This window comes from Hyperoodon ampullatus (assembly GCF_949752795.1).
Source record: "Hyperoodon ampullatus genome assembly, chromosome: 6".
Classification (NCBI taxonomy): Eukaryota; Metazoa; Chordata; class Mammalia; order Artiodactyla; family Ziphiidae; genus Hyperoodon; species Hyperoodon ampullatus.
Genome location: NC_136919.1, coordinates 68,714,020 through 68,786,108, shown reverse-complemented (window position 1 = coordinate 68,786,108; position 72,089 = coordinate 68,714,020). Strand labels below are relative to the sequence as shown.

General features: G+C 38.9%; 1 protein-coding gene across 1 annotated transcript; it reads right to left on the bottom strand.

The window, feature by feature from the left end:
• Positions 1-39,270: 39,270 nt before the first annotated feature.
• Positions 39,271-40,633, bottom strand: DMAC1 (distal membrane arm assembly component 1; the record flags this gene model as incomplete). Its single annotated transcript, XM_079706038.1, has 2 exons — positions 39,271-39,503; positions 40,360-40,633. 2 exons carry the CDS (start codon positions 40,631-40,633, stop codon positions 39,439-39,441), a joined length of 339 nt encoding a protein of 112 aa, XP_079562164.1. The 3' UTR covers positions 39,271-39,438.
• Positions 40,634-72,089: the final 31,456 nt, after the last annotated feature.

Below are 72,089 nucleotides of genomic sequence, written 5' to 3'. Positions count from 1 at the left end.
CTAGAGGGGTGGGATAGGGAGGGTGGGAGGGAGACGCCAGAGGGAGGGGATATGGGCATATATGTATACGTATAGCTGATTCACTTTGTTATACAGCAGAAACAAACACACCTTTGTAAAGCAATTATACTCCAATAAAGATGTTAAAAAAAACAAAAATAAAATATAAATAGTATTTTGTTTGTTTGTTTGTTTGTTTGCGGTACGCGGGCCTCACACTGCTGTGGTCTCTCCCATTGCAGAGCACAGGCTCCAGACGCGCAGGCTCAGCGGCCATGGCTCACGGGCCCAGCCGCTCCGCGGCATGTGGGATCTTCCCAGACCGGGGCACGAACCCGCGTCCCCTGCATCGGCAGGTGGACTCTCAACCACTGCGCCACCAGGGAAGCCCTATAAATAGTATTTTTATACAGAATGGGGACTACAAGACTAGATGCTTAAAACACAAACATCACATGTGCAAACCTCATCAACATCTGTGGTCCCACTTTTTGTTCTTTTGCCCTCACAAGGGAGGCAGAGTGTAGTGGAAAAGGCACACATCTCGATATGAAGGTGATATATATTCAAATCCAGGTTTTTGAATCATGTGACTTCGGCCAGGTGGCTGAATTTCTCTCCATTTTGATTTCCTGTCTATAAAATGGCAATGAGAATGTCTACCTCATCGTAGCACTAACTGTGAATCCTGATATAACATCCCTGCTTCAGGAATGGCATACTGTAAGTGCTCAGTGAAAATTATTTTGCTCTTTTGTTTGACTTGTAAACCTTCAGCTTCCTCTAATGCACCAATTGTGGGAAACTGCCAAATCGCTGTCTCACGTGCATGTCAGACTCAGTAGATCCCCAAGTGAGGTCATTTCCTTTACTTCTAAACTGGCACTCCCTTTCAACATCCCTCTGTAAATAGTACCACCATTTTCTCAATTAATTAGAATCACTTTTACTCTGTTTCTTCAATCACCAAGATCTATTGGGTTTTCCTCTCTGGGGTCTGCAACAGCCTCATTACACCTTGTAAATACATACTTTTAAAGTTATGGAAACAAATGTCATAGGAACCACTGAAGTGTTTAGAATAGAATCCTGACCTGGTGAAGTCAGTATTTAAAGATTCTTTTTTCAGTGCACTGCCTTTAGAAGTATGACTTTGAACTGCTAAAGAGATGAGAATCAGATTTGGAAGAGAGAATCAAACAGAAACAAAGCCAGGTAAATGGGGGCATAGACAATAAGGAGATTTCCTGTTTTAGTGGAAGTTGAGGGTTTTGATGGGCTTCAGATCAATCTAATGGCTCTGAGATATATTTCAGTAAAGTTGCACCCCACCCTTTGCTCTGAGCCTTTTGCCTGCTGAGTTAAGGATCATTAATTTATTTTCATCTTCCACCCCATTTAATATTTAAGAATGCTGAAGCCCAAAGAAGTAACATGACTTGTCCAAAGTTATCTAGCAGGTCAGTCAATGATGCTTTCTTTAGTGGTCCTGTATCTCCTCTCCTCAGAACTTTGTTCTCTGTAAGCCAATCAAAAATGAATTGAATGTCTCAGATATTAGTACTTTCTGAGTACAGATGCTTACATACCAACATTAGTGCCCAAATTTACATTACTTATATCCCCACTTGAATAATTGCAGGACCTTAGCTGACATCCCCCAGAAGACTCTACTGGTTATTTCTAAGACAACAAAGGAAAGAGTCAGCTTACAAACATGCAGGGGCAATTCCACTCACGCCTGTGCTAGATTTTGTCAAACTGCCTGCCAGGTATTTCAGGGAATCATGGCCCTTCTGCCACTGCTGGGAGCTGCCTTCCCTCCTGCTTGTTCCCTGGGCTCAGAACTTCTCTGCTGACCTTCCTGAGCCTTGAGGGTGCTATGGCTGCCCTGAAACCTACAGTGGACTCTGGATGGTGGGGAGAGATTCCAATTTCACACTAGCTTACCTAGGCCCTGAAGCAGTGCTGCTTGTGCGTAAGGTCTTACACATTTTCCAAGAACTTTCAGTTTCTGGCCCTAGTCCCTCCTCCCTGTTTCCCAGTTGAAATAAACAAGCAATCTATCTAATAAGCAAATGCCAGTTCCCCAGGAAGGACAGAGACCATATGTCCCTTCCATTGGCACCACTTCCCCTCCATGCTCTTCAAAACAATCAAACAAATCATTTCCCCTTTTTACCAAATACATACTTAGGCAGAGGAGTGCTCCCAACTCACCCTTGGTACATGTTTATGATGCTTAGCTCCAACTCAGACAGAATTCCTTATCGTTTGGCAAAACTTCTGTGTAAAAGCAAAGATGTATATTTGTGGGCTAGTGTTTGTCATTCTTTCTCAATGCGGAGCCCAGTTCCTGCCCTACACATAGTAGAGGCTCAGTGAAGACTTACCTTTTAGCAGAGGTCTCCTGGTGGTGACAGGACTTGCAAAGACATATCATTAGCTTTGGTATTTTGATTCCATAGAGACCAATCATGTATACAGTAGCAAAATCATGAGCCTACACTTTGACTAAGAAATCTGTATTTGAGAAGGCCTGTTGGGATGAGCAATCATGTATAGGGGATGTTGTGTGATTTATAAGAAGACGTATATATTTGGTCATTGTCTTGTCCCCACTTCTGGCACAGAGCTCCTAAAATCCTTGGAATTTCCAAAGTGTTGAGAGTGATAAATGTTCCTTTCATTATGTGGATGAGGTGACTTTTAGAAAACACCTAAGCATGAGAGCTGGTTGCCCCTGGAGTCAACCATGTGATTAGACAGTTGGAACTTTCACTTCCCACCCCCTGACCTCTAGGAAGGGGAGAGGGGCTACAGATGGAGTTCAGTCATCAATGACCTATGATTTAATCAACCATTCTTACGGTTGCAATTGGACTTGGAATTGGCATTCTGAATTGGAGAGGGTCATTGGAACCTCTAATTTATAGCTGGTCAGAGGCACAGGTAACAACCTGGGTTTGGGACTGACATCTGAAGTGTATGTGTTTTGGGGAGGGACAGTCTTGTGGGACTGAGCCCTTAACCTGTGGGATCTGATACTATCTCTGGGTAGATAGAATTAGAACTGAGTTGAATTATAGGACACCCAGCTTGTGCCAAGAATTGCTTGTTGGTGTGGGGAACCCCCTCCCCCACGTGGATTGGAATTGAGATCTGAACAATTTTAGATGTGTATCCTTGATACTCAGCTCAGGCAGTACTTCCTCCAGGAAGTCTGCCCTGATCTCCCAGGATGAATTATGTGGTCTCCACAGCATTCCCACTGTTATCTTTGAAATTCAAAAGCTCTCCCTCTGCTTCAAGGATCTTTGCCTTTGTTCTTTCCCTGGCCCTGTGCATGGCTGGTTCCTTCTCATCTTTCAGATTTCAAATCATATATTCTTTGCAAGGAGAGGCTGGTTTTGGCCATGGTCCTTGGGCAGCAGGTTCTGACATGCAGGTGTGTATCCCGAAATCGATTGGGAACACTCCTGGGATAATACCTGTGAAGGGGGTGAAGGAAGCCTGATTGGACAGAGGGAGAAGCTGAGCTGTGATGCAGTCACAACAGAAGCCTCAGCCAATCCCACTGGGAGTTCTAGAGCTGGGATGGCCCTTCAGAATTGTACTATATTGAGACAAAGAGGATGGGTCCCTGCACTGCATCAATCAGGCATTGGATGCAGGCTGCTTCTGGGAAGGGGTAGTAATGTGAGTTGGGCAGCTCCCTTCAGCTGAGGACAGTTCCTAGAGGTGCTCAGCTGTGAGAGCATGGTGGCCAAAATCCCTGAAGCTGGGGGGATGAGAGCTCAGGTCCAGAAGGGGGATCAGAGCATTCACTAGAGAGGCCTTGCCTAACCATGCTGTATCAATTAGCATACCACCCTTGCACACCACACTGTATTCTATCAACCACCCTGTTCATTTCTATTCTATCATATCACACATTAAAATTAATTTGTCCTTTTGTACATTACCTGCCTTCTCCACTTGGGTAAAGGCACCTCTTGAAGGTAAAGACATTATTTGTCATAGAACAATGTGTAGTTGATACTCAGTAAATATTGGCAGAAAAAAATGAATGTGTGAACAAATGATGCAGGTTGATAACATAAACTCCATATCACTTGCTGCAGCAATTAGGATGTCCAAAGTTACTCCACAGAGTGAGGAGTCCTTTTATAAAGGAGATAAGTCTGCAGTATTTGGAAGGAATAAAAGAACATTAAAATCCCATCCTCATTCTGAAAGTAGAAACAGAATATGATCTCAAATTGTAATATCAGATGCATTGTAATTTTCAACGAAGCTTTTCAAAAAAAAAGTTAAGTGTTTTGTTCTAATTAGTAAAGAAGTGCATGTTTATTGTGGAAAATGTGTAGGGTGAAAACTATAAATAAGAAAATAAAATTCATCTATAGTGAAAACATAGAGAATGATGACTACTATTAGCATATTCTATGTTCCTTCTCGGTTTTTCTCTATTTGTATTTTCTATATAACTGAGATCATACTGCTGCTACAATTTCATATCTTGCAATTTTTTCCCTCAACATCATATAGAGTTTTTGAGGTCACTGAAATCCTTTAGGCACCTTATTTTTAAAGGTCTATTCTTCTAGTTGCAACATTATTATTTAACCATATCACCATGATTGGATAATTAGATTGTTTCCAATTTTTGTGTGATTATAAACAATTCCAAGTAAACCTTTTAATAACATGATTTATTAAAGATTATTCTTTTACATGCCCAGATGATCCAATTTGCTAACCATATGCCTCATTTGTCAGATCAAATCACTCCTTTTCATTAAGGTCTTTTATCAGAAATAATAGAGTGGAACCAATCACTAAGCTAAAAGTAAGAAATCCTGGGCTTCCCTGGTGGCACAGTGGTTCAGAGTCCGCCTGCCGATGCAGGGGACACGGGTTCGTGCCCCGGTCTGGGAAGATCCCACATGCCGCGGAGCGGCTGGGCTCGTGAGCCATGGCTGCTGAGCCCGCGCGTCGAGCCTGTGCTCCGCAACGGGAGAGGCCACAAGAGTGAGAGGCCCGCGTACTGAAAAAAAAAAAGAAAAAGAAAAAGAAATCCTGGGTTCTATCCCAGGTTGGAAGCTTACTAATGATGCAGCTTTGGGAAAGCAATGTGCTTTCAACCCTGAGCCTCAGTTTCTTTGTTTGCAAAATGGAATGATTGGGCTGGATCATCTTTAAAAATCTCTTGCAGCTCTAGTATCCTATACTTTTATGACTGCTTCTTATTTCTCTTCAAGAAACAGCTTCATGGGCTCAATTTCAGGCCTCTTTAACATTTTGAGTTACCTACAAATCTCTGATTTCCTGTATTTCTGATTTAGCTTCCTTCCTTTTATCCAATTTTGGCTATTCCTTAGTCTTCTTATCGAAGTCTTACTTTTGTTCCTTCTTTCACTGCCATCCATTAAGCTGAGATGAACCCTCTCTTCTTGATCTTCTACCCACTCAGTACCTGATTTTTCTTTAAATCCTTTCTCAACACTTAATTTTTTTTCTGGCTAATCCTTTTGATGTTCAGTACTCACAAAGATTGCTCAGCCCTCTACTTTCTCTTTTTCTGCAAAAATAAATGCAAATCAAAAGTTGGGTAAAAGAATGTAAGAAAGTGAAGTTAAACCTAGTAACATGATATAGCACACATCTGGTGTTTTAGTATATTGTCTGTAACAATCTATATGTGGTATGAGGTTTAGTGGGGAGGGTGAGGGAAGGGGTCAGTGCTGAAGACTGGCTGAAAGGCCAAAGGATATTTCAGTCAACAAGGTTAATAGAAGTCCATATGCCACATTACTCTTAATCTCATAATAAAAATGATGATAGTAATCAGTAATTGGTAACACTTTAAATTGCTTTTTTATGTTGCAGACATTATACTAAGCATATTGATGTGCCATGTCTCCTTACATCTTCAGAAACCCCTGTGAGGTAGGAATTATTATTACTCCTGATTTGTTGATAGGGAAACAGATGTATTGAAATCATTTTTCCATATTATAACAAACAAATATACAAGAATTATATCAAATCCCTAGAAGGTGTTCAGTGTAATGGCAGGCGTGGATTATATCATGTGTCAGTTAGAATGTGGCAAATACTCTTCATTTGGGTTTGCCCAAATTCAGAACCTGAGACAAGGACTTCAGGTGATTCCAGAAATCGGGAGAGAGGGTGTGAGGAAAATGAGAGGGGGAAGGAGGGGTCGTTGCAATAAGGGCATGTCATGGAGACCACTACTGCAGGCTCCTGGGGAGTGGAATCTGCCTCAGTGTCTCAAGATCAACCCCTAGAATTGTGAAGACTGATATTCTCTCTTTTGTTATACTACCCTTTCTGCAAGTGGGTGTTCAGAAAAATTCTTTTTGGAGTTGTTGATAGGCAAGGTATAACAAACAAAAGGAATGACTCAATCAAATAAGTTTGAGAAACACCACAAGGAAAATAGGAAAGGAAAGGAGAGTGACTCACTTTTCCCTCACCCTGCTTTTGCTTCACTATCCCATGTGATCTTCCCCACAAGGATAGGAAATGCCCAGCATTTCTATTTTATAGGTGAGGAAATTGGGGCTCAGAGAAATTATGTAAACAGGGTAGGATCCCCATGCAGGGAAAGAGTAGGTATTGGAACCTAACCCTGCCTGACTTGAGCATCCATCCTCTCTTCTGAATACCCATTGTCTACAGGAGTTAAGGACCAATGTCATTTTCTTGTGGGGAAAGGTCATTCCCCCTGTCTCTTACATGCTGTCAAACACCTGTCTGCTCAGCCATAGGAATCATGCAGTTTGTTGAAGGTCTGCCCTGCTGGGCAGTTGTCTAGGTCTCATTGGAGCTGAGATGTGTTTGTAGTAAACAGTAAGCCCATAGGCCAGTTTTCTTTTTTTCAAGATAAGCATTTTATTTTATTTTATTTTATTTTTTTTGGCCACACCACATGGCATGTGGGATCTTAGTTCCCCAACCAGGGATCGAACCTGTGCCTCCTGCATTGGAAGCATGGAGTCTTAACCACTGGACTGCCAGGGAAGTCCCCATAGGCCAGTTTTTTAAAACAGTTTGTGGAACTTGTCCCAGATGTGGACACTGCATACCAACCCTCTGCACTCCTGCTCTGTGCTGCTTGTCCCCGTCTGTTGCTCTCTTCTTTCTGGGGGTAGTCATCTGTCAAATACTGCTCTCTATCAAATCACTGCTTTCCAAAAACCCAAAGGGAAAGGAAGTTCTGAGTAAATAAGGGCAAAATATGTCATATTTCTTTCAAACTTGCTTCCATGTTAAAATTTACCTGATTTATTTTCATTCCCAGATGTAGAGAGGCATGGATGTTTCACAGCTGCTACTCAGATGGCCCAGAAATACTATTTGGGGCCATAATTTCAATTTCTCCTTGACCAAAACTTGAACCGTGTTTCTGGCTGACCAGAAAACCCCAAATAAACTTGAATTTCAGTCTCTTCTGAGAGCATAGGCTTTGGAGAAAGATAGACATGACTTCAAATCCTGGCTCTGCCTTTGTGCAGCTGTGTAACTTTGGGCAAGTTAATTAAGCTCTCTGCTCTGTCAACATAAAGTGGGGATACAATAGTAATGGTCATATTTACTTGACAGGGTTTCTTTCTGAAGATGAAAGAAGCAATGCATAAAGTATTTAGCTAATTTCCTGTCACCAGTGGATACTCAACAAGTGTTAGCTTCCATTCTGTTCTCTCCAACCCCTGTCCTCTTATCCTGATAAAATAGGTAACAGACTAAAAAAGGTGTGTGTGTTTGTAGACAATAACAATCAACAGCTCTAGATTTTTACTGTGCTGGAGTTGTGGCAGTGCAGTTAGCATGTAACTCCCAGATTAGGAATAAATGACAGTGAAGTAAAAATCCAACTCAGATACTCAGCTCCTGTCTGTTTCTGGGATAGAACTGTGTGTCTTATTAAATACCAGCTACTGTGCTATTCTCTCTCCAGAAAATGATTGGTTGAACTAGGTAGCCAGGGAGTTAGAATTGAATAGAGCCAGGAAAACAGCAGTGTCTAGGTGGAGGCAGCAAGTTTCTAGCTCTTGGTGATTTATTTCTCCGGCAGTTTTTACTTAAGAGAACCATCCATAATGCATGGCTGCAGGACTATATAGAAGGCAAATTGCCCAAACTGTGAGCATTATAAGCATTGAACATTGACTTTTCCAATTCTGGGAACTGCATGATGAGCTACCTATGATTTTTCTAGCATGAGCATGAGAGAAAAAGAAATGTAGTTACTCAAACAAAGAAAGACATGAGAATGACTGATTTGCTTTTTTGGCATGCCTTCACCATCCTTCCAATAAGAGTTAATTATAATTCACGACTCTACAAACACTTGTTAAACATCTACTATGTGCTGGCACATAGTAAGTATAAGTATTGGATATTCAGAGGGGAGCTAGACTACCGTGATCCCTACCCTTCCTGGAGCTTGCAGTCTAGTGGGTCCAGTAAACATGTCACTAAAGAAATAAATACGTATTTTCAATTAGATGAAAATGCTGTGAAGATTGAAAATAGTGGAAACGCGCTTAGAGGTGCCAGCAACCATTTAAGTGGAGCCTACAAGATGAGGAGGAGCCAGCCATGTAGAACACCAAGAGCACGACACCCTGTCAGAAGCATATGCAAAGTCTCTGGGAGGGCAAAAGCTTGGCTTGTTCTGGAAACGAAAAGGAAGCCAGTGTGGCTAAAGCAAAGCTAGCAAGGGATGGTGGCATAAATGGCAAGTTGGAGATGGAAGCAGGGGCTCGTTGGCCATGTACAGAATGAGGCTTTTATTATAAGGTTAATATGAAACCATTTAAAGTTTGGACTCAGAGGAATGGCATAATCAGATTTACAATTTCAAAAGATCACTCTGGTTGCTTGGTGGAAAAAGATTTGTGTAGAGAGGACACAAGAAGATTTGTAGCCAATTAGTAGGCATGTTAACATTCCAGGCATGGAATGATGGTGTTGAGGGGAGGCAGGAAAGTGATGATGGTGCAGGTGGAGAGAAGTAGAAGTAGAACAGGGGATACTCACTGGCAGCAGAATTGATTTGAGTGGTATCAGAGTGACAAAGAGGATAATCAAGGATAACTAAGTTTGGAATGGTTTAATGGAATGGGTGGGTGTTGTTGCCATTTACTGGGTTGGAAAGACTGCGGAAGAAGCAGAAGGACAATCCAAACTTTCTCTGGGCCCCCTGAGAACTTTGTACATATCTTTGTTATGGAGTAAACCATACTATGCTTTGGTTTATTGTCTACCTGACTGCTTTTTCTGCCAGCTTTTTCACCCCATTGGGTAAGAAGCACAAGGTTGATAGCATGGGCTTTTGAGTCAAAGAGAAACAGGAGTCAGATCTGTGCTCTATCACTTACTCACTGTGTGACCTTCAGCAGGTTACTTAATCTCACAGAGCCTAGGTTTCCCGCTTTGTAATTAGGCTCTAATAACACCTATCTCAAGGGTTGATGGATTAAATGAGATAAATTATATAATGTGTCCATTGCTTAGTATGGAATCAATGAATGTTAGCTATTGTTAGCTATCACTGGACTCTTTCATAGTCTTGGTCCATAATAGAAACTAAGTATTTATGGAATAAACAAATGAATGGGCTAGAAGCCATTTAGGTGCTTACTGAAAAAAATAAATAAATTAGATCTGGATTATAATCTTAAATCTATGATTATCCAACTAATTACTGTTGGTTTTAACTTACCTGGGTTAAACCTGAACTCAGTTTCCTCATCTGTAAAATGAAGCAGAGAGGTATGAGGGAAGGGTAGTTGTTTGTTAGACTACACAGTTTCTTAAAAAGCTTCTAAATTTAAACTCCCCATAATATTCTTAGTTCTTTGTTTTACCTATTTTATCAACTATTAAAGGGTGCCTAATAATTCATTACATGCTTATCTGCTTTCTCAGTTGATACAATTTCAACGGTAGTTGATAGGCCAGATGATATGATGCTTGCTTAACAGACGAGAAAGTTGATGTTAAATGACACGTCCATGGTCAGTACTTGAGTTCAGACCTCATGGCACAGACTATAATCAGTTTTTCACTATGGCTTACTGCTTCTCAGACTAGGTAGTAGCCCTCATATGCAAACAGGAAGAATTCATTTCTAAGAGCCATATTATTTTTGAAAACAACAATTTAAAAATGTTGGGTTGGGGTTCCCTGGTGGCACAGTGGTTGAGAGTCTGCCTGCCAATGCAGGGGACACGGGTTCGTGCCCCGGTCCGGGAAGATCCCACATGCCGTGGGGCGGCTGGGCCCATGAGCCATGGCCGCTGAGCCTGCACGTCCGGAGCCTGTGCTCCACAACGGGAGAGGCCACAACAGTGAGAGGCCCGCGTACCGCAAAAAAAACCCCAAAAAACAAAAAAAATGTTGGGTCATCCTAGGCTTAATATTCATTCTAGAAAAAATTCAAATGGAGTTTAAGAACTATGAGAAATCCAATAGACCAGTAAGACTTACAGTATGCACTTGCTTAGATGTTCTTGTCTCTTTTAGGTTGACCAAGGGAAATATAATGTGAGCCCCACATGTAATTTAAAATTTTCTAGTAGCCACACTAAAAAGTTAAAAAGAAATAGATGAAATTAATTTTATTATCATATTTTATTTAATCACATACTTCCAAAATATTATAATTTCAATATGTAACCAATTTAAACATTTTTGAGATATTTTAGTTTTTTTTTTCATTCTGAGTCTTCTAAGTCTAAAAATCCAATGTCTATTTTACACTTATAGCACATTTCAATTCAGCCTGACCACATTTCAAGTACTCAATAGTCACATGTGGCTCTTGGCTACTGTGTTGGACAGCACAGGTAATACAACTAGTACAATTGCCCAATCACCAGTCAAACCTTTAAATCGTTTCATGTCACCCTTACAATAAAAGCCACCTTCTGTACAGGGCCAACCATTCCCTGCTTTTCTCTCCACCTTCCCATTTATGTCACTTTCCCTTGCTCACTTGGTATTTCCTTGAGGACAAATACTCAGATCATAGAATGGTGTCATGGAGAATGGTTGGGCTGTGTGGGACATCAATTAACATGGCTGTATTCTTTAAAAAGACCAGTCCAGCTAGTTAAACTTGGTATTCCACTTGAAATGGATTATACTAACCCATTCTATCTCAAGTTAATTTACCGGAAAAAGATCTTAATTCAGGAAATCTTCAGAACATTAGGACCAGAACACTCTATGTAGTAATTCTCAATATATGTACCTCCCTGCAAAAAGACCCATAAACACACTCATGTATATATGCTTGTATATACATAGAAAACATCTGAAATAATTTTTTAAGAAATTGGTCTCAGTACTGACTTTGGAAAAGAGAAGTGTGGTGGATTGGAAGAAAGAATTATGTTTTTTACATATGTTTTTATAGTGTTTGATTTTTTTACCAGAATTTTCAACAAAAATGATAAAAATTGCTTTTTTAATCAAAATTATTATGATACAATAAAATTATACTTTTAGTAAAAATAACTATCAAACAAAAAGATAACATGCATCAGAGAGGAAGAAAATTCCATTTGTCCTTTGCTTTTTATTTTTCTCAGTAGGGCCCTTTCTTCAGCCAGAAAGTTAGAAATTGCAGTGGCATGTTATCCAAGGTTATAATCAATGTATAAACCCAACAAGAGTTCAACCATATCACTGCAGCATCAGAGGCAGACACAGTCTGTTGAAAAGTTCCTGTGAATTTGATGGGATTTGTAGCCCTACATCACCCATGGGCTCAGGCTGTCAAGCAACCAGAGAAAATCAATAAAGACTCCTTACTTGTGCTCAGAATTGCAGAGCATGTTTGATGTTTTACCAGCCACCTGGCCTAGACCATATTCTGGAAGATTGTGATCATGTCATTGCACTGTTCTAGATCGATCAAATCCTTTCTTTTTGGAGGTGACATAGTTTGTGTAGTATTTATTTCCCAAAGGGAATAATTCACTGAACACTAGTTCCGGGAGTTACTCTTTTTAAAAAATTAGTGAAAGTTTCTGCTTACTATATTACCTTCTTGGAAAATGACAATCAACCTCAACATATTAATGACTCAGAGAAGTCCTGTAATAAAGAAACCTTTTGATGTTGTTTAATTCAGTATTTGCCAAGCTAGTGTGATCAAGCAACTTCTGGTTTCTTTGAGACATGTTTAATTGACACCTGAGCATACTTTGGAAGTCTCTGGTATAGTTAGAAGTGGACCTCACTTATTGTTTATGTGATCTTGGGCAAGTGACTTGATTTTCTTAAGCTTTCTTTATAAAATGGGGATAGTAATATATGAGGACTACTTAATTTAATGAAATAATTTATGAAGGAAGGATCTTCATAATGGCTACACATAAAAGAGGCACTTAGGAGCTCAACCAACATTAATTCTTTTCTGCTCTCCTCCCCTTCCCTGTTCCTCTGTTATTAGGTAAACTCTCATAGAAAGAATATGATCTATAGAAAATAATATTGCTAAAGCATATTAGAAAATAAGAAACTTAGAAACTTATGACACACTTGTCCAATAAGGCTAAAACATGAAGGGGTGCAGATGAAATGGAAAATGAGAGTGGCCTAAAAAACGTGAACCACCCTTGTGTGTGTTACTTTAATCAGGTTTTCAGCACAAAACATATTTCAGTCTGTAGATAGTCTTTAAGTAGGATTTCTCCAGTTTTCTGCTTTTTTTTTTAACTGAAAAGAACCTTACAAATTAGAAATTCCTAAACTAAATATAAGAATATGAACTTTATAGGGTCCTGGATTAAGTTTCACTCACTTGAACTTAAGTATTTTATAGAAGGTCCACTTTTGAGTGTGATGCATAACAGCATAATAGCCTAGATTCCCAACAATGTTTCCAATCTAAATTACCAAACATTGTCCTATTGTTTAATACATATCCCCCTTTTAGAAGTGAAGTAATATATGTATATTTTGGATATTTTGGATTTAAACATAAGTTTAAAAGCCACATGTAGTTTTATTTAAAAAAAACAAATACGTGATATCAGTTGGGGTAACTGCTCCTTGATCTAAATAAGATCAAGTCACGACCCCACTGTGCATCCTATGGAAGATTCAGTGCCATCAGTAAGTGTGTCTGTGAATTCCCAGCAGGCTTTGCATTTCATGGCCACCTGCAGCTCCAAGTCTTGCTTCTGCTGACATAGTTCAGTTACACATTTGCCTGTCATCCCAAATGAGCTGTCCCCCAGACTCACTGTATCAACCCAGATGTAGAACTCAGCCCCTTTACTTGATGTTCAAACACAAACAACAAATAAAAATGCAAAACAAATACACAAAAACCAAAAAAATTCATTATAAGTATTTTATGGGTATAAAAGAATATTTAAGGAAAAGAAGGAGACTTACATTTAAGAATCATAAGCAATATAGAAATTAAATAGTCTGCATTCCTTTCTTAAAGTCTTGTGGCTATTTCTGCAAAATAGGGCTTTGGGGTCCCTCCATATGGCTGAACTCTGATCTCGCACACTTTACTTTCTCATTTTCTCTATTACCTCTCCTGATGAACAAAGGAGAAAAAAAAATCCTTATTCCCCCCCCCAAATAACCCGATATTAGGTGATGTCCTTATTGTTCAGGCAATCAATAAATCTCTATTGCCATTTGCCCTACTTAAAGGAGCCCATGTGAGAAGCAACTCCAATTGGAAACCAACCCCTGTGATTGCAGCATTTGTCCCTTAGATGTTCACTTTCAACTTGGGGTTCATATTCGAACCCATTGTCCGTGACACGTCAACATGGAAGCTCTGTCTGTACCAAGCGGCAGTTCTTAGTTTGGAGGGTAACTATTTATTTATTTAACATGTCCCCCAGGGCTCTTCACATTGAATTTTATAGGAGCTACATAGCTTCTATTTTAGGCTAGACAATCCTAAATTTACTTTTCCAACTTGGTGAAGGTTTATCCAATTATTTTCATAGGATATGGACACCATTGGAAACAATTATATATATACATAAATATATGTATGTGTATATGAATAATCAATAGATGTGATAAATAGTATAATTTAAACCATGGTTATTTAGTTTTGTTGCATCATTTTTGTGTTCATATTTTATTTATACAAACTTATTTTTCTGACATCATAAGGAAATGAGGTATTTATTATTGCCAAATAATTAATGCTCCTCTTTGATAAGAAGTGACAAAATTTTATTAAAACATTCTCAAATTATTTCTAAAGTACATGTGTCTCTCACGGAATACGATGATCATATTGTAGTAAGTTGGGATGAAAACAAGGGGAGATGGGGGAGACATGCCACTGGAGGAATTTTCTAGAGCAGCATTATTCAAAATTGCAGTTGGGGAGTCATTTCGGTGAGTCACTATCAATAGTGAAATAGAATGGAATAGAGTGTAATCAACCAAAAAAAGGAGTATATTACATGTTATATGATTAAGTACTTTCCTGTGAAGTTTTATTTGTTAGGTGTTTGTGTGTGTGTGTGTGTGTGCACGTGCACCCTTGGATACTATGCAAAATGTATTTCTTACTGTGAGTCACAGTCAAAGATGTTTGAAAGTCATTAATATAGAGGCCAAGCCGCACTGGGGCAGCATATGAGTGTGACCACCACAATACAGAGTGTGGTCCTCACTCTTGCAAGTAAGAGATGGAATTTTCTTTGCACAATGATCCTTAACTTAATCCTATTTCCTGAAGAAAAAAAAAAAGTGTAAGATCAGGCTCAAGTTGAGGGTTGTATGAATCAGACCTGGTATCTCTCTGTTGGGCCAGCAACAGTGGGCTTTGAAATTGGACCACTGTGGTTCAAATCCTGGCTCCACCGCTTACTACTAGTAGTGTGACCTTGGGCAAGATGCTTAACCTCTCCAACTCTTGAATTCCTCTCCTGTAAAGTAGAGATAACAGTTTTTCTTATTTCCAAGGGTTACTGTGACGGATATATGAGATCATTTATTAAACTTTTAATATAAAGCCTTCACATAGTAAACTATGTTAACTATTACAATAATTATTCTACTTTCCACAAACAGTTATAATAAATATGAACATTGGTCCTTACTCTGTGTGTGTGTGTAGGATTAAAGGGGTGGTGATCTTACTTATGATAGAAAAAGTCATAAAATTTACCAGCAAACCACTGCCTGTGGCACTTACCATATTTTGCCGTTGTCTTTCCAACATCTGTCTTCTCCCTTCAAGCACTGTGAGCTTTAGTGGGGGAGACAGACAGTAGATGAATATTGGAAAAAAGAAGAAAGCACAGGCTAAAAGTAGGGATTTTAATCTCTTACATTAAATACTCTGTCCATGAAATCAAAGGATCATTGAAAAGCCGCCTACATATTCTTTCTGCTTGGAATAGACCATTTGAAGAAATAAGTACATATGCGTTTTGACAATTGTCTTAAGAGGATAGATACATTCTTTCCCATTGCATATTGCCACTTTGGCATCCAATGCAGTCAGGGAGATCCCTGTTAAAACTAACCTAAGCAAATAAAGTGTACTTCCTCTCATGCTGACTAAAGTTAAGATTAAGTCCAGATAATCTTCATCTTTAAAAAATTCTCTCTATTAAAATAAGGACCATTATATGCTCACTTTAAATCATTTCTCTAATCTTATTATTTTAACTTTCCCCTACTGAGCTAATTTTCAACTCTATTAAATTATGCCTCACTCCTTAATTAATACCAAAAAATGTTAATGCAGAAGTGATTTTAGGAATCTTATAGTCAAACCACCATCTTTAATAGAGAAAAAAATAAGACTCAGAGAAATGAAAAAAAATATTGCCAAGATTATACAGCTAGCCGTCAACAGAGCTTATATCACAATCCATGCTTCTTGAATACTCAATTTGGAGTTATTCCCCCTTCTCTCATCTACTTTCGTTTTAGGACTGTAGTAGTTAGAAGAACTAAGGGAACATTACTTTAAACCACTATTTTCTATGAAATACTTGCTTTCTGAAGACACCATATTGCCTTGCTCTCCGGGCAGAGCTAGGGTGCTTTGAGTCTCCCTGGAGTTTTCCTATATGAACAGTGGTGCTCCAGTGCCTTTTTCAGTTTGTTGTCTGTCCTGCTGATTCATTTTGATTTCAGCTTCATGTTTTGTGTAGCTCGCATGGTTCTGCTCTAGCCAGCAGGGTTCTGCTTTCAACATTCTGGAAATAATAAAAATGCAAGAATAATCTTGAGGGGATTATGCTGGGGGTTAGTAAAGGGAAGGGTGAGCTGTGATGGCAGAATTAAATGCAGATGTTTAAATTACAGCTGGATGGAGAGTGTCATGTCACAGACAGTGCACAATGGCACACACATATATGCATGCACATAGACACCTTCTCGTTGCAGCGCAGGGTAGTGGTTGTCCTGTGGCAGGCATTGTGCACGCAGAGGGCAACTGAGACATGTTTATGTGTGTGGCTGGAGTAGAGTAGCAAAAGGCGGAGACTAAGAGGATGGTAGCTGGGTACACAATTTTTTTTGGTAATACTTGTTAAGGCAAAGGTTTGGGAAGTGCAATGACCCAGAGGGTAGCAGAGGATGGAGAGGAGACAAGGCAGCAGGTATGCTTGAGCATGACTGCCTCGGTTCTAAGTATACATACCTACATACATATTTTTTTCTCTCTCATCTATTTATCATGTCATTTTTCTTCCTATCCTCTTTTTTAAATCCATAATTATTTATAAATTTAATATATGGAATGTTTGTTAATCTAAACCTTATTGAGTATTATTATTATAGGAGACATGTTACCTCTACCTCAGAACATTGTAAAAACTATAAAAGATATCATAGCCTCCCTATGATGTCACAGGAAAAGGAGACATTTACTGAGGGTATATTTTCTGTAAGGTTTTAACATATGAAATTGCCAATATTCAACTTTTTTTGAACTATAATAACGACAGTATCACATTGTCTTCCTTTTACTTGTCCAGGGTTAGTGGGAAAGATATAACACATGAAGTTGCTGTGTGAGGAGCCATCTAAGATTGACTTTTATTGTCTGCCTTCCAGAATATGTGTGCACAGTAGGTAATATAGAGCTTTGGAATCTGACAGGCTTCATTTTCAATCCAGGTGTTTTCACTATTTTCTTTGTGATCTTGATCTCATTTTATAGCTTCTCTAAGCGTTCATTTTTTTTCACTTATAAGATGGGGATTGCAGTAGAACCAACTGTATTTGTTCTCTCTTGATGGATAACAAATTCTCTCAGAACTTAGTGAGTTAAAAAACATGACCATTTATTATCTCACAGTTTCTGTGAATCAGGAATTCTGGAGCTGCATAGCTGGATGGCTCTGGTTCAGGATCTCTCCTTAGGTTGCAGTCAAGATGTTGGCTGCAGCTTCAACCAACTACAGGCTAGACTGGGGCTAGAGGATCTATTCACTTGCGTGATGATGAGTTGGTGTGGCTGTTAGCAGGAGGTCTCAGTTCTCCGCCATGTGGACTCCTCTGTAGGGCTTCTTAAGTGTCCTCACAACATGGCAGCTAGCTTCCTCCAGAGTGAGTAATACGAGAGAGAGCAACATATTTTATGACCGTCTCAGAAGTCACGCATCATCTATTCCACAATATCCTATTGGTTACATAGGTTAGCCCTGCTCAGTGTGAGGGCTACACAAGAGTGTTATTACCAGGAGTCAAGGATCACTACAGGCCATCTTGATGGCTCAGTACCACACAAACTAAGCTGATGTACATAAGTATTTAGTTTGGCATGTATCAAATACATTTTGAGCCCTAATTAAGTGTTAACAATTATTATTGTTATTAATTTGTTGAAAGTAGTTTAAAAGTTAAGGCATAATTTCTGTTCAAAATTTGGAAATTGCAAAAAAATCACAGAGAAGAAATTTTAAATAAATAGAAGCACCCACTTCTTCCTTGTTTCTACCTTTCTCACCCAGAATAGTACATATAAAATAAGACATGCAATGATGTTTGTCAAAATAAAATAAAATATCAGAATCCTTGTAGCTGCTATTTGAAAAAAATTTTACTAACTACAAACTTGCAGTATTCTACAGTATAATCTCACATGTAGTTTACATGGTTCTTTTGATATTATAAATAAGTAAGAAAGAGATTGAGTAAATTCAATTCAATATGGTAAATGCTCTTCAGTGTTCTAAAAGTTCAAAAATTTCTCCTGTTCTTCTGAATACAATTACTGTTTGGTTTAAAAGACATCTTTTGATTTTAAGTGACAGAAATCAACTAAGTCTATTTTAAGAGAACAGGGAATGTTAAAGCTCACACAAATTGTTAAGTCAGAGGCAGAACAGTATATGAGCATAGCCAGTTCCAGGGGTTCAAATGATATCATCAGGTCATTCCCTGTCTTGCCTGTTTTCCCCCATGTGGGGAGCAAGGTGATACCATCATCCTCACACCACCACCTTTATAGCATAGCAGTAAAATGGAAAGAAGACCTTTCCTTCCCAGCACCCATTCATCAGTCGCAAGTCACATGCTCACTGTTGAGCCAATCACTGTAGTTAGGGAGATGAGCATTCTGATTGGCCAGCCTGGTTGATGCACATACCTGAGATAACAATGATGATGGTGGTGGTGAGTGCTAGTCACTGGATTGGAGTTAGGGAGCACTATAATTTTTATTTCCCCAGCGCAGCAAAGGGACCAGAAGAAAGTGGTGGGAAAGTGTGTAGAGAAAGGAAAAATTATACCTACCATAGTCTACTATGAGTAGAATTTATGATAGACACAATCTATAAAATGAATTAAAAAGAAATGTGCAGAATAACTATGTTTCCTAATCATACACAAAGAGACCTGAGAGATATTGTGGGTTTGGTTCCAGAGCACCGCAGCAAAGTGAGCCATACAAATTTTTTGGTTTCCCAGTGCATATAAAAGTTATGTTTACACTACACTGCAGTCTATTAAGTGTGCGATAGCATTATGTCTAAAAAATGGACATACCTTAAGTAAAAAATACTTTATTGCTAAAAAAATACTAACCATCATCTAAGCCTTCCTTGAGTCAAAATCTTTTTACAATAGTAGCATCAAATATCGCTAATCACAGATCACCATAAGAAATAATAATAATAAAGATTGAAATATTGGGAGAGTTACCAAAATGTGACACAGAGCCATACAAAAGTTAGTTTTTTAATAACCCATGATACTAAAGTATAAGCTCTAGAAGTATAGAAATTTGTACAAGAACCTTGTGAACATTGTACAGACTAATAGTTTTAAATTAGGTTAAGATAAATTGGTTCAGGGATTATTTATTGCTGATAGACTGTGGACATGCAAAGGAAAGGAATCTTCAGCCTCCAATCTCTCAACTTTGCATATGTCTGTCTTATCTGAAGGGATCCTCCATGAGTTTTTCTTTGAAGGGACGGTTCTGTTACTAAAAAACTAGTTTGGAAAACTGATGTCATGTAAAAGAGGATTCTAGAGTCTTAGAATCTATATATATTCATACATCCATTAGTCATTCAACAAACATTTGTTTAGTGCCCACAATGGTAGACAAACAATAAAAAAAAAATACATTGCTCTTACCTCTTAGAGCCAAGAATTTACTATATATTTGTTGCTGTCTTAGGGTTATTTTAAGCTCACACCAGAAACGCCCCAAATCCACTAACATTTGACAGATATTTAGCAAGTTTCTATTACATGCAAGGTAGTAGGTAGAGCAGTGTCACAGGTGGGTGCTGGGAATGCAAAGATGAATAAGAGTCTCTGCTCTCAGAAAATCACACATCAATACTTTGCTTCTACGTCTCAAGGTTGGTGGACTTTTGACCTCCTCTTATGCTTATGCTTTCAGTGAAGGAGGAAATACGAAGTGAGTGTTATCTTCCATATTTCTCATTTCTCCTCTTCAACAACAACAAAAAAATTCCTTCTGTAAGGTTTAAGGAATCTCTATGAGGAAAAATTACAGCAATACAATAGCTCTTGGGTGGCTAAATCACAACTCATGGACTATTTGTAGATCCCAAGAGGACTCTTCAGCATCAACCTCATTCCTAATGGTGGAACAATATTTCAAATGCAAAGCCTTCTTGGAGAGAAAACCACATGTTTTTATTTATAACATCTGTACTTTAATGTACAATTCTTAGAACAGTTTCTTAAAGTGTGGATCACCTATGTTAGAATCACATAGGAAACTTGTTGAAAATACAGATTTCTTTCCCCACCCCAGACCTTCATAATGAGAATCAACAGACTCTAGAATTCAACAATTTAAACAAGGACTCCAGGTGAGTCTTAGACACAGTGGTGTTTCAGAAACAATACTTTAAAAAACTTAAGTTATTGTATAACATATCGAATGAGTAGCCAGTTATACTCTGGAATATATTCATTCATTGTGTTATGATTATACAACTTTAACAAACTCCATTAAAACAACAACTCACCAGTATACCATTAATTAAAGCCATTTTGGCCTGGTAGTTATTAAGGAGTTTCTCTCCACACATCAGTTTTCCATTCTAACCCAAATCAAAGTGACTGTTGGTTTGGTAACTGAGAACCCTTGTTTTTCCTTGTCACAGTGATCTAGGTATGCAATAAAGTTAACAAAAAAATAGCCCTCTGGCTGTACACCCAGCAATCCCATCCTCAGATTCCTCACAAGGCATCTAGGAAGTCCATATGTGCTCTCACGTGGTCCCTAGATGGCCTCATCTCTTTTCTTGCTCTTCAGGTTTGCAATAATACTGCTCTGACACCATCACTGGCATGTCCAATACCTCATCCAGGATGCTGTTATTCTGCTCCCAACTTTCCAAATCCAGGAGCTCACTCTGGTCCTGCTTTTATATGTCCAGTTCCAACAGGCTACCCTGCCAGTGAGGAGTACTTGCTTCCTAGCCCTGTATCACCCTCTGCATCCAACGCTTTAAATGGGTCTACCTTTACTCTCAGTGTCTTGCCAGAGGGTGGAGTGATGTGATTCTTAACTGGTTACTTCTTCCTGTGCACAGAAGTTGATCAGAAGTCATTTATGGTAGGGTTTAGGAGGTTGGGTAGGGAGCTGATGACATTCAAATTAATCATTTTTTCTTACAAAGGTTCTTCAACCTCCTATCAATTTTGTTGACCTTAATATTCTCCCTTGTAGGCTGAGGTTATTTTTTTCCATAGGACGTTTCAGTAGGATGCTTTCATTGGGTTAACAAGCCATCAAGGACACAAGGTTTTCTGTCTTCTATAGCTTGTTGGCTTGTCCTCACACTGGTTTACCCCGTGGTCACAGGATGGCCACAGTAGTGCCAGGCATCAACTATAGACTCAGTAACCAAAAGAAGAGGGTCCATCCCTTCCTGAGGAAACCTCTCTGACAAAATTCCCAGCAAGTTATCTCTTAATCTCATGGACTAGAACTGGGTTTCATACTCACCCTTAAACCAATCACAAGGGGGAACAGGTTAAACTTGTGGATTTTTTTCCTTAGAATATTCAATATTTCCTCCCTGAAAGCTAGGCACATGAATAAAGTTGGGGTGTTATTAGTTGAGAAGAAAAGAGGTGGGTTTGGGATAGGCAACCAAGAGTCTCTACTGAAAGATGATGAAAAAGCTCTGGAAAAACAATGGAGTTTTTAATAACCTAACTTCCAGCATGTTGGCGACCCCTAGATTTCCACTCTGGAACCCCAGAATAGCCAGAAGCACATCTTAGACGTTGGCTTACCATAATGGGGAGGTTTTTGATTTTTCACTAGTTATCCATGATCTAGTGTCTGATTTCTCAGTTTGTTTCCACCTGCCTCCTGGTTTGTTTTGTTGTTTTTTGGGGTTTTTTTTTTTTTTGGTAAAAAAAAAAATCTAAGAACGTACAATGCTTTTCAGGTAGATATAAATATAATGTAGGTTTAATAATGAGACAAGGGAATTCCCTGGCGGTCCAGTGGTTAGAACTCAGTGCTCTCACTGCCAGGGGCCTGGATTCAATCCCTGGTAAGGGAACTAGGATCCTGCAAGCAGCGTGGCATGGCCAAAATAAATTAATTAATTAAATTAAAAAAAATAAATTAATTAATAATTATAAAGATAATGAAACAATTGAGATTAAATAAAACACTGATGTTTGATATCTTCCAAGGTTTACCAATCATTTCAGTTCTGTTGATCAGAACTCTCTTACTTTTCACAAACAGCCAATCACTTGAAAGGTGTAAGTAACATGAGCCACCGAGCATAGCCTCACTTCAAATGAAAACTGCCAAGGGGACACCCTCTGCCTCAGTCCTGAAGGGGAGATGTGTCCAAAAAGTTAACAGAGGGAGGGAGGGAGGAAGGAGGGAACAAATCCTCCAAATCTCTCAAAGAACAACTGCAACTAACCATTAAAGTTAATTAGAACAAAGTGTCAGAAACAGAACTTTGAAAATTTCATTGATGTTTACTCTAAAACTCACTTTCCCCAAAGCTTCCATGTGCTTCTTTATTTGGTTTTATTTTTAGGACCTGTGCTCAGAGCAGCAGATGTGGGAGCAAAAATGAAATCAGAAGGACTTTGGTATTCTGGAGTAAATTGCCCTCCACTGCATTAGTGTGAGAGAACAGATTGTAGCTAGGATAAGAGCAGTGTAAATAATTTTAAGTGTGCAATAGCACACAGCATCGATTTAAATGACCTGGTAACTCAGCACCACCCCAGGCAATTATTCCCTAAGCAGGATTTATGTCGTGTGTTGTCAAAAAGCAGTCCAAACCTTGGACACTGATATACGTTTAGATATATGTTTAGAAGTTGCTCTTCTCAATTGGAAAAGACCTTTGGATTGCTTTGTTATTAAAAGCAGAAAGGCCCTTTTGTCTTTCTTTTTCCTTAAATGTAATAACCCTCAGTGGTACTAGGGAATAGTTTATCTTTTCCCTGTCTTTTAAGTATTTTGAAGATGCACATGCAGATTGATTTGAAAAATGTCTGAAAGGATGACAGCACTTATCATAACTTTTATTTACATATGTGTAATATATGAATAAAAGTTTTAAAAGTCTTAGCCTTTATATACGTCTAAAACTATTCCTGGGCTTTTGGTGAAACTGCAAAAGAAATTAAAATATTTTAGGTCCCCCCCCACACATTTCTTTCTGGGGAAGCAGCAGCAAAGCTTGGATTCACATAAAGAACCGCATGTTAATGTCATAGCCTCAGGTTGGGTAAATGCCAAGAAGCACATCATAGTTAGTAATGAACCTTCCATTGACAACTCAGTCAGCCTTTTGACTTCACATTTTATGGCTCCCCAGTCTGCCTGACATTACAGTTGGAATGCTGAGCACAGTGGTTTGCACATGCTAATCTCAGGTGCTCAGATGCATTGGTATGCTTTCAGTTTGGAGCAATACGCCTCATGAACCTGAGGTTTAAACTTGGCTGTCATTTTGGCAACAGAGCTGCCAATCAAGAGCTGATCTAACCCTTTCATTTGCTGTTCTTTTCTCTCACTTATAACTTGCCAAAGCAGAACCAGATCTCTGGGACTCAGGTGGGATTCTGAGCTAATGTACAGAACCTATACATGTAGTATATATCATAGTATAAGAAATAGAAGCTAATTGTGATGAGATAAACTTATTCCTCTCTCTCATTCTTCCTCCTTCATGGGAATTAGACACATTAAAATCAGGAGAGCAAAAGAAGGAATTTGGCAGTGCAGATCAAATGAGGAGAGAAACAGAAACTCTAGCTGTGCAAAGAAGAGATTATTTTGGCAGTATAAAACTGTTCTACTGTCTTACCAATCCTCCACTTGAAGCTTTCCAAGTACTGCTCCCTTTGCACAGCCCCACACACAAATAATTGTAAACTTGGGCAGAGACTTGAGAAAAAGAGGAAGCCCACAGGGAGAAATGCAGTAGGGTCATAGACCTTCCTTGGCCATGGCGGAAGAGGTCTGCTTTCCTAGCAACCCTGAGGGTAAAAGTTGGAGGCAATGGACAAAAAACAATTTGTACATCTTCTGTATTTTATGTGAGTGCTTGACTACAAGTAAGCGTGTTTAAAAATGAACTGTACTGCCCCTCTTATCCATCTAAAGAATAGTACTGGGGTGACTCTAAATTGACTCCAAGCTTCCTCATGCTGAATGGAAGCCAAAAAAGGTTTGCCACCATGAACATTATGAAAGAGCTCTGTCTGTCTATCTCTGCACCTTAAACATACAGATCGATTTCTGCATGAAAGTATTTCATTATTTCAGTCCATGCATTCAATAGATGAAGCTCAGATAATGAATGATTTGTCAACATCCACAGGATGTGTTGGAACAGGTCATCAGAATCAGATTGCTCATTTGATTATAATACACTGTCTGGGAAGTACCTACTAATTAGGACCTCAAACAGAACAATCTGGGGATGTCCTTGCCTATATGGCTGCTTGTGTAAAGCTCTATGGAGATAGGAAGGCTGGCCCAAGCCTCTGGACCTCACTAGGCTCTTGGTTTGCTTAGTTTAGCAGAATCAGATTCTTTGTACCTATTGCATTAGCTATACTCATTTATTTTCCATAGACATATAAACTCTAGGGAATGAGAAGTTTCATCAGAAGAAAATTTGAGAGACAATCCTTAAAAGCTTTGGTCGAGATGCTATTAGGTCTAGCTTATTGCCTCCCACACTGCTGTTGTCTGCCACAGTTTTTCTGTGCATAACAAATCAAGATCATAAACCAAAAAATAAAGCAAGGAATCATGGTCTTTTAAAGCTAGTGGAGATCTTGTAGATCATCTTATTGAAACATTTATTTTTATTTATTTATTTTTTTTTTTTGCGTCATGTGGGCCTCTCACTGTTGTGGCCTGTCCCGTTGCGGAGCACAGGCTCCGGACGCGCAGGCTCAGCGGCCATGGCTCACGGGCCCAGCCACTCTGCGGCATGTGGGATCTTCCCAGAGTGGGGCACGAACCCGTGTCCCCTGCATCGGCAGGCGGACTCTCAACCACTGCGCCACCAGGGAAGCCCTGAAACATTTATTTTATAGAAAAGAAACAGGCCCCTAGCCTGCATGCTTTCATTCATTGACAGTTTTTCATTTAGCCTTTACTGAATGGCTGGCACTGGTCTAGTTACTGGGAATGTAAAGTTGTAAACAGAACACTCTTAAGTTTCTGTCCTCATCGCACTTATATTCAATTGAGGAGTGAAGAAGTGTGGGTATGTGTGTGAGCAAAATGTCAGAGAGTGATGGGAGCTAGGAAGAGGAACAAAGCACAGTAAAGAAACTGAGCAATTGGATTAAAAGTGGGAGCTCTTCTGGATCTGACGCAAAGCACTCTGAGGGAGTTTGAGCAGACACCTGATTGATGCAAGGGACAAGATATTTGACTATTTTAGGGGAGGATTTCCAGGCAGCAAGAACAGTAAGTGCAGAGACTCTGGGCTAAGAGGATGTAATATGTATTTGAGAGACAGCAGGAAGTATGTTTGGAATTCTGTGAGCAAGAGGGAGAGTTTGTGAAGTGAGATCACACAAATATCCAGGGTTAATCATGTAAGGCCCTGAAGGCCAAGCTAAGAAGCTTAGAATCTATTCTGCGTGTGATAGCACAAGATTGGCGATGGTTGGGTTTCAGGAAAGAGGGTGACATGATCCAGTTTACATTCGAACTGGTCATGCTGGCTGCTATGTGGAGTGAAACTGTAGTATGTACAAGACAGGAAGCGGAAAAACCAGTCAGGAGAGGATTATAGTAGTCCAGGCAACAGTGGGGGATGACTGAAGCAGAGTGACATGTGGTCAGATTTTAGAAATATTCTGAAGATAGAACTAACAAGATTTGCTGAGGGGTTGGGTGTGTTAAAAAATAAACTGAGGCATATTAAAAATTTTATGAGTTTATCTGAGCAAAAATCAATTTGAACTTGGCAACACCAAACCAAAAGTGGTTAGGAGCACTCCTGGACAGAAGCCAGGAGGAAGACTTACTGTGGAGAAAGTACGGGAGCAAAGAAAGGAAGTTATTGGATTGGCTATAGCTTAAAGCCTAGTTGGCTGCTTGTGATTGGCTGTCCTTAGTGTTTTGATTTCATAACCTTGAGGCATTTACAGGCTTAGATTTTGGTTTGCCTACTAGGCTGCCAAGACCTTAGAGCCACCTCAGTCTAATGGCCTCCTTGTTTTATTAATTTAACAAGTATGAAGCATAAGAGAAAGAGAAATGTCAAAGATGATTTCTAGGCTTTTGATATGAGCCCCTGGGAGAATGGAGATGCCACTTTTAAAATGGAACAAAGAGATGAAGCAGATTTGGAATATGAAAGGAGAAATCAAGAGTTTCTTGATTTTGGCTTTGGATGGGTTAAATTCAAGACACCTATTAGTCATCCAAACAGCAGTGTCAAGAGGCAATTGAATATATGAATCTGGAGGTCAGGAAGATTTGGGGTCTAGAGATGTAAATTTGCAAATCATTATCATTGGCTTATTTAAGATCCCCCTTGGCAGATCTGAGACTTCAGCCTAAATTTCTGCCTCCTTCTTTGTTCCATATCTGACTGTATCTAGATGACTTATTAAAACAAAACAGACTTGGTAAAAATCAGCATGCTTTTCAAGTACTGTTTTAATTTAAAATATATATACCTTACATGAAATAAACATAACATGAAATATATATGTATATAACCTACATTCAAGGAAATAAGACTAAATTCAGTAGGAGAAAATCCTGAATATAAAAGAGACTTTATAGTAATTTTTATTTATTTATTTATTTTTTCATCAAAACACTATTAGCGGCCATGAATCCAGAAAGAAAAATAAGTTTATAAAATTATTTGTATTGTTACCTCTTCAATGGAATAGAAATTTTCTGTAAGTTTTCAGAAAGCACCTCTCTAATTTTTTTTTTACATCTTTACTGGAGTATAATTGCTTTATAATGTTGTGCTAATTTCTGCTGTACAACAAAGTGAATCAGCTATATGTGTACATATATCCCCATATCCCCTTCCTCTTGAGCCTCCCTCCCACCCTCCCTATCCCAGCCCTCTAGGTCGTCACAAAGCATTGAGTTGATCTCCCTGTGCTAGGCAGCAGCTTCCCACTAACCATCCATTTTACATTTGGTAGTGTGTATATGTCATTGCTACTCTCTCACTTCATCCTAGCTTCCCCTTCCCCCCTGTGTCCTCAAGTCTGTTCTCTACATCTGCATCTTTATTCCTGCCCTGCAACTAGGTTCATCAGTACCTTTTTTCTTAGATTCCATATATGTGCGCTAGCATATGGTATTTGTTTTTCTCTCTCTGACTTACTTCAGTCTGTATGACAGACTCTAGGTCCATCCACCTCACTACAAATAACTCAATTTAGTTTCTTTTTATGGCTGAGTAATATTCCATTGTATATATATGCCACATCCTCTTTATCCATTCATCTGTTGATGGACATTTAGGTTGCTTCCATGTCCTGGCTCTTGTAAATAGAGCTGCAATGAACGTTGTGGTACATGACTCATTTGAATTACGGTTTTCTCAGGGTACATGCCCAGTAATGGGATTGCTGGGTCAAATGGTAGTTCTATTTGTAGTTTTTATTTAATTAATTTATTTATTTATTTTTGCGTTACGCGGGCCTCTCACTGTTGTGGCCTCTCCCATTGCGGAGCACAGGCTCTGGACGCGCAGGCTCAGCAGCCATGGCTCACGGGCCCAGCCGCTCCGCGGCATGTGGGATCCTCCCAGACTGGGGCACGAACCCGCGTCCCCTGCATCGGCAGGCGGACTCTCAACCACTGCGCCACCAGGGAGGCCCCTATTTGTAGTTTTTAAAGGAACCTCCATACTGTTCTCCAGAATCCTTCGAATCAGAAGATAAACCATCAGGGTGAGCTCCTTCCTTCTCCCAATAGCTCACACGCTGTTCTATGATTCCTCTCCCCTTTCCTCTGACCTGTGACTTGAAATAGGGCAGCTCTTTCTGGGAGGATTCTGTTCAGCATCCAGGCTGTTTAGGAGCATAGCCTCTCCTCGTCTTAACAATTGGAGTCAAATGGAATCCCACCTGGGCTCATGGACTACTATATATTCCAGGTGTCCTTTAGTGGCATTTTACTTACTCTACAAAGCCATATGTGAACTTGAGACCAGTTATCATTGTTCTCATTTCTCAGGAACTCAGCTATATCCCAGGGTTCAAGTAGGCTAAGGCACTCCAGCTGATATTCTCCTTCTCTATTGGCATGTACGTCCCTTATAGTAATTTTTAAAACTCAGCTCTCAAGAAATGTTATCAATGATAACATTGCTCCTAAACAGCCTGGATGCTGAACATAATCCTCCCAGAAAGAGCTGCCCTATTTCAAGTCGCAGATCAGAGGAAAGGGGAGAGGAATCATAGAACAGCACGTGAGCTATTGGGAGAAGGAAGGAGCACACCCTGTTGGTTTATCTTCTGATTCGAAGGATTCAAAGCTGAAAGTCTTATTTAACAAGATTATCTACAGGCTTATCTAGTTTTAATGCACTTCAGATACTGCATTACTTTACAAATTGCATGTTTGTGGCAACCCTGCATCGAGCAAATCTATGGGCGTTGTTTTTCCAACAGTATTTGCTCACTTCATCTCTCTGTCACATTTTGGTAATTCTGCAATATTTCAAACTTTTTCATTATTATTACATTTGTTATGGTGATCTGTGCTTAGTGATCCTTGAAGTTACTATTGCAAAAAGATGATTATTTGCAGAAGGCTCAGATAATGGTTAGAAATTTTTAGCAATAAAGTATTATTTAATCATCGTATGTACTTTTTAGACACAACGCTATTGTACATCTAATAGACTACAATATAGTATAAACATAACTTTTATATGCAGTGGGAAACCAAAAAATTTGTGTGACTCACTTTGTTGCAGTGGTATAGAACCAAACCCGCAATATCTCCTAGGTATGCCTGTATTAGAAAGCAAGTTCCAAGAACTCATGATATTTATTCAGGAATCAGTATCACAGTGGTGTTTTTGAAGAGCTAAACTGGTGGCAGAGGAGAATGTTTAATATTGCACAGAAATGGGATAACTTGGGAGATCTTGGATTCAGGATGTGTAGCAGCACCACTAGAAGGGTAACTCCCTTTCCTGAGTTGCACTGCCTATTTTTGAAAAATCAGAAGTGGTAGGAGAGCCATGGGTAACACTGGGAGAGTATTATGTACAGTTTCAAAGACTTATACGTATCCACTAATTTTATTTGATCTGCATGAAAAAGTCGCAAGATGGGCAAGACAGGCAAGAACATCCCTGTTAGCGAGACAGTCACTAAGTGGTAGAGAAAGGGTTCAATGCAGGAGAATCATTTAGCACTCATGTCAAGGAAAAGCATGTCAGTCCTACAACTGACTTGGTAAAATAAGCATCAAGCATGGCAGAAAGCCGAAACTGCTGTCAATTGCCCTCCTCCCCCTCAGCCATGGATATATTTAAACCAAGTAATAAAACAAACCAGCAGCTGGCACGTTCGTAGAGCCAACCCTGGGGCCCCCTCAGAAGAAAACGTTTTTCTAGATAGACTTTGTCATTTCTCTTTTTTTATTTTTTATTTGCTATTTACTTTAAAGTTACATTTCTAACTAAGGGAAACATTTTAAAGTAAAAAATTGGAATGAACTGAGCCAAATTGCAAACACAAACCTGCCTGGAACAGTGTGCAAGTTAAAAAAAAAATTTTTTTTTAAGTCTGCCTTCTTGGCATCTGCATGATGTGACCCCAAACACCCAGTCCCTCAGACACTAGTGTAGCAGCCACTTCCCCATATCCAGACCCTGAGTCAGTCAGCTGACGAGAGGAGTGGTGACTCATTATTTATACGATTAAATATTTATACACTTATACTATTTAAAAACAAAATATACTAATGAAAACAATATTGGTGATCATTTCTTGATGTCCTAGTACATCACAGTCATTAACACGCGGTCAGTCCCCACAAAAGCTGGGGAGTATGACTATTCACATTTTAAAATCAGGAAGCCTAGGCTCAGAGAATGTAGCTTGTCTAGGGACAAACAGCTTCCAACTGGCTGGTTCTAAAGCAAATGTTTCGTCTGCATTGCCCTTGTCCCTCGGGCTTCTAAAGGCAGGGTCCCTGCACTTACATCCGAGGGAGACAAATTGAATTTCCATTGCTTTAGAAGGCACAACCTAAATTGCTCCCTACCAGACAGACACCTGGGTTAATATAGACATATCTCCTTGAATTCCTAGAGAACCGGTGTGGAAGGAGCATCCTGAAAAAGTTCCAAAGACCTGAGCTCACATGACCCATTTGCTTCTTACTGGTGATTTCACAGTCCCTCAACTCCCCCAAACCACCTCCATTACTTCCATCTGTAAAATGGGAACTCTGGGAGATGCCCTGCGCATTCTCTTTCCTTGCTGTAGACCCAAGTGTGTAAATTAATGAAAGTGCCTGTCAATTGGAAAACTCCCTACCTGTGAGGTTACTGTGATTTTTTTTTCTCATTTAAAAAATAATGTTGCCAGAATTTTCAGTATCCCTATATTCAGCCATGGTAAAACCTACTCGAGGAGTTTACTTACCTCCCCCTTCACTCCTAATAACTATACAGCAAAGGAAACTGTAATGAGATTGTGTAGCAGAAGCCACAGAGAGAGGATCATGCTTTCACTGACTCATGGGGAGGGGCTGATTCTGCTGGCGCTGCCAACATGTGCCAGTGTGTCTCTCAGCTTGCTCTCTGGGTAACAGGTGTTCACAGGGTGGTGAGGATGGAGAGCAGGCCTCCCCCCAACTTTGCCTGTCTTTTAATTGTCAAGGGTTTTGACAGGCGTTTTGCAGTTCTCTGTCACACAGTTCCAAGCATGGCTGCACAGCATGCTGCTTAAAGCAACCCCAAGTCAGGAACTCGGAGAATCGCCCCCTTAGAGGTTCTGTTTGATGACATGCCTGGATATGAGTGTGGGTAGCCCTTCTTCTTGACATGTGTCTGCTTTATTCATCCTCCTGGTGGGTGGCACACAGGTCAAAAGTTTGTCCTACTGGCGATTGGGCTTTGCTCTGGGTAACATATCAGACTTGATTTCTGTGCCAGTTTAAGAAGATCTAAAATATCCCTTTTTCCTTGCTCTCATGTATCCAGTGTGTAAAATTTCCTTATATCACAGTCACTTTTTAAAATGTCTGTCTCTCCCAATCGACTCTCAACTTTTTTGATCATGGACCCTGCAATATTCCTAACACGCCTAGCAGTGCCTGACATACAGCAAAGGCTAATAAATACATATTGGACTGAACTTTAATACAATGCATCCAGGGTACCTGAAAATGGTAATTCCCCTGAAGAAAATGAGGCCAGATTTCTTCTAGCTATCGAAACCATTTTGGTGATAACATGACCAGAATCTAGGGCTTTCACCAATGCTGGATCCTAGTCCCAGGCTTAATGGCTATTTCTGTAGTTGGCTATTATAGTGATGAAGTCACCTATTGGGTTTTATTGTGTCCACTCAGCTTCATATATAGGTAGATACCATTAAAAAATACATACATATATATATATATTATATATAATTTTGTACCTCCAGGTACAGGACAGAATGTGCTTTTTTTTTTTTTTAGGAAGATGTTGTGGGTAGGAGTTTATTAATTAATTTATTTATTTTTGCTGTGTTGCATCTTCGTTTCTGTGCGAGGGCTTTCTCTAGTTGTGGCAAGCGGGGGCCACTCTTCATCGCGGTGCGCGGGCCTCTGGCTATCGCGGCCTCTCTTGTTGCGGAGCACAGGCTCCAGACGTGCAGGCTCAGTAGTTGTGGCTCACGGGCCTAGTTGCTCCGTGACATGTGGGATCCTCCCAGACCAGGGCTCGAACCCATGTCCCCTGCATTAGCAGGCAGATTCTCAACGACTGCACCACCAGGGAAGCCCTGTGCATTTTTTATTGGTCTGCTTTGCCTACTCACTGATGGCATCTTTTCCCTTGCTGAAGTGCATTGTTATTCTAGACACAGCCTGCATAGCACAACATGTTTAATTTAATTCACATCACTAAATCAGTATTATGCAGGGTGAAACTGAAGGAGGGATTTTCCTATTTGGGTTCTTGGGAAATAGAAAGGAACTACACATACACAGACATCACCACCACCACCGCCAAGTCCAGTCCTTCCTTGACCTCCCATATTTCTTTTGACTGCCTAGGCAGTTATGCAAGCTAGGAGAGGGTAATCACATTTCATGCTTCAGGGCATGATCTGATCACAAGAGGGTTAGGAAGGACCTCTCCCCTCCCCTGTAGAATTGTTCGGTTGGCCAGATGCACTAATTAGGGTGAGGGGAGGCTAAATTCCTGTGAAGCAGCAGGCATTTGCAGCTGCAGGATTCTCGGGAGTGAGCTTGCAGGAGCAATGGTCTGATCTTCTGTGGCACCTTCACGGGATCGCTGCAGAGAGTGCTATTTCAATTTTCTTTCGGTTCCCCACTACCATCTCTGTCCTTTGGAATCAGAGAATACATCTCCTTCTTTATGCAAAGAGAGAATCTTAGTGCTAAAAGAGAATTTAGAAATTACCTAGTCTGATCTTCTGAATTTATGGAGGGTAACATTTATGTTCTAAAAGGTTAAGTGACTTCCTCAAGAGCATAGTAGGAGCTGATGGCAGAACTGAGTTTAGAACCTGAGTCTTATGACCCAGATATCCAGATGTTCTTTCCACTACTTCACAGCTGAGATCTGTTCTACACACGTCAGACAGGTTCAGTTACACCACTGGTTCTCAAATGTAAGCATTCATTTGAATCACCCAGAGAGCTTGTTAAAATGCAGCCTGGTGGGCTTCAACTCCAGGGCTCCTGATTCAGTAGTAGGTCTGGCATGGGGTTAAGGATTTGCATTTCTAATGAGTTCTCAGATAATGCTGGTGCTGCTGGGCCAGGTATCATACCTGAGATAAGAATCACTGAAATACACTAAAGTTGTCAAATAAAACAAATATTTTTCTTTCTTTACTAATTTGTTCAGCCCTTTATTCACTTACTCATCAAATATTTATTGAACACCAACCAAGTGCCTGGCATGTTTGCTGCTGTGGCTGGGGACAGGAAACATGAAGATGAAAAAAGCACAACTGTGAACTCCTGAGGAGTTCACAATTTGTGGGAAGGGAGAGATGCATAAATAATTACTGAGCAATCTTTTAAATGCAGTGATAGAAGTCTATAGAAAGTGTAATTGTTGCATAGCCCTAAAAGTAATGACATGGGGACTTCTCAGGGAAGGCTTTACCAGAGGTGATATTTGGGCTGGGCTTTGAAGGATAAGCAGGATTTCTCCAGGCAAAAGGAATATTATAGGCTGACAGAAGAGCACATGCAAAGGCATGGAGAATGGCATTTTTAGGAGGAGCTGGCTAAGAGTGGCAGGAACATGGAGGGGGGTGGTGTGGAACAGAAGTCAGGGAGTGGAAAAAGATACAGATGGAAAGTTATGGTGGGTGAAATAATGAAAGGCATTCCATACCCTGCCAAGTAGTCTGGAGTTCATTTTGTGTGCAGCAGAGATACCGAAGGGTTTTAAGCTGGGACATGTTGTAAGATTACTCTGGCTATAGTGTGGAGGGCATATGAGAGGGATTTCTTGGAAGCAGGGAGAAATTAAGAATCTATTTTGGTGATCTACATGAGAAATGATGATAGCTGATCCAAAACAACAGCAATGGGAATGGATAGGAAAGAGCAGTAAAGGGTTAAAATAACCAGGACTTGTGAACAGATCGGAGGTAAAGAATGACAATAAAGAGAGTCATAGATAATTCCACATTTTCTAGCTTTCCAGCTGACTAGATGGAAACGCTATGATTGGAGATAGGAAATAGAGGAGCACAGGTAGGTGGGAGATAAGTTCATTTGGGACAAGTTGGGATTCTGGTGTCTCTACAAAGACAGTTAGGATGCTCTACTGTTCCTGGGAAATAGAGTCTGAGGTTCAGGAGAATGGTCCAAGATCAGTAGAGAAATTGGGGTAAAGTCAGGCAAGGGTATGAGCCTGCTTAAAGAGACGAGAAGAATTTCTTGTCCTGGATTATCATATAAATTGCTTGTCAGAGTGATAAGCGATATATCCTCAATTATAAAGAAGAGGAAACCAAGTGATTAATGATACACGTTAAACTAAGGAATAACAAGGAAAAAGACAGAAAATCAGAATTTAAAATTTCTAATTTTGATAACTGAACATTTTGAGAATGGATGATAAGAAAACGACTGTAACAAAATGAATTCCCAATTCCCAGTTACTGCTCTTAGCCAAGCTACTACTGGTTCATCACTTGAGGCTTTGGGGAAATTCTTACCTGCTCCAGGCCTCAATCTTCTCATCTGTAAAACAGGGTTGCTGAGGGGAGTAAACAATTCCTGCAAAGCATTTAGTTAGCATAATGCTTGGCACATAAAAAGGGTGCTGTAATTTTTTTTATATTTAACAGTGGAACAATTTTACTAGAAAACGGAAAGTATGAACTATCCAAGAAAACCACCAGTAAAAGGACAAGTGAAGACCATTACTAACAATACAAAGAGAAATGCTATTCAGATGGTCCCTTCTTGCTACTTCCTGAGTACCCAGAATGGGGATGTGTATTTGGTCTGGCGTGCCGCCTACTCGTTACCAAACTCAGGTTCAGCTGCTTGCCGCTCAAAAGCCAATAACCGAGGGGCAAGTGTCAGTAGAAAGGAAAGGTGCTTTAATCAGAAAAGCTGGCAATTTGGGGAGGAGGTGGACTCATGTCTGGAGACCAACTCCAAACATTCTGTTCAGCCATGACAATTTTCAAAGGGAAAAAGGGGAAACAACCTCAGTTAATCATCAGAGTAGGAGATCAGATTCTTCATCATTTTTCCATTGCGTGCAGGCCTGCTGACTTCTCCTGATCTTCCTTTGGATGCTGTCTTGCCTGCTTGGTTGGCCTGCAAATTTGCTAAGGGGGAATCTAGGGGTAGAGAATCAGCCATTCTTTAACTACTTAATCTTTCGTTCTTACTCCTTTTAATCCAGGAAAGGAATCAACAGGTCAAGCAGGGCATTGTGTACATTCAGTAGAGGAGAAGTCAGGAGTTAGGTTAAATGTTACCTAGTGATCTCCTTTTTATAATTAAGGTTTATGGGGAATAGAAATAGACTACAGGAAAGGGGCAAAAGAGCTGCTTACAAATCCGCACTTGTCAGACATCATTCCATTTCTGTGAGATTAGGGGTGAAGGTCCATCTTCTGTAACTTCTTCATGCTGACATAGGGTGTTGTATTTTCAGAGTGGAAGATCTCAACATGGGTCTGCAGCATCTCTTTGCTGACAATTTTAGTTGCTTGCTTACATATATGGGGAGACCAAGCTACAATTATTCTAACGCCCACAAAGATATATATTATTATGAGCAGTAGTGTTAATCCCATTCTTTCATCAGACACTGAGTCTATTACTCTATTGTCCTAATCATTAACTGCTTGAGCGTGCTCTTTTGTGACTCTGGGAGGCCTGGGAGACTTCAGCTTTCCTACAAACAAGAGGCAGGGGACATAGAGGGGCCTTTGTACTTGGGGGGAGGGGGCCACAGGGTTCTGCTCTGTTCCGCTATGACTATGATACCTCAAAACACTTCTGATTCCTTGTATTCATTGCCTATGCTGTGTAACAAATTACCACAAACTTGACAACTTAAAACAACTCAAATTTATTAGCTCCAGTTTCACAGCATAGATACTTTGCTTAGGGTCTCACTGGGCTGAAACCAAGGTGTTGGCCGCGGCTGTGGTTCTTGGTTTTCACAGGCCCTCTTCTAAGCTCACAGGTGGTTGGCAGAATTCATTTCCTTCCACTTGCAGAACGTTTCCCTTTGAGTTGTTGGCTGGTGATCACTCAGCACTCCAGGCTGCCTGCCATTCCTTGTCATGTGGCCCCCACAGGAAATTCTCAGTGTAGATGTTTGCTTTCTTCCAGCCTCCAAAGCACTTCCCATGCACTGACTCCCCCTCCTGCTTTGGAGGAATCTGGCTTTTCAAGTCTCTGACCTCTGGACTGAGATTTAATGGGCTCATGTGATTAGCCCATGTAGATAATCTCCTTAAGATCAACTGACCTGGGACCTTAATTACATCTGCAAATTTCCTTCACAGCAGCACCTAGAATGGTGTTTGAATAACTGGGAGAAGGTATATTTTCACCCAGGGGTTGGGAACCTTGGGGGACCATTTTAAGAATCCTGTCTACCACACTCCTGAAGCATATGCAAGTTTAGTCACAGGACTGAGCAGTGGTTTTTAGTGGCATTGCTGCATTTAACATTTGCCCTTTTGGCTATTTCTCTACATTCCATTTACCTTTGAATGACAAGTTGCTGAATTATCTCAAAGGCTAAGAGACATGCATTTAGAGAGTGACATATTTTTTCTCCATGCTCTCAGGATACCTCTGAATGATGTATAATTATAGGTCTTTCACCTCTCTTTGCTCATAACACCTAAATAATCTTTGGGTCAAGGCAAGGATTTATCTGTCACACACACACACACACACACACAGACACACACAGACACACACACACACGCTTTTCAACTCAAAATTGCTTACTATCCCTCACTTCAAGATTTGAGAAGTGTCAGTTTGATCAATGTAGTCCTGGCAACAAATCAGTTGAGGTCAGGCCTGGTTTGAGGGGGTACTTGAACATATGCTTGCCCTGAACATATATTTAATTCAGGAGCAATATATTTCACATTGTCAAATCAAGTGGCATCATTCAAGAGGCCCCTAATTCAGACACAGCCAGGCTGAGAAACCAGTAATAAAAAGGAGCAAGGGGCAAATGCTAAGCTAAGGGTGGCGGTGAAGTACAAATCATGGCTGAAATGCATAACCTCTAGGGCTGCCAGCAACAGCTGTCTCTGCAATTGGTCCTGGTCAGGTGAAACTCCAGAACTTCTTAGATTGATCTGCATTTGGCCTATACCAGTGCTGCAAGCAACAGCTGCCCAGCAATTGGCTTAGGAAAAAAAGAGACCCATTACCTCTCCCCCAACACACAGCAAGATCCTAAAGATCAACCTGTATTCAGGTCTTTTAATATGTTCAGATATATTCTTAGTTGGTCACTGGATTCTAGATTACTCAATGCAATACACAAAGGCAACAAGAGATGGTGTAATGATTTCTTGATCATCTGGAGATATCAAAGTTTTTACTGTGTAAAGGTTGTGCTAATAGGTATCTTGGACATCATGAAAAATGTCAATATTTGAACGTATACTCACGTTTTGATCTGTGTTCCATGGAAAACAAGAAGTTCATTTCAAATTACCTATTTTTTTTGTACTTTTTTCTCCTTTCTTTGCTACAGGTAATGATAAACTCTCATTTCCATGCTGTAAAGAGATTCTAAAGCCCATAAATCATAATTAAGCTGGTGTTCTTAAATTACTAATAGTCCCTTGATTCTTGAGCCTGTTTGTCCTGCTCACCCCACTTCATCCCCCAAAAAAGGGAAGATAATAGGGGCACTAAATGCACTTCCTGCATTGCAGGACTAAGGCAATGTCTCTTTTCTCTCTGAAGTCATCCCTAAAACAAACTAGGACCTCTGACTTAACCTCCAGCAGAAATCAAAGCAAATTTTGGAATACACTTCAAAAGAAAAAAATGAAACAATTTTTAACTACAAGTTCTATTTTTGGGGGAGAGGGCAGCATTATTCCCAACTGCCTGTAGACATGGTAGAACAATACTTTGCTCACACATAGTTAAGTGACTCCAGGTTCGGAAGAACCAAACATACTTTGGCAATATATCTGATGAGTGGGCAAGTTTATTTGGAAAAAGCTCTTACTTGGTTTAAGATTCATACTAGTACAAATTCTGGGAAAGATGTTACAATTATATTACAATATATAAGTTTTGAGTTATTCTATGTATCCAGTAAGTCAAGCCAAGACCAGCAAGTTATGTAATTTGGGTTTAAACTAAGAAAATGTTAGGACTTCAGCTGTCCATCAATAGAATGGCTTGCCTTTTAAAGCAGGTAGTAACTTGTCTTCGTTAGCATTTTAGTGTGTCATGGGCCCTCAAGGAAGTACCCTGCTTTGGGTCCTCTCTGGTCCCTTCTGATTTAAAACTTCTATATTCACTAACATCACATGACTGAATTGTACATTTCACTTAAATACTTTGTTGTCTACTTTATGTTGCAATGTCTTCTCAACTGCACAGATATATAACCATCCATGCCATGAATTCTGGTGTAGACAATGCAAGAGACTTATTGTCATTTGTGAAGCTTAAAAGACTTGGGCCCTTCTTTACAATATTAGAAAAATAGCCCTAAAGGTACTCTACTTACTCAACATATCATTCAAAATTTACACGTTGTGATTGGCAGTTAAATTTAAGAGTACCTTTCTGCTCTGAAAAAGAGCTACATGTAACTTTATAGAGAAGCCATAGTATTTCAGAAATTAAAAAACTGGTTGGAAGCAGACTTATCTTAAAAAGAAAGTGTCTAATATTAAGTTCTCTCAAAAGCAACTCAATTTCATCATAGAAACCTTTCCTGTGCTTGTGGACCCACCCCCACCCCCCTCTCACCCCCCACACAAAGCACAACGACTTTGAATTTCTCTCAGATATTTTGGTACTTGAGCTTTTTATTTTATGCTGATTTTTATGATTATCTAATTGTTTCATAAAGGTAATTCTTGCCTCTCTGGAACAATCCTAGTTCTGAAAGACAAGAACAGCTGGACAAGAACAAGTCCTAACTCTATCACTGACTTGCTGAATGACCCTGGGCAAATCACTAGGACTGTTTTTTAAGGTTCACTTACCACCAATGAAATAACCTCCTCAGAGTAGCTGGGAAACTCTCACAAGGTCATGGATCTGACAGTGCCTTGGGAAGTATGAGCAGTACACAGATAAATGTTTTATGTACTTCTGCCTATTGCATGATGCCTATCCAGTATGAGGTGGATAGTAGGTGTTGACCCAACCATAGGAGAAGTAGAAAGAACTATTTAAAATAACTTCAGCTCACTTTCTCATTTGGTTTATCATTTCCTCTGTATTTTTAAAAAATTATACCCTCATTCCTCAAATAACACAAAGAACCTCTTCTGTGAGGAATTTATTGGTCCCTGTGGAACCTGCGAAGGCCACAAACACTCATGGCCAATGAACGACAACCTATGTTTGTCTCTTCAGTCTTATAGTATCTGCAGGACTGAAGTCTTCCAATGTCCGTGCGTCTGTCCAGAACATTCATACGCCCCATGCTTGCTCTGTGTGTCATGGGGATGCCGAGAGATGACACATTCAATGGTGGTACTTCAACCAGCGCGGTAGGCCTTCCCTTTGGGGTCTGACAGGATGACTACACCCCAGCAAGCAATGCCTAGGGAAAAAACAACAGTACTTTATTCTTTATGTTGTACTTCAATTTACCAGGTGCTTTCATATATATCAACTTATTTAACCCTCACAATACTCCTTGAAGATACAATTACCATTATTTCTATCTTACAGAAAAGTGAAGCTCAGGAAAGGAAAGTTGAGAGAAAAAAAAATTCTGTTACTTCCCCAAAGCAAGAAAGTTACTGAAAGGGAATTGATCTGGGTAATCTAGTTAAGAAGGTAAGAGATCTGAAAACTTAAAATTCTATTCACTCAGTTGGTCTGAAGAGCTTAAAAAATCACTACATTTTACAGGAAGACAGCTTGACAACCACGTAGTATTGTTACAAATAAGAACTGTGGGCTACAGTACCCAATGGTAGACCTTAGTATGTGGGCTTTGAACTCATGTCTACAATCTACCTTCAAAGCCAAAGTTCTTAAACCAAGGTCAAGTGCCCTCACTCAGGCCTTCTTCACAATCTAGATTAGAAGCATGGGTTTTGGTAACAGATAAGCCTGGGAATCAAAGGCTAGTTGTGTCACATCCTGGGTGTCTGACTTCGAACTCTCTGTGCAGGAAAATAGGACTACTATATTCATACCTACCTTTAATAGCTTTTGGTAGGATTAAATAGATTGAAGCTAGTAAGAGTTCTCAAAAAAAAAATACTGTGATTTAAGAAAAAAGAAAGAAAGAAAAGCTTCCCAACTTTTTCTCCCCACCCCAATTTTAGGGGGTAGGGGGTAAGCGCCTGCTGCCACGTGACCAACCCAGGCGCCCCGCCCCCGCCCACGTGGCTGCGCCCCTCTTCTCCCTCTTCCCCCAGCCCAAGGGTAGTGCCCCGAACTCTCACTGATGCCGAAGACCATCTGCGCAATAGTCCCTGGACCCGGGGGGTATCCCAGCTTCATGGGCTTCCGTGCCACCCAGTACACGTACCCGCCCGCCCCTATCAGCCCGGACCCGGAGAGCACGCGACAGCTCCAGCAGTTATTAAACAGAGGGGCTTCTGCTGGAGGGGTCGGCGCTCCGGGTGCAATGACGGGCACGGGGTTGGCGGAGGAGGCGACCTCAGGAGGCGCAACGTCCTTGACCGGCTCAAGTGGCTGGGAAACGAAAGAACCCATGATTACGACCTCCGTCTCAGCCGTAGGAACCTTCCCACGAACTGACGTAAAAGACGTACCCGGAAACAGAACACTGGCGCGCTGCACCGGAAGCAGCCCGAGGGCCGCTGGGAAATGTAGTTCTTGCTTGCCTCGGAGGAGGGAAAAGACGGAGGTGGACTGCTGTACGGGTGTTCTGTGGTGAAAACCTTGGCCGTGACGGAGGCCAGTTTTTTTTCCCCTCCCAGTCCTTTTAAGAATTTAGCCAGCTCCCTAAATGTCCCAACTCGCAGTCTCCTTAGAGGAAAAGTCTGGGTTTCTAAGTGTCCTGTCTAACAGGAAAGGTGAGACCTCGGGCATATCACTTCACCTGTCTGTGTGTTTGACTTAAAAAGGTTGGAGGTGTTTGACTTAAAAAGAGTTAAGTACTTTGTGCCTGACTGTATGCTAGACACTTTGCTAAGCGATTATCTGCATTATGCCGTTTGCTATTCCCGACCCAACACGGTATCAGTTTCCCACTACATGACAAAACTGGTTAGGTGACATAGCCATAGTAGACCCAATGTCTGTGTGAAGATAGAAGCAAATTTCTTAAACGTTACCTGTACATAATGTGAAGGGACTACACAAATATAAGGTATTAAAAATGGGTTTGAGGGCTTCCCTGGTGGCGCAGTGGTTGAGAGTCCACCTGCCGATGCAGGGGACACGGGTTCGTGCCCCGGTCCGGGAAGCCCACATGCCGCGGAGCGGCTAGGCCCGTGAGCCATGGCCGCTGAGCCTGCGCGTCCGGAGCCTGTGTTCCGCAACGGGAGAGGCCACGACAGTGAAAGGCCCGCGTACCGGAAAAAAAAAAAAAAACCTAGGGGGCTTCCCTGGTGGCGCAGTGGTTGAGAGTCCGCCTGCCGATGCAGGGGACACGGGTTCGTGCCCCGGTCTGGGAAGATCCCACATGCCGCGGAGCAGCTAGGCCCGTGAGCCATGGCCGCGGAGCCTGTGCTCCGCAACGGGAGAGGCCACAGCCATGAGAGGCCCAAGTACCACAAAAAAAAAAAAAAAAAAAAAAGGGTTTGAATTACCTGCATAAACATTTTTAATTTCTCTGTAGCATTTTTCATCCCACCTTTCCTTTCTTTCGGGTAGGGTTGGGCATATGTTTCTTGTGCTGGGTTGTTCTCAGAGGATTATTGGTAAGAACAAAGGCATTTAGAATTCAGAGGTTGTTTCTGTTAGAGGAGATGGGTGAAAGTAGGATTAATTTCAGGTTTGAACTTTTCTCCTTTAGAATGGCTTAAAAAATTAACATGATAAAAAGAAATACACTCTTCACCTTTCTAAAACGGGGATGTGGTTTTGCGAAGACTAAAAAGAAGACAAAAATAAAGATATGGTTAAATAGGAGAAAATAAAGTAGTGAGAATACTAGATTGCCTGCTGCTTAATTTCTAAGACCATCCCCTTTTCCCTAAATAAATAAATAAATAAATAAATCTATATCTCCATGTGTTGTGTAGTAGAAAGACAAACATTTGGGAAATTTGTGATCTGTACCTAGCTCTGTCACTACAAGTCAGCCATATGACACAGAGAATGTTACCTCATGTTTGAAATGAGATTTGAAATAGGTGATATCTAACTTCAAAATTCTATTATGTATTAGTAACCTCTCTTTAGATAACATTATGCTAAGTGCTATACCAAATGAATTCAACAGTATTTCGCTTAGAAATTCATAGTTTTTGGCTGCTGCTTCTTGCTGTGCTCAGATAAAATATTCTGTAGTGCATTTGATTTCTTCTTATATATGTGAGCAAGAAATCATCATTTGGCAATGGTTACCAAACATTTTGATTACACTCTATGGATAAAAAAGACTGAGCCTGCAATAGAATTTATGCATGCCTATTTATTATTTATAAATTATATATTAATATATTACTTTATACAGTATTATAAGGATAAGATTAAATAATAGAATGGAAATTTTAATATTTTCTCATATCCCAATAGATGGGATTGTGCATCTCCATGGATATCATGGTTGTTAGGTATGTGACTTTACTAATTTATATTTTATCTAAAAGCTTACCTTCTTTAGTGTGCTTGCAACAGCTAAGAATGTCAGGAGATGAGATCTTTAATTCTCCAAACAAATATTATTAGAATGGGCTACAATACTTTTTGCCAATAACAGGCAAGATTTTATTTTAACCATTGTTTTTTTTTAAAGTACCTTCCAAAAGATGTGTTTGTTCTCTTATGATTGCCTCAAATGAATGATTTTAACCTTTTTGTGCTATTGTGATATGCCTCCAAAACTCTCAGTGGCTTCTATGGAGTCCAAGTTCTAGAACTGCACGAAGTGCAAATTGAAATTGAGATGTACTTACATAATTTTCATTGGAAAATTATTGGAAACACTGATACCTCTTAAGATAAATGAAACAGTAGGGTCTGAGGATAAGGGTAGAGGCCAGTGAAAGCAAGCAAAATTGTAATTAGAGGAAGAAGTGTGCATTTTGGGGGAAGGACATAGGAGGAAAAGGTTGAAAGCTAACTTTACCTCATTATCTCTTGTATCTATTTCTTTTACTACTTACTATCTCTACAGTTCATTTTGCACTTACGACTCGCAAGGCCTGTGTCGTCTCCAATAGATTTTAAAAATGTAAGAGTCCTTCACACTCTGTTCCCCAGCCATCCAGTTCCCCTTCGCCAACACAGCCAGCCATACCAATTTCCTGTGTATCTTTTCAGAGTTATCTCTGTGCACCTGTGTGCACCTTTCCTCCAATGATCTGGGAGATGATTCTCTAACAGTCAGTGAGTAAAGATCTTCTTCATTCTTTTGTATGGCTCCATAGGATTCCATTGTATGGATGTACTATACTCATATATTGATGGACATTAATAGACATTTAGACTGCTTCCATTCTTTTGCTATTACAAAAGAATAGTGCCACAATAAATAACCTTGTGCATACATCATATCACAAACATATACATCTTAGAATATATTTCTAAAAGGGTATAGTATTTATAAGCTTGGTGAACAGAATCAAATTGCCCTTTATAGAAGTGGTACCAGTTTACACTCTCACCAACAAGTAAGAGAAGACCTGTTTCCCCACCCAATTCCCTAAAATAGTGAATTATTGAACTTCAGTCTCTGCCAATCTGATAGGTGAAAATGGTTTAATTTTCTTATTATAAGTGAGCTTCTTTATGTGTATTGAAGGACAATTTGTATTTCCTTTTCTGTGAACTGTCAATATTTTTGCCCATTTTTCTCATTGGATTGTTTTTTTCTCATTGATTTCTAGGAACTCTTTATAATTAGTGAGATTAACCTTTTGTTTGTGACATGAATTCACATTTTTTTCTCCCAATTTGATATTTTCCTTTTGAATTTGCTTGTTATACTTTTTACCATGCACATTTTTTAAATCTGTAATTGAGTTTATCAGTTTTTACTTTTATAGTTTTTGAGCTTCATGTTATAAGTAGAAAGGCCTTCCATTTTCCATGGTTTCCCCCAGGATTATTATTATTTTTTTAACAGTTAAAAATTTAATACGTTTGGAATTTATCCTATTACTAGCTGTCAGGAATGGAATCAGATTTTCTTTTTCTTTTCCTTTTCTTTTCTCTGATCCATTTTTCTCAACACTGTTTATTAAATAGTCCACCTTTTCCCCACCTATTTGAAATGCCACATTTTCTAAAATGCTATATATTAATGTATGTCTATTCCTGGACTTCATATTCTGTTCCATGATTTCTCTGTTTATCCATGTGCCAGTGTCACACTATTGTAAATACTGAAGTTCTGTAATGGGTTAATACTTGGAGACTGATCCCTCTCTATTACTCTTCTGTTGCAGACTTCTCTTGGCTATCTTTGCTTGTTTATTTTCCCACATGAACTTTTGACTCAGCTTGATTATTCTGAGAAAATGATGCTGACATCTTTATGAGACTAGTGTGAAAATTGTAGGTTAATTTAGGGGGAATTGACATTTTTATGATGTTGAGTCATCCTGTCCAAGGACATGGAATGCTTTTTCTTTGGTTCATATCTTATTGTGTGTCCCTCTGAATCATTTTAGTCTTTTTCATAATGAGCTCACACATTTTCTCTCAGACATTTTCTTTTAATATCTTTATTGGGGTATAATTACTTTACAATATTGTGTTAGTTTCTGCTGTATAGCAAAGTGAATCAGCTATACGTATACATATATCCCCATATACCCTCCCTCTTGTGTCTTGCTCCCACCCTCCATATCCCACCCATCTAGGTGGTCACAAAGCAAGGAGCTGATCTCCCTGTGCTATGCGGCTGCTTCCCACTAGCTATCTATTTTACATTTATTAGTGTATATATGTCAATGCCACTCTCTCACTTATTCCCATCTTACCCTTCCCCCTCCCCGTGTCCTCAAGTCCATTTTCTACATCTGCATCTTTATTCCTGTCCTGCCCCTAGGTTCTTCAGAACCATTTTTTTTTTTAGAATCCATATATATGTGTTAGCATACGGTATTTGTTTTTCTCATTCTGACTTACTTCACTCGGTATGACAGACTCTAGGTCCATCCACCTCACTACAGAAAACTCAATTTCATTTCTTCTTATGGCTGAGTAATATTCCATTGTATATATGTGCCACATCTTCTTTATCCATTCACCTGTTGATGGACACTTAGTTTGCTTCCATGTCCTGGTTATTTTAAAATAGTGCTGCAATGAACATTGTGGTGCATGACTCTTTTTGAATTATGGTTTTCTCAGGGTATATGCCCAATTGTGGGATTGCTGGATCGTATGGTACTTCTATTTTTAGTTTTTTGAGGAAACTCCATACTATTCTCCATAGTGGCTGTATCAATTTACATTCCCACCAACAGTGCAAGTGGATTCCCTTTTCTCCACACCCTCTCCAGCATTTATTGTTTGTAGATTTTTTGATGATGGCCATGCCGACTGGTGTGAGGTGATACCTCATTGTAGTTTTGATTTGCATTTCTCTAATGATTAGTGATGTTGAGCATCCTTTCATGTGTTTGTTGGCAATCTGTATGTCTTCTTTGGAGAAATATCTATTTAGATCTTCTGCCCATTTTTGGATTGGATTGTTTGTTTTTTTGATATTGACCTGCATGAGCTGCTTGTATATTTTGGAGATTAATCCCTTGTCTGTTGCTTCATTTGCAAATATTATCTCCCATTCTGAGGGTTGTCTTTTGGTCTTGTTTATGGTTTCTTTTGCTGTGCAAAAGCTTTTAAGTTTCATTAGATCCCCTTTGTTTCTTTTTGTTTTTATTTCCATTTTTCTAGGAGGTGGGTCAAAAGGGACCTTGCTGTGATTTATGCCATAGAGTGTTCTGCCTATGTTTTCCTCTAAGAGTTTTGTAGTGTCTGGCCTTACATTTAGGTCTTTAATTCATTTTTCATTTATTTTTGTGTATGGTGTTAGGGAGTGTTTTCTCAGCATCACTTATTGAAGAGGCTGTCTTTTCTCCACTGTATATTCTTGCCTCCTTTATCAAAAATAAGGTGACCATAGTTGTGTGGGTTTATCTCTGGGTGTTCTATCCTGTTCCATTGACCTATATTTCTGTTTTTGTGCTAGAACCATACTGTCTTGATTACTGTAGCTTTGTAGTATAGTCAAGTCTGGGAGCTTGATTCCTCCAGCTCTGTTTTTCGTTCTCTAGATTGCTTTGGCTATTCAGGGTCTTTTGTGTTTCCATACAAATTGTGAAATTTTTTGTTCTAGTTCTGTGAAAAATGCTATTGATAGTTTGATAGGAATTGCATTGAATCTGTAGATTGCTTTGGGTAGTATAGTCATTTTCACAATGTGGGTTCTTCCAATCCAAGAGCATGGTATATCTCTCCATCTGTTTTTATCATCTTTAATTTCTTTCACCAGTATCTTGTAGTTTTCTGCATACAGGTCTTTTTTGTCCTTAGGTAGGTTTATTCCTAGGTATTTTATTTTTTGTTGCAATGGTTAATGGGAGTGTTTCCTTAATTTCTCTTTCAGATTTTTCATCATTAGTTAGTGTATAGGAATGCAAGAGATTTCTGTGCATTAATTTTGTATCCTGCTAGTTTGCCAAATTCATTGATTAGCTCTAGTAGCTTTCTGGTAGTATCTTTAGGATTCTCTATGTATAGTATCATCTCATCTCCAAACAGTGACAGTTTTACTTATTCTTTTCCAGTTTGGATTCTTTTATTTCTTTTTCTTCTCTGATTGCTGTGGCTAAAACTTCCAAAACTATGTTGAATAATAGTGGTGAGAGTGGGCAACCTTGTCTTGTTCCTGATCTTAGTGGAAATGCTTTCAGTTTTTCATCATTGAGAACGATGTTGGCAGTGCATATGTCATATACAGCCTTTATTATGTGGAGGTAAGTTCCCTCTATGCCTACTTTCTGGAGGATTTTATCATAAATGGGTGTGGAATTTTGTCAAAAGCTTTTTCTGCATCTATTGAGATGATCATATGGTTTTTATCCTTCAATTTGTTTATGTGGTGTATCACATTGATTGATTCGCATATATTGAAGAATCTTTGCATTCCTGGGATAAACCCCACTTGATCATGCTGTGTGATCCTTTTAATGTGCTGTTGGATTCTATTTGCTGGTATTTTGTTGAGGATTTTTGCATCTATGTTCATCAGTGATATTGGCCTCTAGTTTTCTTTTTTTTTGTGACCTCTTTGTCTGGTTTTGGTATCAGGGTGATGGTAGCCTTGTAGAATGAGTTTGGGTGTGTTCCTCCCTCTGCTATATTATGCAAGAGTTTGAGAAGGCTAGGTGTTAGCTCTTCTCTAAATGTTTGATAGAATTCACCTGTGTAGCCATCTGGTCCTGGACTTTTGTTTGTTGGAAGATTTTTAATCACAGTTTCAACTTCAGTGCTTGTGATTGGTCTCTTTATATTTTCTATTTCTTCCTGGTTGTGTCTCAGAAGGTTGTGCTTTTCTAAAAATTTGTCCATTTCTTCCAGGTTGTCCATTTTATTGGCATATACTTGCTTGTAGTCATCTCTCATGATCCTTTGTATTTCTGCAGTGTCAGTTGTTACTTCTCCTTTTCACTTCTAATTCTGTTGATTTCAGTCTTTTCCCTTCTTTTCTTGATGAGTCTGGCTAATGGTTTATCAGTTTTATTTATCTTCTCAAAGAACAAGCTTTTAGTTTTATTTATCTTTGCTATCATTTCCTTCATTTCTTTTTCATTTATTTCTGATCTGATCATTATGATTTCTTTCTGTCTGCTAACTTTGGGGATTTTTTTATTTTTTATTTTTGCGGTACGCGGGCCTCTCACTGTTGTGGCCTCTCCCGTTGTGGAGCACAGGCTCTGGACGCGCAGGCTCAGTGGCCATGGCTCACGGGCCCAGCCGCTCCGCGCCGTGTGGGGTCTTCCTGGACCGGGGCACGAACCTGCATCCCCTGCATTGGCAGGCGGACTCTCAACCACTGCACCACCAGGGAAGCCCCTTTGGGGATTTTTTGTTCTTCTTTCTGTAATTGCTTTAGGTGTAAGGTTAGCTTGTTTATTGGAGATGTTTCCTGTTTCTTGAGGTAGGATTGTATTGCTATAAACTTCTCTCTTAGAATGGCTTTTGCTGCTTCCCATAGGTTTTGGGTCGTTGTGTTTTCATTGTCATTTGTTTCTAAGTATTTTTTGGTTTCCTCTTTGATGTCTTCAGTGATCTCTTGGTTATTTAGTAGTGTAATGTTTAGCCTCCATGTGTTTGTATTTTTTACATTTTTTCCCTGTAATTGATATCTAGTCTCATAACATTGTGGTCAGGAAAGATACTTGATATGATTTCAATTTTCTTAAATTTACCAAGGCTTGATTTGTGACCCAAGATATGATCTATCCTGGAAAATGTTCCCTGAGCACTTGAGAACAAAGTGTATTCTGTTGTTTTGGGCTGGGTTGTCCTGTAAATATAATTAAGTCCATCTTGTTTAACGTGTCATTTAAAGTCTGTGTTTCCTTATTTATTTTCATTTTTGATGATCTGTCTATTTGTGAAAGTGGGGTGTTAACGTCCCCTACTATTATTGTGTTACTGTCGATTTCCCCTTTTATGGCTGTTAGCATTTGCCTTATGTATTGAGGTGCTTCTATGTTAGGGGCATAAATATTTACAGTTGTTATATCTTCTTCTTGGTTTGATCCATTGATCATTATGTTTTGTCCTCTTTGTGTCTTGTAATAGTCTTTATTTTAAAGTCTATTTTGTCTGATATGAGAATTGCTACTCCAGCTTTCTTTTGATTTCCATTTGCATGGAATATCTTTTTCCATCCCCTCACTTTCAGTCTGTATGTGTCCCTAGGTCTGAAGTGGGTCTCTTGTAGACATCATATATATGGGTCTTGATTTTGTGTCCATTCAGCCAGTCTATGTCTTTTTGTTGGAGCATGTAATCCATTTACATTTAAGGTAATTATTAGTATGTATGTTCCTATTACCATTTTCTTAATTGTTTTGGGTTTGTTATTGTAGGTCTTTCCTTCTCTTGTGTTTTCTGCCTAGAGAAGTTCCTTTAGCATTTGTTGTAAAGCTGGTTTGGTGGTTCTGAATTCTCTTAGCTTTTGCTTGTCTGTAAAGGTTTTAATTTCTCCATCGAATCTGAATGAGATCCTTGCAGGGTAGAGTAATCTTGGTTGTAGGTTTTCCCTTTCATCACTTTAAGTATGTCCTCCACTCCCTTCTGGCTTGCACAGTTTCTGCTGAAAGATCAGCTGTTAACCTTATGGGGATTCCCTTGTGTTATTTGTTGCTTTTCCCTTGCTGCTTTCAATATTTTTTCTTTGTATTTAATTTTTGAAAGTTTGATTAATATGTGTCTTTGCATGTTTCTCCTTGGATTTATCCTGTATGGGACTCTCTGTGCTTCCTGGACTTGAGTGACTATTTTCTTTTCCATATTAGGGAAGTTTTCAACTATAATCTCTTCAAATTTTTCTGAGTCCTTGTCTTTTTCTGTTTTTCTCTTGGGACCCCTATAATTCGAATATTGGTGTGTTTAATATTGTCCCAGAGGTCTCTGAGGCTGTTCTCAAGTCATTTCATTCTTTTTTCTTTATTCTGCTCTGTGGTAGTTATTTGCACTATTTTATCTTCCAGGTCACTTATCCATCTGCTGCCTCCATTATTCTGCTATTGATTCATTCTAGAGAATTTTTAATTTCATTTATTGTGTTGTTCATCATTGTTTGTTTGCTCTTTACTTCTTCTAGTTCCTTGTTAAATGTTTCTTATATTTTCTCCCTTCTATTTCCAAGCTTTTGGGTAATTTACTATCATTACTCTGAATTCTTTTTCAGGTAAATTGCCTATTTCCTCTTCTTTTGTTTGGTCTGGTGAGTTTTTACTTTGCTCCTTCATCTGCTGTATATTTCTCTGTCTTCTCATTTTGCTTAACTTGCTGTGTTTGAGGTCTCCTTTTCTCAGGTTGCAGGTTCATATTTCCTGTTGTCTTTGGTGTCTGCCCCCAATGGGTAAGGTTGGTTAAGTGGGTTGTGTAGGCTTCCTGGTGGAGGTGATTGGTGTCTGTGTTCTGGTAGATGAGGCTGGATCTTCTCTTTCTGGTGGGCAGGACCGCATCCGCAGGTGTGTCTTGGGTTGTCTGTGAAATTATTATGATCTTAGGCAGGCTCTCTGCTAATGGGTGGGGTTGTGTTCCTGTCTTGCTAGTTGATTGGCATGGGGTTCCCTCTACTGGAGCTTGCTGGTCGTTGAGTGGAGCTGAGTCTTACCATTGAGATGGAGATCTCTGGGAGAGTTCTCACTGATTGATATTACGTGGGGCTGGGAGGTCTCTGGTGGTCCAACGTCCTGAACTCAGTTCTCCAACTCAGAGGCTCAGGCCTTAGCCCTGGCTGGAGCACAAAGACACTGTCAGCTACATGACTCAGAAGAAAAGGGAGGAAAAAAAGAAAGAAAAATAAAATAAAATATTAAAAAATTTAAAAGTTATTAAAAAGTAATAAAGGAAAAAGAGCTCAACCAAACCAATAAACAAATCCACCAGTGATAACAAGCGCTAAAAACTATACTAAGATAAACATAAAAATCAGAAACTAGTCAGTCGCATACAGCAAACCCCAAGTCTACAGTTGCTCCCAAAGTCCATGGCCTCAATTTTGGGATGATTCGTTGTCTATTCAGGTATTCCACAGATGCAGGGTACATCAAGTTGATTGTGGAGGTTTAATCCGCTGCTTCTGTGGGTGCATGGAGAAATTTCTCTTTCTCTTCTTTGTTCGCACAGCTCCTGGGGTTCAGCTTTGGATTTGGCCCTTCCTTTGTACGTAGGTAGCTCTCTGGTCAGGCCGGGGGGAGAGAGGGGTATGGAATGCCAGGCGAGCCTGCGGTGACAGAGTCCAGCATGATGTTGCAGCAGCCTGAGGCACACCATGTGTTCTCCTGGGGAAGTTGTCCCTGGATCACGGGACCGTGGCAGTGGTGGGCTGCACAGGCTCCTGGGAGGGGAGTTGTGGATAGTGACCTGTGCTTGCACACAGGATTCTTGGTGGCTGCAGCAGCACCCTTAACGTTTCATGCCCATCTCTGATGTGCGCGCTTACAGCTGTGGCTCACGCCCATCTCTGAAGCTCGTTTAGGTGGTGCTCTGAAACTTGTCTCCGCGCGCACCCCAAAATAATGGTCTCTTGCCTCTTAGGCAGTTCCAGACTTCTTCACAGACTCCCTCCCAGTTAGCTGTGGCACATTAGCCCCCTTCAGGCTGTGTTCATGCAGCCAGTGCAGGGGAGTGTCCTATCCCTGGGACTGACCTCCAAAGCCTGAGCCTCAGCTCCCAGCCCCACCTGCCCCATTGGGTGAGCAGACAAGCCTCTCAGTCTGCTGAGTGCTGGTCTACACTGATCCTCTGCGTGGGAATCTTTCCTGTTTGCCCTCTGCACCCCTGTTGCTGTGCTCTCCTCCATGGCTCTGAAGCTTCCCCCCCCCATCTCCACCAGTGAAGGGGCTCCCTATTGTGTGGAAATTTTTCCTCCTTCACAGCTCCCTCCCAGATGGGCAGGTCCCATCCCTATTCTTCTGTCTCTCTTTTTTCTTTTGCCCTACCCAGGTACGTGGGGATTTTCTTGCCTTTTGGGAAGTCTGAGGTCTTCTGCCAGTGTTCAGTAGGTGTTCTGTAGGATTTGTTACGCATGTAGATATATTTTTGATGTATTTGTGGGGAGGAAGGTGATGTCCACGTCTTACTCCTCCACCATCTTGAAGGTCCTCCTCTCAGACATTTTAATCTTTCATGTTATTATTGAAAATAAGGGATTTTTCCTTCTGTTGTGTCTTCTAACTGGCTGTTGTTTGACTCTTAGAAGGTTATTGATTTCCATGTATCCTAATCTTGACTTAGCAGTGCCTTCTGTTGAACCTTTGAAATGTGGTCGATAGTTTGTGTGTGTGTGTGTGTGTAATCCTTGATTTTAGAGATCACTTTTATACCCACTTCATAAGAAGAATTTGGAAACATTCCTTCTTTTTATGTGCTCTCAAGAGTTAAAATACAATGGAATTATCTGCTTTTTAAAAGTTTTGTTAGAATTTCCCTGTGAAATTGTCTAATCCAGGCACCTTATTATTTTGGTGTGGGGAAGGGAAATGGAGAGGAGGTTCTTTGGCATTTTCTCTATTTGAATTTTGGAAATTTTTAAAATTTCTGCTGTAAATAATTATGGTAAATTATATATTTCTGGAGTATTAGCTCCTTCATCCCAGTTTTCACATTTATTTGCACTTAGTTGAGAAGAGTAGTCCCTTACAATTCCTTTAATTTATTTATAATCTATGTGGAGCCTGTAAATGCTAACTTTTATATAAAAACAAACAAAAGAAAACTTTGCAGGTATGATTAATTAAGGTTCTTGAAATGGAGTGATTATGCTTGGATTATCTGGGCAGGTCCTAAATGCAATCACAAATGTCCTTATAAGTAACATGCAGGAGATTACACAATAGAAGAGAAGCCCATATGACTACAGAAGTAGAGAGAGGAGTGATGTGGCACAAGCCAAGGAATGCTGGCAGCCTCCAGAAACTAACTGGAAGAGGCAAGGGCCATTTTCTCCCCTAGAGCCTCTAGAGGGAGTACAACCCTGCTAATACCTTGTTTACAGTTCAGTGATACTGATTCCAGGCTCTTGCCTTGACATTGTGAGAGAATAAATTTCTGTTATCTTACGCCACTAAGTCTGTTATAGCAGCCACCGGAAACTAATAAATGCACTCAATTAAACTTTTGTTCCAGAGTCTGCACTCTGAAGAACCTAGGTTAAGGCAGCAAAGTATAACCACTTGGGATAGTACTTTCTTTTCTTAAGGATTTTGTATTACTCCACTATCTTCTGACATTGGATATTGTTGTGGAGAATTCTGAGGCCAGGCCAGTTTATTTTCTGATGTAAGTGACTAGATCTTTTTGCCTAGATGCCCAAATGATTTTCTTTTTTTTCTTCCTTCCTACCTTCCTTTCTTCCTTCCTTCCTAAAGTTGTTGAAGTCCAATAACATCTTTACTAGAATATATATCTTTGTGGACTATTCTAGCTCAGTTTTCCAGGCACAAACAACTATATATATATTCTGTTGTCTTTATTCCAAGAATATTTATCTGAATTATATCTTTTTTAAAGCACACTTATTGTTTTCTCATAACCAAATACAGCCAAATAGTATTACTTCCATTCACTCATCATTAAAGACAAGAGGATAATTCATTGGATATTTTAAAATAGTGCACTATATAACAAAAAAAATTAAATTTACAAAAGTAGCTCAATTAATTATGTAAAATGGTAATTAAGAAAAGAGCAAAACCAATTTGTTTCTTTCCTCATAAATAGACATTTAAAGCATTCTGTTAGTCTTAATGTTATCTTTATGTTAAAGTAGCTCAGAGTGTGGTACACATAGTTTCATCTAGAAAGGTATGCAATTTACACACCTCATATGAATGAATAAAATTTGCATAACAAAATGAGTACAGAGAGCCCTAGGCTTTCATGTTAAAATTTGGTGTTGAACTATCTTTTATGACCTTATAGATTATTATATAAGACATATTTCCATACATTTATAAGCTTAAGAAGAGAAAAGTAATTGTTTCTTGGAAAAGATCTCCCAGTAACCATTTGGTTTATGATAGGATAAACTGAACCTCTAAGAGTTTAGTGTCTACCAAATCTGAAATCCTTAGCTTGACTCAAAACATCAGATATGCCACATATTTCACAGTTTCCTAAGTCATGGGTCTGCCTTTTCTCCTGAAGTACTGACAGATTATGCACTTTTAGGGAGTATCCCTGGCATGGTGGTTTTCTGTGTGTTGTTGTTTTTATTATTATTAATGTCTATGAACTATATTGTTTCTCCTCCTTTCCTCCTCTGACATGCTCTTCTATTTTACTTAATTATAACTCCATTCAGAACATTCTGAAGAATATTCCTCTAAGAAATTTTAGAGATGAAAAATTACAGAGAATAAGACTGGGTATTGGTATGTGCCTAGCTTTCCCTATATTTGCTGCAAACTTCTGCCAGATTGATGATGTTGAAGTTTTAAATGTGATGTCAAGCTCCATAACTCTGATTTTTTTTTTTTTTTTTTTTTTAGAGAATCAGCAGCATCTACCTATGGCTTCTTTTTTTATTAGAACTTTGTGAAGACCTTTTCAGCCTTTTGTTGTTTATTTTCTTTTCTTATTTTTTCATTCTTAGGCTCAAAGCATTCCACATGACTCTTTATTTTTAATTTTTTCTCTATATGCCTTTTTAGATATACAGTTTTGGTTAGATGTCCATTTATAGGTATTTGATCATTTTTTGGAGCTTTGCTTCTAATGCATGGTTCTGCCGGCTTATTCTGTTGCTGAATTAAAAAGTAGATCTCATAAAAGACCCCCCACCCAAGATTTCTATAGGTCTGTCTCTATGTTGGGCCTCCATTTCTAGAAAAGAAAAGGATTTTTAACTTCCACAACAGAGGGTTGGAGATGCCTGAAGATGAAGAGCAACATTCTAGTCCATATTCTTCTGGACTTTCATACCTTCAAATACTTTTCTTTTTCCACGTCTTCAGAATGAGCAGTAGCTGCTTTGTGCAATGATCCGTTTGCAATTCCAGTGATAAATGGGCCTGTTCAGACCATGTCAGCTCATAGATTGAGAAAGATATATGTCTGCCTTTCTGTGACAAGAAATAGCCTCTACTTATTTCCCTGCAGCTAACAATCTGTTATTTTACTTTGTTGATGAGTATGTTTGAGGGAATCTTCATTACTTTCATAGACCTTGGGATGGGCAATGGCCAGAGAGCCATGGCTGCAGCATCAGCATGTGGAGGAGAACACCAGTGCAGTGTGACATGCTGTAATCCCTCACCTGTGCCCTGGGGGCCTGGTGTGGTGTCAGCAGGCCTTTTTCATGCTGTACTGTTGCCAAAATGGATCTGCCCTTTAAATATTTGTTCTATTTTTTCTTTTTTCTTAAAAAAAATCCCAATTATATATGCTGTTGTATCTCTTTTCATTTTCTTACAAATCCTTTTCATTTGTTTTCTTCTTTAGTTTAGCTTTTCTCCTTAGTGTGTTTATAACAGTGTCTGTTCTCCCTCATACTCCTCTACTTTGTCCTTAAAAATGTGATGATTTTATTTTCTCTGCCACTGCTTTCTTGAGCTCTGGCAACTTATATATTTTATCTTCTCCTGCTGTCTAGTCATCTTGTCTGTAAGTTCTTTTATTTGTGCTTTGAGCTCTTCCTTCATCGAGTCGATTGCTTCTTAAGTTTTTAAAATTCAGGGAGAAATATTTGGTCATAATTTTTACATGCTCCATTACAATATTTTTTCTGGATGTTATGAATCTACCATGTATTTTTTTCTCATTTCTTACATTATTGTCCTTTTTCCTCAGTATATCTTTGAATATCCTGATTTTGCTCCCTTGTTTATTAAGTATTTCTGAAAAGGTGAGTTTTCTCAGCCATTAGGAGCAGGTTTACATCAGGACAGAGCCAGAACTGAATTCTAGGCCAGTTGGAATTATCCCCATGTTTCAGGGAGTCTTATGTGAGTTTCCATAGCCTGCTTTTCTCCTCAGTGAATGGAATAGGCAGTGTTGTTTTATGTTGTTGTTGTTGTTTATTTTCTTTTTTTTTTTAAATCATGTCTTTTTCCTTCTACACTGCCATAGAGACAGTGTGCTTCCTGCATACATGGCTTCTTGGTGGGATTCCTTATTTAACTCTACCTTCTTTTCTTCAAGGAATAAAACTAGTTCTAGGGAACCTAGGGATTAAGTTTAGCAACTCAAGGTGTGCCCTTCACCTTCAAAAATTATGCTTTGCTGACTCATTTTGATATCTGCAACTATAAAGCCCTCACTCTGCTGTCTCTTCTTTCAAACACACCCCTTGTGTGATCACCACTGCTACAGTGATTGTGTGTGTACATGTTGCAGTGGAGTCTCATCAGCCTTGGTCCCTTGATCATTATAATGAGCAGAATACACCTCTTGACCTGTTCTGTATATGCAGAGTAAGAGAAAAAGTTTATTCTTTTGTTATATTATGTCCCTGAGGTTTGAGGTTGTTTGTTACTATAGCATAACTTAGCCTATTTTGACTCGTACACTTGGTTCACAACTGTGCTGTGTTACCCTAGAGGGCATTTGGAAATAGTAAGAAGGCACTTTTGGTTGTCATAATGACAGTGTCCAGGGGCCAGGGATACTGAATCTCTAGTAATGCTTTTAACAGCCCTATGCAATAAAGATTGCTTTGCTGAAATGTCAATATTTTCCCCATTGAAAAACTCAGTAAATGTCTTGACAAGTACAGACAAAGTGCCTTCCTAAAATGAGTGCCCATTACTAAAACCTTGCCCAAATTGGATATTCTTGGCATTTTGGAAGGTCTTCTATTTTAAGTAATTCAGATAATTTCAAATTTATCAATATATACCTGTATACTTAGTATTTCCTAAATATAATACCCATGAGTGGATTGTTAGAGTTTATTAATTTTTGTATAATTCTCATATTGTTATTAATATCTGGTAAATATCTGTGGATTTCATTAGAGTGAAATATCTTCTCAGGCCAATGTTTGATAAAGTGCTTTCCATGTTATGAGTGCACATTAGTAAAATGTGGGTTCCCCTTTTGTTTTCTGTAGTTTGAACTGACAAGAGGCTTGGAAAATAAACAATTGAAAAAGACATTCCCAGAAGGTAGCTATCAAGTGTAATAAGACTCAAGTCAAATGGCCCAGCTGTCATAGTAAAATACAGCCTATTGACGTCCTTCTCACTAGGGTAAAGCACTGCTTGCCACTTACAACAGATAGCATGGAGGGAAAGTATCACCCTAAGAACTGCAGGAGGGAATGTCCCATGTAGCTAAGAAAAAGGCACAAAACAAATCTGGTTGCATGTGTCCCTAGTAGATAACCACATGTTTTTGTAAGAGGGAGGGTGGGCTACATAACTGTCTTACTTTAACAGTCAGAATAAATAGCTCCATAGTTAAAATATAATTGAGAATGACTAGCAACATTTTTTTAAAATCATTTTTAAAAAATCATTAAAGACCAGCTAGGTACTAACTTCTCATGGAGACAAGTGGAGGGGACAGCTTACACAAAGATGAGCAGGATAGAACCTGCCTTCTTGGCTTTTGGAATCTTATCTGGAAGCTAAGCATATGCATAAATAAATCTAATACCTGTAGGCTGTGACAAATGTTATAACAGAGGTAGTAAGAAGATTTAGTGAGAATGTAGGAAAAAAATATTTCTAATTGAATGGAGGCATATAAGTTAAATCTAGGAGGAAGAATATTTTAAGTTGAACCTTAAAAGAAGCCTACTGTGTGGACTGCTGAATAACATGTAAATATAACTGACTTCATTGTCTCAAGGCAGTGTTAAGAGGTGTAATAACTAACATCAGTAACATGTTTTGCAGTTAAATAATGCTCTTACATACATTATTCTTATGACTGTATTAATATTAATAGATGATTTATATAATTAGAACCTGAAAAATAGAGGCTTTCAAATGATTTAAAATAGGGTATTCTAAAAATGATACAATAATTTACCACTGAGTGGGCAGCTTATGATTGTGTCTCTGTGTGTGTGTGTGTGTGTGTGTGTGTGTGTAAGATGTTCATGACTTGCAAAACGGCAGCTAATTTACACAGTGGATGCCCACATTTCTTCTGTCTACCAACATTGGGTCTTTTCAGTACCTCATTCAACCAGAACCAAAAATGAAAACATCATTCAAAATGATGTTTAAGTAAATTCTGTTCTTATAAGAGCAACCATTCTTAGAGCCTAGTACTAATGTTCTTTTTTTTGAATATTTGAATTTTATTTATTTTTTATACAGCAGGTTCTTATTAGTTATCCATTTTATACATATTAGTGTATATATGTCAATCCCAATCTCCCAATTCATCACACCACCACCACCACCCCCGCCCGTTTCCCCCTTTGGTGTCCATAAGTTTGTTCTCTACATCTGTGTCTCTATTTCTGCTCTGCAAACCAGTTCATCTGTACCATTTTTCTAGGTTCCACATATACGCCTTAATGTACAATATTTGTTTTTCTCTTTCTGACTTACTTCACTCTGTATGACAGTCTCTAAATCCATCCACATCTCTACAAATGACCCAATTTCGTTCCTTTTTATGGCTGCATAATATTCCATTATATATATGTACAACATTTTCTTTATCCATTCATCTGTCAGTGGGCATTTATGTTGCTTCCATGACCTGGCTATTATAAATAGTGCTGCAATGAACATTGGGGTGCATGTGTCTTTTTGAATTAATGGTTTTCTCTGGGTATATGCCCAGTAGTGGGATTGCTGGGTCATATGCTAATTCTATTTTTAGTTTTTTAAGGAAGCTCCATGCTGTTCTCCATAGTGACTGTATCAATTTACATTCCCACCAACAGTGCAAGAGGGTTCCCTTTTCTCCACACCCTCTCCAGCATTTGTTTGTAGATTTTCCGATGATGACCATTCTAACTGGTGTGAGGTGATACCTCAGTGTAGTTTTGATTTCCATTTCTCTAATAATTAGTGATGTTGAGCAGCTTTTCTTGTGCTTCTTGGCCATCTGTATGTCTTCTCGGAGAAATGTCTATTTGGGTCTGCTGCCCATTTCTGGATTGGATTGTTTGTTTTTTTAATATTGAGCTACATGGGCTGTTTATATATTTTGGAAATTAATCCCTTGTCTCTTGATTCATTTGCAAATATTTTCTCCCATTCTGAGGGTTGTCTTTTCGTTCTGTTTGTAGTTTCCTTTGCTTTGCAAAAGGTTTTAAACTTCATTAGGTCCCATTTGTTTATTTTTGTTTTTATTTCCATTACTGTAGGAGGAGGATCAAAAAAGATCTTGCTGTGATTTATGTCAAAGAGTGTTCTTCCTATGTTTTCCTCTAAGAGTTTTATAGTGTCTGGCCTTACATTTAGGTCTCTAATCCATTTTGAGTTTATTTTTGTGTATGGTGTTAGGGAGTGTTCTAATTTCATTCTTTTACATGTAGCTGTCCAGTTTCCCCAGCATCATTTATTGAAGAGACTGTCTTTTCTCCATTGTATATCCTTGCCTCCTTTGTCATAAATTAGTTAACCATATTTGCGTGGGTTTATCTCTGGGCTTTCTATCCTGTTTCATTGATCTATATTTCTGTTTTTGTGCCAGTACCATATTGTCTTGATTACTGTAGCTTTGTAGTATAGTCTGAAGTCATGGAGTCTGATTCCTCCAGCTCCATTTTTTCCCTCAAGACTGCTTTGGCTATTCGGGGTCTTTTGTGTCTCCATACAAATTTTAAGATTTTTTGTTCTAGTTCTGTAAAAAATGCCATTGGTAATTTGATAGGGATTGCATTGCATCTGTAGATTGCTTTGGATACTATACTCATTTTCACAATGTTGATTCTTCTAATCCAGAACATGGTATATCTCTCCATCTGTTTGTATCATCTTTAATTTCTTTCATCAGTGTCTTATAATTTTCTGCATACAGGTTTTTTGTCTCCCAGGTAGGTTTATTCCTAGGTATTTTATTCTTTTTGTTGCAATGGTAAATGGGAGTGTTTCCTTAATTTCTCTTTCAGATTTTTCATCATTAGTATATAGGAATGTAAGAGATTTCTGTGCATTAATTTTGTATCCTGCTACTTTACCAAATTCACCAACTAGCTCTAGTAGTTTTCTGCTGGCATCTTTAGGATTCTCTACGTATAGTATCATGTCATCTGCAAACAGTGACAGTTTTACTTGTTCTTTTCTAATTTGTATTCCTTTTATTTCTTTTCCTTCTCTGATTGCCATGGCTAGGATTTCCAAAACTGTGTTGAATAATAGTGGCGAGAGTGGACATCCTTGTCTTGTTCCTGATCTTAGAGGAAATGCTTTCAGTTTTTCACCATTGAGAATGATGTTTGCTGTGGGTTTGTCTTATATGGCCTTTATTATGTTGAGCTAGGTTCGCTCTATGCCCACGTTCTGGAGAGTTTTTATCATAAATGGGTGTTGAATTTTGTCCAAAGCTTTTCCTGCATCTATTGAGATGATCATATGGTTTTTATTCTTCAATTTGTTAATATGGTGTATCACATTGTTTGATTTGCATATATTGAAGAATCCTTGTATCCCTGGGATAAATCCCACTTGACCATGGTGTATGATCCTTTTAATAAGTTGTTGGAGTCTGTTTGCTAGTATTTTGTTGAGGATTTTTGTGTCTATATTCACCAGTGATATTGGTCTGTAATTTTCTTTTTTTGTACTATCTCTGTCTGGTTTTGGTATCAGGGTGATGGTGGCCTCATAGATTGAGTTTGGGAGTGTTTCTTCCTCTGCGATTTTTTGGAAGAGTTGAGAAGGATGAGTGTTAGCTCTTTTCTAAATGTTTGGTAGAATTCACCTGTGAAGCCATCTGGTCCTGGACTTTTGTTTGTTGGAAAATTTTTAATCACAGTTTCAATTTCATTACTTGTGATTGGTCTGTTGGTATTTTCTATTTCTTCCTTGTTCAGTCGTGGAAGGTTATACCTTTCTAAGAATTTGTCCATTTCTTCCAGCTTGTCCATTTTATTGGCATACAGTTGCTTGTAGTAGTCTCTTAGCATGCTTTGTTTTCTGTGGTTTCTGTTGTAACTTCTCCTTTTTCATTTCTAATTTTCTTGATTTGAGTCCTCTCCCTCTTGATGAGTCTGGCTAATGGTTTATCAATTTTATTTATCTTCTTAAAGAACCAGCTTTTAGCCTTATTGATCTTTGCAATTGTTTTCTTTGTTTCTACTTCATTTAGTTCTGCTCTGATCTTTATGATTTCTTTCATTCAACAACTTTGGGTTTTGTGTGTTCTTCTTTCTCTAGTTCCTTTAGGTGTGAGGTTAGATTGTTTATTTGAGATTTTTCTTGTTTCTCGAGGTAGGCTTGTATTGCTATAAACTTCGGTCTTAGAACTGCTTTTGCTGCATCCCATAGGTTTTGGATCATCCTGTTTTCATTTGTCTCTTGATATTTTTTGATTTCCTCTTTGATTTCTTCAGTGATGTCTTGGTTATTTAGTAACGTATTGTTTAACCTCCATGTGTTTGTGTTTTTTACTTTTTTTACGCTGTAATTGATTTCTAATCTCATAGGTTGTGGTCAGAAAAGATGCTTGATATGATTTCAGTTTTCTTAAATTTACTGAGGCCTGATTTGTGACCCAAGATGTAATGTATCCTGGAGAATGTTCCATGCGCACTTGAGAAGTGTAGTCTGCTGTTTTTGATTGCAGTGTCCTATATATATGTGTGTGTGTGTGTGTGTGTGTGTGTGTGTGTGTATATATATATATATATATATATATATATATATATATATCAATTAAATCTATCTGGTCCATTGTGTCATTTGAAGCTTGTGCTTCCTTATTAATTTTCTGTTTGGATGATCTGTCCATTGGTGTAAGTGAGGTGTTAAAGTCCCCCACTATTATTGTGTTACTGTCGATTTCATCTTTTAAAACTGTTAGCAGTTGCCTTATGTATTAAGGTGCTCCTATGTTGGGTGCATATATATTTATAATTGTTATATCTTCTTCTTGGATTGATCCCTTGATCATTATGTAGTGTCCTTCCTTGTCTCTTGCAAAATTCTTTATTTTAAAGTCTATTTTATCTGAGTAATACTACTCCAGCTTTCTTTTGATTTCCATTTGCATGGAATATCTTTTTCCATCCCTGCACTTTCAGTCTGTATGTGTCCCTAGGTCTGAAGTGGGTCTCTTTGTAGACAGCATATATATGGCTCTTGTTTTTGTATCCATTCAGCAAGCCTGTCTTTTGGTTGGAGCATTTAATCCATTCACATTTAAGGTAATTATTGATATGTATGTTCCTATTACCATATTCTTAATTGTTATTGGTTTGTTTTTCTATGTCCTTTTCTACTCTTGTGTTTCCCACTTAGAGAATTTCCTTTAGCATTTGTTGTAGAGCTGGTTTGTTGATGCTGAATTCTCTTAGCTTTTGCTTGTCTGTAAAGCTTTTGATTTCTCCATCAAATCTGAATGAGATCCTTGCCAGGTAGAGGAATCTTGGTTGTAGGTTCTTCTCTTTCATCACTTTAAATATATCATGCCACCCCCTTCTGGCTTGTAGAGTTTCTGCTGAGAAATCAGCTGTTAACCTTATTGGAGTTCGCTTGTATGTTATTTGTCGTTTTTCCCTTGCTGCTTTCAATAATTTTTCTTTGTCTTTAATTTTTGTCAGTTTGATTACTGTGTGTCTCAGCGTGTTTCTCCTTGGGTTTTTCCTCCCTGCGACTCTCTGCGTTTCCTGGACTTCGGTGGCTATTTCCTTTCCCATGTTAGGGATGTTTTCGACTATAATCTCTTCAAATATTTTCTTGGGTCCTTTGTCTCTCTCTTCTCCTCTGGAACCCTATAATGCAAATGTTTTTTGCGTTTAGTTATGTCCCAGAGGTCTCTTAGGCTGTCTTCATTTCCTTTCATTCTTTTTTCTTTATTCTGTTCCTTGGCAGTGAATTCCAGCATTCTGTCTTCCAGGTCATTTATCCATTCTGCCTCAGTTATTCTGCTATTGGGTCCTTCTAGTGTATTTTTCATTTCAGTTATTATATTGTTCATCTCTGTTTGTTTGTTGTTTAATTCTTCTAGGCATTTGTTATTTAATTCTTCTAGGTCTTTGTTAAACCTTTCTTGCATCTTCTTGATCTTTGCCTCCATTCTTTTCTGAGGTCCTGGGTCATGTTCACTATCATTATTCTGAATTCTTTTTCTGGAAGGCTGCCTATCTCCACTTCATTTAGTTATTTTCCTGGGGTTTTATCTTTTTCCTTCATCTGGTACATAACCCTCTGCCTTCTCATCTTGTCTGTCTTTCTGTGAATGTGGTTTTTGTGCCACAGGCTGCAGGATTGTAGTTCTTCTTGCTTCTGCTTTCTGCCCTCTGGTGGATGAAGCTATGTAAGAGGCTTGTGCAAGTTTCTTGATGGGAGGGACTGGTGGTGGGTTGAGCTGGTTGTTGCTCTGGTGGGCAGAGCTCAGTAAAGCTTTAATCCACTTGTCTGCTGATGGATGGGGCTGGGTTCCCTCTCTCTTGGGTGTTTGGCCTGAGGCAACCCAACCTGGAGGCTACCGGCTCTTTGGTGGAGCTAATGGCAGACTCTGGGAGGGTTCACACCAAAGAGTACTTCCCAGACCTTCTGCTGCCAGTGTCCTTGTCCTCACAGTGAGCCACAGCTATCCCCTGCCTCTGCAGGAGCCCCTCCAACAGTAGCAGGTAGGTCTGTTTCAGTCTCCTATGGCGTCACTGGTCCTTCTCCTGAGTCCCAATGCACACACTACTTTGTGTGTGCCCTCCAAGCGTGGACTCTCTGTTTCCCCCAGTCCTGTCAAAGTCCTGCAATCAAATCCTGCTTGCCTTCAAAGTCTGATTTTCTAGGAATTCCTTCTCCCATTGCCAGACCCCCAGGTTGGGAAGCCTGACGTGTTGCTCAGAACCTTCGCTCTAGTGGGTGGACTTCTGTGGTATAAGTGTTCTCCAGTTTGTGACTCACCCACCCAGCAGTTATGGGATTTGATTTTATTGTGATTGCGCCTCTCCTCCTGTCTCATTGTGGCTTCTCCTTTGTCCTTTGATGCGGGGTATCTTTTTTGGTGAGTTCCAGTGTCTTCCTGTCGATGATTGTTCAGCAGTTAGTTGATTCCGGTGCTCTCACAAGAGGGAGTGAGTGCATGTCCATCTACTCTGCCATCTTGCTCCTGCTTTCAGTCTAGTACTGATGTTTACATTCATCAAATTCAAGGAGTTGTACATGAGCTATTAAGCACATACAACTTTGGTTGTATGTATATGTATTTCCTTTTGTCTGGTACTGGCATTTCTTAGATGAGGAATAAATAGTGTGGCCTCTCTTCAAGAAATGACACTTCATAATGTCTTGAATCTTCTTAACTTGGAAGTGTCTGATGTATATACACAGCTGAACAGGAAGTGCTGTCAAAGTACAAGTCAGTGAGCCCAGACCTTTAGAGCTGTGAGCAAAAAATGATTTAATTATTTCAGTTCTTCCCATAACACTTATTCACTTCAACAGGAAGCCTCTCTACTCCCTTGTTCTTTATTACTGTCATGAGAAAGGAACTCATATTCATCCCCCCTGTAATCTTTTTTAGGCCTGGTGGGTGGTGCGTGGTTGAACATCTGAGAATGCTGTTCTTTGCTGTCCAGCGAATCAGCAGAAGAGGAGATGGGCCTCAGGTGTCCTGCAGCCAACTGTATCTCAAGGTATGTTGACGCTAATCCACACGGAATTGTACTGTCAAGTTAGATGGCTCTGGGGCTGCTGTTGATGTGAAACATACATAGCCCAAGGGAGATAACTATTCTTGGTGATCAAATGCAGTTTTCTTGGAATTTTAATTTATTCCAGAATTTCCTTCCAGAGAGCGTATCCTGGTAGTTTACTGTGGTTATTATGCAGAGCAAAGTGGTAGAAGAGAAAGAGGATGAGGTGATAATATGAATTAAAATATCTGTGTCATTTTCCCGATTATACATTATCTAATTTAATACAACAGTACAGTGACAAAGTTTTATTATTATCCACATTTTACAGATAAGGAAATTGAAGTCTGGTAGGGTTAAGTAGTTTGCTCAGGGTAATTTGATATGAGGTGAAAGAGATGAAAAAAGTACTAATTGAGCCAGACACTCTGCATACGCTCTACTGAATTATTAGAGTCAATCCTCATAATAACCTATGTGGCAGAGACTAACACCGTGCCATTTTTTAAAAAATGGATGAGAAGCCAGGTACTAGAATCGTTTAGTTTTAAGGGACTAGACTTGAGTCCAGGTCTTCAGACTCCAGAACCCATTGTACACTGTGATGCAGTCCAAGTGATGTGGCATCTTCTGACTGGAACTTGAGATTTCTATCCACATACCATGCTAAGAAAATGTCTTTAGAGCACTTTGCACACTGCCTCACTTGTAAAAATATTCTCTAATTGAAAGCTACTATAAATGTGTGACTAGCAAGGCTATATTTGTCTATTACCTTTATTATAAAGATTTCTGAAGATTTTACAGCTATTGTTAGGATCATCAAATGCTGGATCCCACTAAGCTTTTATCTGTATAAGGCATCTTTTCAGGTTGTGTCTAGAAAGACTGAAATTCAATGACAAATTGTGACTTTTCTAAATTGATAAGGTGTCAATGGCAAGTCAGCCTGACAATCCGTAGCAGCAAGGAAAGTTCTCATTGTACTTGACTACATGCTACTCTTTACTAGCCATAAGCAGTCTGGGAGCTCACAGTATCATTTCAAAAATGTTTTGCAGTTTTCCAAGTGCTTCCAAATGCATTCTTTCATTTGTGCCTTATGACAACATTGTCCAGTGGCAATTGTTATTCCTATTTTACAAATAAGGAAACTGAGAGCTAGAGTCAGAGGTTAAGATGCAAGTCATACAACTAGGAAATGGAGGAACGAAAGTCCAGAGTGGATTCCCTGACTCAAAGCTCAATGCTCTTCTTACTACACGTAGTTTCCTCACATTTTTATTAAGATTTCTGTCTCCTTATAATACTTAAGAGCCTCCAGAATCTGAAAATACAAATGTAATAAAGTATCACAGTGGGTAGCTTTATGAAATGCATGAACAAAAAGGTAAATTTGATGGGCCTAACAGTAACATCTTAAAAAGTACTCTCAACAAATATTCATCCAGCACCTATTTATTTAGTCTCTACTTTGTCCATGCCATCGTGTTAAATTATGTGAGGTATATAAAGAAGCAGGGGCCAGGAATGCTGGGAAAAGCCTTCAACTCAACACATTTTTAGATGTACAAAAATTCATAGGAATCATGTTGTGGTAATTGTGTACATGTCTTATTTCACCAGTTGAACTAAAATCAAATTGATGATGGTACCTGTGTCTTATTTATCTTAAAATTTCACATAATGCCTGGCTCAGTATCTTTCCTGTTGAATGAATGAGTGAATGAAAGAATAGGGGTGTAGAGTTAGGGCCTCTGCTGTTTAGGAGCTTATGGACTAAATGGAAAGATAAGATATGAAACTAAATTAAATACAGTACAAGATTGGAAATTCCCTGGTGGTCCAGTGGTTAGGACTCTGCACTCTCACTACCTGGGGCCCGGGTTCGATCCTTGGTCGGGGAACTAAGATCTCACAAGCTGCAAGGCACAGCCACAAAATTAATTAATTAATTAATTAAAATACAGTACAAGATTGATATATGACCATATGGTAGAGAGATGAGAGGCGTAATTTCTAGCTGAGATGATCAGGGAAAGCTTTATGGAAGAGACACTTGTTGAATGAGAGGTAAGTAATAAGGACTTCTGCTGTCCTTTTTTAGAGCAACAATGGATAAACTAGCTTAGTGAAAATAAGAAGTAGGAGTTTTAAATCCTCCAGCACCCTATAGGTGGGCATAGTGGACATTCAAAACATTTTTGTTTAATGAATGAATGAATAATGATTAAATCTTTCCAACAAAATTTTTAACGTATTAGCTTTTAAAAATGAAATGCTGTTGAGACATCTTGGTATTATGTGGAATCATTTAGTTAAGAAATGTCAAAACACTGTGATCAAGGATCTTGCTATACTCAGCTAACTCTTCTAGAAATCACAGAAGTACCTTAGAGAGTGCTTTACTCTGTTATAGAGATTTAATAAACCTATACAATTCAGAGAAGCATTTTGGATATATAATCAAAGAGTAAAACAAATTTCTTTGAGAGGTTGCATAATTTCCTTGAGAGGGAGAACACCAAGCCAAAACTCTTCAGTTATATCCTCATTCCTACTTACCCCATATAATTTTAACATCTTTTGGCAGCCTGGCAATAAAAACTAGGATATGAGAATTCCTGCTTAACTCTGAGTCTGGGTTACACTCTAGTCTCCACATTGATCATTTAGTTTTATTTCTTTTCACAGAAAATCACTTGCAATGCCTCCTAGGTTACTCTCAGAGCTGGTACTTTTACACCAGCAATAAAAGGAAACATTATTTACCATAAGGCATTTTTCCATTTGATGGCAGTGACTCATGGTGCTTTCCTTTACTCAAAAGTAAAATAATAATGCTTCTATCTGAAATTTAAGGGTTTTTTATGTTTTTTAAATTTTGCCTGGGTGGTAATCATCAAAAGAATAAATAAGACCTTAAAGCATTAATAATGGGGGTGGGACTTCAGTTTGCTTTTATTACAACAGCAAGTAATAAACACATTCAATGGACTTTCCAAATACTGTACTTTTATTTGATTCCCTTTAGGAACATTTTGAAGAATAGTGTAAAGAAAAATGTCAACAATGTTAATATTACTAGTATAAATTATTTAATGTTTTTGGTAATTGCATTTCATGCCCCATATATATTCCCATTGAGGAGAAGCTCCGTGTGAACTGGATGACTGCATATGTTCAGTGAAGTCCAAATAAAATGAAGTTTTGACTTACAAAACCATGATGAACGCTTTTCACAAAATAACTTTCTAAATTATCTAGCACTGTGAGGTGAATCATGTTCTCCTGAAAATGTATGTGGTACATTTTTGGAAACTTTGTATATAGTAATGTTTGAAAATTTCTGTATGATAAAATGTAAGCCTTTTATAAAATTACTCCGAACTTTGTAAAGTTCAGAGATTTGTATTATCCTCCATCTTCTCTTAGAACTATATGTCACAGTTCTATATATTTACAATGATTAGACTACCTTGACTTGGAATTCTAAAAAAATAAAAGAAGAGAATGATGGGAATAGTTGAACATATATCATAAACAATAGGAAAAAAGACTTCTAAAAACATTTAGAGCAAAAAAAGATATGCTTTCATGGATGGAAGCCCAAAATTGAATATGTTTCAAAGAGGATGTGAAGTTTCTTCCCCAAGGCAGGGGTTTTCAAACTTTGGTATATAGGAGATCTCTTGGGGAGCCAGTTAAAAGTAGGATTTCTAGTCCTCAGTCCCAAAGGATGGCCACATCTTATAAATATCTGAAACAGCAGAGGGGTACATGAGAAAGGGGTAAGATAGAGGGATTAAAAGGGCTGGAAAAAGCTTTTAATGATGATGGTTATGTTCCTTATCATAATTGTGGTGATGACTCTTCAGGCGTGTATATAAGTCAAAACATCAAATTGTACATTTTAATTAGGTACTGCTTATTATGTTAGTTATATGTCAATAAAGCTTCAAAATTAAATAAGGTAGGCCATGGGAAAAGGGAAAGAGGATTTCTCTGCTATCTGAGGCACTTAGTTTTAGAGGTTCTTGTGTCTGATATTGAAGCCCCTTCTGACTCAACCACATTGTGAGGGGTGTGTGTGTGTGTGTGTGTGTGTGTGTGTGTGTGTATGTATGTATGTGTATGTGTATGTATGTAGTGCAACAGAGTTTGTTAACAGGCAATGGTACAGAAGGGCTCAGGCAGTTTTTATTTGTGTGTACTTGCAAGACCCAGAGAGACGAGTAGTCTTCCCTGCCCCTTGAGGGGCCATTCAGTGTGGGTCTGCAGTTATGAGGACTATAGATTCTTGCCTTTGACTTCTAGGCCACTCTGGTGACTGGCATCTCATGGAAGTTATAGCCTCTTTCACACTGCCCAAGTTGTTTGGGTTTTAATGACAAAGGTGTGCAATAATGGTGGGGATCAAAGTCAGCAATCCTATAGAACTTCTAGCAAAAGATTGTGAAATTTCCATATATGAGTGAGGAAAATGACTGATTCTTAGGCTTTATGAGAATTCTGTAGGTTGTCTAGCAATAACATGGGCTGAAAAACCTCAGGGTAGGAGAAAATTGACTTTACCAAAGAAGATGGTGGTGTGGAGCCACTTGAATATTAAAAGATTTGTAGCTCAACTGGATAGTGGGAAGTACACTTACTGAGGACAAACATGGAGGAAGGTTCCAGTAGTTGCCTGTTCTTGCTTCTTTATACAGATGAGGAAATGGGGTCAGTATTGATTGTGAGCTTTGGCTGAAGTCACAGACACAGTGTGATTGAACTAAGGAAAACATCTCACTTTTTCAGTTCTCAATTGTATACTGTTTGAACCACTCTTTTTACCAACTGCAGATTTTTTTCCTTTTTGACTCTGAAGAAATGAACTTCAAACTGGAGATAGCAGAACAAGCATGTTTAAGGAGTATTTGAAATTTAAGCAAGATCAGACGTGGGAGAGCACTTAGATGCTATAAACTAGCATATTTCTTCAGAGTCATAAAATTATACATCAGGATCCTGAAAGGTCTTGCAGATGTAAATGCAGAATCATAGTTTGGGGTAGGTCTTCATGAACAACAGTTATTTTAAAAAGGGAAATTGGAAAAAATAAGATTCTGGAAAGGCTAACGAATCTTCTATAACTATTATGCTATGCTATCTCCTATTTATAAACGGACAGGGTTTAGTTAGGTGGCTATTTCAGTTCTCAAATAAATCTAATCATAATCCAAATTTCCTGAGATAAGTAAGTGTTGTAGGATGAGGCTAAGGAAGATCCTGGTAGGTTCTTTTAAGAACATGAGTGATAACTGGAGAAGTGAGCTGGAACCTGGAGTAAAAACATTGGCTGTAAGTAATTTCATAAGCGCTTTCATATATAGAGACTATGAAAGAGCTGTACTTATTCTTCCTAAGGCTGTACTTTAGGAAATAAGTTAAACTCTGAATGAGATTGGCAGGGGAATGAGTATTGCTAGCCATTGGAATATGTAACTATGTCTTTAAAAAGATAACTTCTTGTTTATATAAGATTCTAGCTCAAGTTCTACATCTTCCAGGAAGATATTTTCTCTGACTTGTATTGGCCACATTTATTTGATCTTTCTCTGAACTTCAATTGTCCTGAGAGTCAATAGGTCAACAGCATGCAGGTTATCTCATAATTAATTAAGTTTTACTTGTGTCAACCAAATTGAAAGACCAGGTTAGATATTACAGGAGTTGCATATATGAAAAGATAATAGGATTATCATCTTCTTGAGGTTATCTGGAGAAGGCTTCACTCTTCTGGAAGTTTAGTTAGAGTTTATGAGGGAGAGAGGAAATTTCAGTTAGAATTTAGGGACTCTAAATAGAAGGCCAGGAAATAAGCCACTGTTAGGCTTAAAGAGTTTATCATGATAAGAGGCAGGAGATGTAGCTGGCACTGTAGGTTAGGGTCAGATTGTGGAAAGTCCACAGAAGGGGAGAAAATATTTGCAAATTATATATTTGATAAGGGACTTATAACTAAAATATACAAAGAACTCTTACAACTCAGTTAAAAATGATATATAACCCAATTTTTTTAAATGGTCAAAAGATCTGAATAGAATTTTATCCAGATAAGATATATGAATTGCCAATAAGGCACATGAAAAGATACTCAACCTCATTAGCCGTCAAATGCAAACCCAAATGACGATGAGAGACCATTTCACACTCATCAGGATGGCTATAACAAAAAATTCAGATAATAACAAATGTTGTCAAAGATGTGGAAAAATCAGAACCTCATACACTGCTGGTAGGAATGTAATTTGATGTAGTCACTTGGAAAACTATCTGATAGTGCTTCAAAAAGTTAAACATACTTTTACCATTTGATCTAGCAATTGCACTTCTAGAGAAATAAAAACATGTTTACATAAAAACTTGTATATTAATATTCATAGCAGCTATTCATTATAGCCAAGCAGTGAAAACAACCCAACTATTCATCAACTGATGAATGAATAAATAAACAAAATGTGGTCTATCCATACAATGGAATATTATTCAGCCATAAAAAGGAATGAAGTACTGATACTTGCTGCAACATGCATGAACTTTAAAAACCTAATACTAAGTAACAGAACTCAGCCACAAAAAAAACACATATTATTGATATATGACTCCATTTATATGAAATATCCACAGTAGACAAATCTGTAGAGACAGAAAGTAGGTTAGTGCTTGTGTTTAGGGTTAGTGGGGGGAAAGAGAATGTGGATACTTGGGGGATAATAGCTAAAGGGTACAGGGTTTCTTTTGGTGGTGATGGAAATGTTCTAAAACTGATTGTGGTGATGGTTGTACAACCCTGAATATACTAAAAAACATTGAATTGTATACTTTAAAAGGGGGAATTTTATGATATGTGAATTAGATCTCAATAATGGTGTTACCCAAAACAAACAAACAAGCAGACAAAAAACTCACACACCTATTTTATTTTAAAAAACTTTTTCCTACTTCTGTACACTGAGAATGTCTAAAAACAATGACCAACCCAATAGCAAAGACTACCTTTTTGGTATCCAGATCGTGGTCTTTACCACTTACATTAAAAGGAACTTTTGTTTTGTTTTGATTTTTGAGAAATGGCTGGTTCTAGTTATGGGACAAAAAGAAATGTACAAAGTGAGCCTGAAATATCCTCCAGTATTGGAAAACAAGGTAACTATCAAAGACTTTGGGTGATATCAGAAGGCAACCTGAATAAGCTTCTACTGGTCTAAGATGAAATTATTTGAGCATCAGTTAAGACAAAAACTACAGTGGATACATCAGATATGCTTCATTTCATGGGTTTATGATGGTATTAAAAATAACTCATTGATGGCTTCTGGTGATTCTTTTTATTTATTTTTTTTTTGAAAATGTCTAAAGAGAAAGAATCAAGTATTTGTCCTCCATTCTTATATAACCTTACCTCAGTAACCAAATAATTAGTGAGGGAATATTTCTCTGTTTGGGAGGATTCTAGCTAATAAATAGAGAAGAAATGACAAATATCATTATTTTGTCACCCTGCCAATGTATTAATGGGTCTAA